Here is a 59,522-nt window from a genome sequence, read left to right as displayed (position 1 = left end):
TTTACATCCCTGTCTTATCTGTCAGTATCTGTCCTACCCCCCTGTCTTTTCTGTCAGTATCTGTTTTACATCCCTGTCTTATCTGCCAGTATCTGTTTTACATCCCTGTCTTATCTGCCAGTATCTGTCCTACATCCCTGTCTTATCTGTCAGTATCTGTTTTACATCCCTGTCTTATCTGTCAGTATCTGTCTTACCCGCATTTATTACAAGCAACCTTTATTCGCTCACAATGCCTTACATCCCTGTCTGATCTGTCAGTATCTGTCTTACATGCATTTATTACAAGTAACCTTTATTCTCTCACAATGTCTTACATCCCTGTCTGATCTATCAGTATCTGTCTTACATGCATTTATTACAAGTAACCTTTATTCTCTCACAATGTCTTACATCCCTGTCTGATCTATCAGTATCTGTCTTACATGCATTTATTACAAGTAACCTTTATTCTTTCACACATGTCTTACATCCCTGTCTTATCTGTCAGTATCTGTCTTACATGCATTTATTACAAGTAACCTTTATTCTTTCACACATGTCAGGGTTAGCAATCAACAACTTTACAGGTGAACAATTCACCCCTTTTAGTCAACCATTTTCTCTCCCCATATGCCACATGTTACAGGTGAACAATCCACCCCTTTTAGTCAACCATTTTCTCCCCATCTGCCACATGTTACAGGTGAACAATCCACCCCTTTAGTCAACCATTTCCTCTCACCATCTGCCACATGTTACAGGTGAACAATCCACCCCTTTAGTCAACCATTTCCTCTCACCATCTGCCACATGTTACAGGTGAACAATCCACCCCTGTTTGCCAACCATTACCTCTCACCATCTGTTACATGTGACAGGTGAAAAATCCACCCAGTACGCCACTACATCGCACATCGTCAACTTTTCCTCCGTCAAATATTCAGTTTACCAAATAACAATCCCCCCACCCTCACCCTCACCTCCCTCACCCCAACACACACCCACACACATTATTTTCCGGCGCAGTGAGTCTCATGCACAGCTCCAGCCTCTACTGATATATGTCATGTTATCTATCCATATATTACAGTCTCTGCTTGACTGTTGAGAGGCTTTGGGCAGCTCCCAGGAAAATTCAATATTTGGCGAAAATATAGATCAAATAAGATGAAAGAGACAATATGTTGACAGGGATATTTTTGAAGTCGTATACAAATATGAGGTGAACTGACCCTCAAGGGGAAGGGAATCTTATGTTGACATTGCCAGGAGGTAAGACAAATTGATATGTGATGCTCTTCAGGAAATACGCAAGGTCCCAGTACTAAACGTACGCGTATCTGAATATTTTATCATTTAACTTCGATAGCAGTAAATAAATCACATGATTATACATCAAAAGTATGTCCTATAAAGCAAGCGGCACCTCACACACTGGCACTTCCAACCAGCACACAGAAATATCGTGATACGTGACTAGTGATCTCCTCGAGTCGCCAGATTCATCACTAGTGATGTCCTCACAACATAGTCAGATACATCACTGGCAATCTCACAACATGCTCAGATACATCACTGGTGATCTCACAACACCATGAGGTACTTTACAAAAACTATCACATCTGTCTTTACATATCACCAAATACCTAATCTTAATACATGCTGGACAAGACATGCTTTTGCTCATGTAAATATACCCACTCTTGCCTGTCCTCAGAAACAGATTATATTTGATACATAGGCCCAAACAGCTGTGAAAGTAAGCCACTAAACTAAGTAATGACAAGCAGCAGTGTCACACAACCTGCCTGAAACAGTAGGCATAGCACAACAGAACTATTATCAATAAATATATCTGTCTAGATACTTAATACAGGTTGTCTCTATGTAACGGCAGCTGTGATTCCAGGTGTAGTCATGTGTATTACGCGTGTTCGTACATGTAGGTAGATCCGGCGTATTACGGGTGTCGGTGTGTCTTATTGCATGTAAAGTCACCCCATAAGTATTACGGGTGTCGGTGTGTCTTATTGCATGTAAAGTCACCCCATAAGTATTACGGGTGTCGGTGTGTCTTATTGCATGTAAAGTCACCCCATAAGTATTACGGGTGTCGGTGTGTCTTATTGCATGTAAAGTCACCCCATAAGTATTACGGGTGTCGGTGTGTCTTATTGCATGTAAAGTCACCCCATAAGTATTACGGGTGTCGGTGTGTCTTATTGCATGTAAAGTCACCCCATAAGTATTACGGGTGTCGGTGTGTTTTTATACATGTAAAGTCATGTCGGGTGTATTACGGGTGTCACTATGTGTTAGTACATGTAAAGTCACGTCATAAGTGACTCGGGTGTCGGAATGTGTTAGTACATGTAAAGTCACGTCATAAGTATTACGGGTGTCACTATGTGTTAGTACATGTAAAGTTACGTCATAAGTATTACGGGTGTCGGTATGTGTTAGTACATGTAAAGTCACGTCATAAGTATTACGGGTGTCGGTATGTGTTAGCACATGTAAAGTCACTCCATAAGAATTACGGGTGTGTGCTATGGTCCGGTCCGGTCGGGTGTGCTATGGTCAGGTCCGGTCGGGTGTGCTATGGTCAGGTTAGGTCGGGTGTGCTATGGTCAGGTCAGGTCGGGTGTGCTATGGTCAGGTCAGGTCGGGTGTGCAATGGTCAGGTCAGGTCGGGTGTCCTATGGTCAGGTCACTTCGGGTGTGCTATGGTCAGGTCAGGTCGGGTGTGCTATGGTCAGGTCAGGTCGGGTGTGCTATGGTCAGGTCAGGTCGGGTGTCCTATGGTCAGGTCACTTCGGGTGTGCTATGGTCAGGTCGGGTGTGCTATGGTCCGGTCAGGTCGGGTGTGCTATGGTCCGGTCAGGTCGGGTGTGCTATGGTCCGGTCAGGTAGGGTGTGCTATGGTCAGGTCGGGTGTGCTATGGTCCAGTCAGGTCAAGGTGTGCTATGGTCAGGTCGGGTGTGCTATGGTCAGGTCAGGTCGGGTGTGCTATGGTCCGGTCCGGTCGGGTGTCTTATGGTCCGGTCAGGTCGGGCGGCTATGGTCAGGTCAGGTCAGGTGTGCTATGGTCCGGTCAAGTCGGGTGTGCTATGGTCAGGTCAGGTCGGGTGTGCTGTGGTCAGGTCGGGTGTGCTATGGTCCGGTCAGGTCGGGTGTGCTATGGTCAGGTCGGTGTGCTATGGTCCGGTCAGGTCGGGTGTGCTATGGTCAGGTCGGGTGTGCTATATGGTCAGGTCAGGTCAGGGTGTGCTATGGTCAAGGTCAGGTCGGGTGTCCTATGGTCAGGTCAGGTCAGGTGTGCTATGGTCAGGTCATGTCGGGTGTGCTATGGTCCGGTCAGGTCGGGTGTCCTATGGTCCGGTCAGGTCGGGTGTGCTGTGGTCAGGTCGGGTGTGCTATGGTCAGGTCAGGTCGGGTGTGCTATGGTCAGGTCAGGTCGGGTGTCCTATGGTCAGGTCACTTCGGGTGTGCTATGGTCAGGTCAGGTGTGCTATGGTCAGGTCAGGTCGGGTGTGCTATGGTCAGGTCAGGTCGGGTGTGCTATGGTCCGGTCAGGTAGGGTGTGCTATGGTCAGGTCAGGTCGGGTGTGCTATGGTCCGGTCAGGTCGGGTGTGCTATGGTCCGGTCAGGTCGGGTGTGCTATGGTCAGGTCAGGTCGGGTGTTCTATGGTCAGGCCAGGTCGTGGTGTGCTATGGTCCGGTCAGGTCAGGTGCGCTATGGTCCGGTCAGGTCTGGGGTGTGCTATGGTCAGGTCAGGTCGGGTGTCCTATGGTCAGGTCAGGTCGGGTGTGCTATGGTCAGGTCAGGTCGGGTGTGCTATGGTCAGGTCAGGTCGGGTGTCCTATGGTCAGGTCACTTCGGGTGTGCTATGGTCAGGTCGGGTGTGCTATGGTCCGGTCAGGTAGGGTGTGCTATGGTCAGGTCAGGTCGGGTGTGCTATGGTCCGGTCAGGTAGGGTGTGCTATGGTCAGGTCAGGTCGGGTGTGCTATGGTCCGGTCAGGTCGGGTGTGCTGTGGTCAGGTCGGGTGTGCTATGGTCCGGTCAGGTCGGGTGTGCTATGGTCAGGTCAGGTCGGGTGTGCTATGGTCAGGTCGGGTGTGCTATGGTCAGGTCATGTCGGGTGTGCTATGGTCAGGTCGGGTGTGCTATGTGTGTCGCTGTGTGCTACCGCATGTAAAGTCAGGTCATGTGTATTACTTTTGCTTTTGAGGCAAGGAATAAGATGCACATTAATTTCATTTTAAGGGACATATATTCTAAAATCTTGGTTTCAGTTCGACATTCTCTTTCGTCAATCGGTGGATCTGTTGAATCATTAAGTGGCGTACGTCACTGTTGCATATTAAGTCCGTTTCTTTTTGCGATGTTAATAACAGAGTTTCAGGCTATGCTGCAGATTTCAGGTCTGAGCGGTATCTTTGTTGGGTCAAATAATGCTGATTTACTTCTGTTGTTGCATGCTGATGATCTTAATTTATTTGATGGTACTGTGACAGACTTACAGAGAAAGATAGATATTTTACATAAGTAGTGTAGCTCTTGGGATCAGGAGGTTAATATGGATAAGACGGAGGTTTGGGTATTTCACAATGCTTGTTTTCTTTGTTCTATGAAAAATGCTTTTACAATGGCATTCCAGTTAAAACATCAACATACTAGATAATTCCCTTGGTATTCTATTTTCTACTCGGTTGTGCTGGACAAAGTATACACATACTCTAGTTGGTAAAGCCAGTAGAGTAAATTAAAATGTTTTTGCGTTTCACTTGTCGTTTAACAAAACCTCAAGTTCGATAATATTTATCATAAACTAAGCCATCCCGAGTTATCTCCCTTTATGACCGTTCAGGAAAAGCCATGGCAAAACGTTTTGTGTCTCATTCTGCCGAAAATTGAATGCTGGTTTGTAAAGATAAGCTAAATAAAGAAATCTTAAGGGTAATAAATTCGTCACACAATGTTTTGAAAGGGTGTACGGGACTGTAAGTCCCTTGTAAATTCCGTATTTCATGAGGCGCAGTCACGTTCACCCTTTCAAAGCACCATGTAACTAATAGTAAATCCGTGTAAAAATTCTGTATATCCGGGTAACGTTTTTGTATAACCGTGTAACGTTTCTGTATATCCATGTAACGTTTCTGTACATCCGTGTAACGTTTCTGTATATCCATGTAACGTTTCTGTATATCCAAGTAACGTTTCTGTATATCCGTGTAACGTTTCTATATATCCAAGTAACGTTTCTGTATATCCATGTAACGTTTCTGTACATCCGTGTAACGTTTCTCTATATCCAAGTAACGTTTCTATATATCCATGTAACGTTTCTGTATATCCGTGTAACGTTTCTCTATATCCGTGTCACGTTTCTGTATATCCGTGTAACGTTTCTGTATATCCATGTAACGTTTATGTATATCGGTGTAACGGTTATGTATATCCGTGTAACGTTTCTGTATATCCAAGTAACGTTTCTATAAATCCATGTAACGTTTCTGTATATCCGTGTAACGTTTCTGTATATCCGTGTAACGTTTCTGTATATCCATGTAACGTTTCTGTATATCCGTGTCACGTTTCTGTATATCCGTGTAACGTTTCAGTATATCAATGTAACGGTTCTGTATATCCGTGTAGCGTTTCTGTATATCCATGTAACGTTTCTGTATATCGGTGTAACGTTTCTGTATATCCGTGTAACGTTTCTGTATATCCTTGTTACTCATAGTAAATACATGTAACGTTTCTGTATATCCGTGTAACGTTTCTGTATATCCAAGTAACGTTTCTATATATCCACGTAACGTTTCTGTATATCTGTGTAACGTTTCTGTATATCCGTGTAACGTTTCTGTATATCGGTGTAACGTTTATGTATATCCGTGTAACGTTTATGTATATCCGTGTAACGTTTCTGTATATCCGTGTCACGTTTCTGTATATCCGTGTCACGTTTCTGTATATCCATGTAACGTTTCTGTATATCCGTGTCACGTTTCTGTATATCCGTGTAACGTGTCAGTATATCAATGTAACGCTTCTGTATATCCGTGTAGCGTTTCTGTATATCCATGTAACGTTTCTGTGTATCCGTGTAACGTTTCTGTTAAGCCATGTAATGTTTCTGTATATCCATTTAACGTTTCTGTATATCCAAGTAACGTTTCTGTATATCCGTGTAACGTTTCTGTATATCAATGTAACGTTTCTGTATATCAATGTAACGTTTCTGTATATCCGTGTCACGTTTCTGTATACCCGTGTAACGTTTTCTGTTTAGCCATGTAATGTTTCTGTATATCCATTTAACGTTTCTGTATATCCAAGTAACGTTTCTGTATATCCGTGTAACGTTTCTGTATATCAATGTAACGTTTCTGTATATCAATGTAACGTTTCTGTAACGTTTCTTTATATCCATGTAATGTTTCTGTATATCCATGTAACGTTTCTATATATCCATGTAATGTATCTGCATATCCATGTAACGTTTCTGTACATCCGTGTAACGTTTCTGTATATCCGTGTAACGTTTCTGTATATACAAATAACGTTTCTGTATATCCATATATCGTGTCTCCTTGTCCATGTATCGTGTCTGCATGTCCACGTATCGTGTCTCCATGTCCATGTATCGTGTCTGCATGTCCACGTATCGTGTCTGCATGTCAATGTATCGTGTCTGCATGTCAATGTATCGTGTCTGCATGTCCACGTATCGTGTCTGCATGTCCACGTATCGTGTCTGCATGTCCATGTATGGTGTCTGCATGTCCATGTATCGTGTCTGCATGTCCACGTATCGTGTCTGCATGTCTATGTATCGTGTCTGCATGTCTATGTATCGTGTCTGCATGTCCACGTATCGTGTCTGCATGTCCATGTATCGTGTCTGCATGTCCATGTATCGTGTTTGCACATCCTAGTAACCCCTTGTTTATAATTTACTTCCACTAAATGCATGTTTTTATTTCTGCACACCCAGACCTGACCAAGCAGCCTCTAACTTGTTACACTTACATTGGGCTACCTCGTATCTGTCCATATTAAGGGAACTAGAGCCGCGGCTAATAATAGGCTTATGATGTTTGTAATGTTAATACTATTTTTGTTGTATATTTGATCCCCTGATCCCAGAGTAAACACTCTTCACTTCCCTCTTCCATGCTTCCCGCCCTGCGACTTCCTCACGTACAGTGAGTCGTGTCAGCCACCTGGCGACACGCCTGGCCCCGCTACCACTGCTCAATCCAGCCACCAGGCTCTTACGTCCATCCCCCCCTGACGTGGCCGTAGACCGCCCGGATCTGTGCACCAACTGCCGACCAGTCAGTCGGCTGTTCTCGTCCTGCAACACACTACCTCTGTTGACTGCTGCACCGCTGATCTAAACTTATGGAACTTCATTCGTTCGAAACGTCAGGCTTTCTAAACTGAAGCTGTTCAACAATGTAGCTGTGAAGAAGATCCACCTACATTAATGTGAGACATTTGTGGCAAGTACTTGATACATACACTCGCAATCTAAAGCAATCCATTTAGAATGCTGTCAATAGATCTGGTGGCTATGTTTCTGGCGTCTCTATCCATTGCCTTCCAACTATCTGGCCTGCTCACGCCTGGCTGGTGGATCGTCGAGCCCCGTCCCCCTTCCAACCTCACAGTCAAATATGGAATATGGAGGACAATATCATGTGTGGCTGATGACTGCAACGAGAAGGTCACAGATGCCACCGGCACCTTCGGTAAGTTTACACCGCAGGACTTGCAACATAACTAAGTTAACTTTACCATAGCCCTTCCCAGCAGCCAGGGTAGTCTGTCGTACAGACCCTGAAGCAAATATATCCAAGAAAGGCCACGCAAGTCTAGAAAATGTGGCAAGTCTAGATTTCCTCAGCTTCTGAAAATGAAGAAAGTCTCAGGGCTCCTTTTCATCATATTTTTTATTTACTATGAACCTTTTTCAGTAAAATATGTTCATTTCAGAGACTAGTTGTTAGTCTACAGCCAGGGTTGTACTGCTCGATATCGACAATGTCCATGAGCCTGGTAGACGAATCACTATCAAGTAGTGATGGGTACAGGTGTTCGTGAAGCGTATCCTGCACCCTAGATGGCATCCTCCACATACACACGCGACGGCTAGTCAATTATTCACCTCCAACACACGGGAACGTTTGTCACGACGTGGAATTACATCAGACATCACCATTGCCATCCATGCCTCAGATGGGGAAATGATCCCCTCATGTCTACCATAAAGCGTTTTGAAAGATTTACTGAGGCCTTAGAAGGTGAAACCATGACCGAGCAACGTCTCAGCAAGAGTCGTATGACGCTCTTTGAAATCTTGGTGATTAAAACATGCATGAACACTGATGCAAAACACTTGATCGTAAATTCAGCACAGAACGCACTGTGCCGACTGTAGACACAGACTCCTCTACGTCCACTCACATAACGTCCGCATAGTTTTTAATACATCTCATTGAACACATCAACACTATTTGTTAATCAGCATCCCGCTAAAAGCAGTATATCAATAGTGTCCCAGTAACAGTATCATGTCAATAGTGTCCCAGTAATATTATCATATCAATAGTGTCCCAGTAACATCATCATATCAATAGTGTCCCAGTAACAGTATCATATCAATAGTGTCCCAGTAACATTATCACATCAATAGTGTCCGAGTAACATCATCATATCAATAGTATCATAGTAACAGTACCATATCAATAGTGTCCCAGTAACAGTATCATATGAATAGTGTCCCAGTAAACTTATCATATAAATAGTGTCCCAGTAACAATATCATACTGTCAGTGTTCTATCAATAGTATCAGATGGCAATGGCCCCAGTAACAACATCATACTGTCAGTGTTCTATCAATAGTATCAGATGGTAGGTGCCCCAGTAACAATATCATACTGTCAGTGTTCTATCAATAGTATCAGATGGTAGGTGTCCCAGTAACAATATCATACTGTCAGTATTCTATCAAGAATATAAGATGGTAGGTGTCCCAGTAACAATATCATACTATCAGTGTTCTATCAAGAATATAAGATGGTAGGTGTCCCAGTAACAATATCATACTGTCAGTGTTCTATCAAGAGTATCAGATGGTAGGTGTCCCAGTAACAATATCATACTGTCAGTGTTCTATCAATAGTATCAGATGGTAGGTGTCCCAGTAACAAAATCATACTGTCAGTGTTCTATCAATAGTATTAGATGGTAAGTGACCAAATAACAATATCATACTGTCAGTGTTCTATCAATAGTATAAGATGGTAAGTGACCCAATAACAATATCATACTGTCAGTGTTCTATCAATAGTATCAAATGGCAATGCGCCATTGATGAGTTTAGCTTGAAGAACACGTCAACAGTAGAAATTTAATACTGCCCCGTTAATGGGATTAGCTTTGTTAGGATTAGGGTTAGGTATATGGTATGTATTAGGTATCCCTCTAGTACTGCCCCATAAATGGGATTAGCTTTGTTAGGATTAGAGTTAGGTATATGGTATGTATTAGGTATCCCTCTAGTACTGCCCCATAAATGGGATTAGCTTTGTTAGGATTAGGGTTAGGTATATGGTATGTATTAGGTATCCCTCTAGTACTGCCCCATAAATGGGATTAGCTTTGTTAGGATTAGGGTTAGGTATATGGTATGTATTAGGTATCCCTCTAGTACTGCCCCATAAATGGGATTAGCTTTGTTAGGATTAGAGTTAGGTATATGGTATGTATTAGGTGCCCCTCTAGTACTGCCCCGTTAATGGGATTAGCTTTGTTAGGATTAGAGTTAGGTATATGGTATGTATTAGGTATCCCTCTAGTACTGCCCCATAAATGGGATTAGCTTTGTTAGGATTAGGGTTAGGTATATGGTATGTATTAGATATCCCTCTAGTACTGCCCCGTTAATGGGATTAGCTTTGTTAGGATTAGGGTTAGGTATATGGTATGTCTTAGGTATCCCTCTAGTAGTGCCCTGTTAATGGGATTAGCTTGAAGAACACGTCAAATGGTTTCAACTTGTTCTCGAAGTAAAGTAACGCGGTTGAGCGAGACAACATGTGGCCATGTAGAGTACATGGAATTAGGAGTGTTTAACTAGGACCTAATCACTCCTGTATCCGTGCGCAACGCCCTACGACGTAGTGCGTCACGTCGATGGAGCGCTTTAACCTCGCCATAAAACGTCTTTAGTTCCAGTTTTTGTTGGTGGCTTGACTGAATCTCCACTGGACATTTACGCTTATCTGTTAACTCTGAAACACGACATTCACTCCACATTCACTCACTAACTCATTCACTCATTCAAATATGTAGGGAATACTTACGTTCACTTCAGTCTGTCAGAGGCACTTACATTCACTTCAGTATATTGGAAACACTTACATTCACTTCAGTATGTCGGAAACACTTACATTCACTTCAGTATGTCCGAAACACTTACATTCACTTCAGTATGTCGGAAACACTTACATTCACATCAGTATGACGAAGAAACCATTGTTCTCGGTGCCCTTGGTTTGGTACCTCCTGGTCTTTTGGCGCAGATCAGAAGAGTGCCCGGGTTCTCCACCGGCAGCACAGCCCTTCTGTCACTCTGGGTAATGCAGAAGGCTGCAGTGTTGGGGAGTCTACATATTCTCCGGAAAGTTCCTGGTGGGTTCGACTAGGCAGCGTTTCCTGGGAGAAGTCCCATTCGCTGACTTGGTTGCATGTAGAGGGGGCAAGGGCCCTGAGCTGATGATGAGCGTTACCAGCCTGACTGTGCCAGGATCACCCGAACCCTTCTCTGCAGCATATTATCATTAATCTGTAAAACATAACAAGGTCAAAGCCACCAATACCTTTCCTGTGCCAGTCTTTTCCTATTATTTTGGAGTAGTTGATTGGACATCCAGAGTCTTGACCGCCTGACCAGAAGAATCATATCTGATAACAGAGCCCACCACCCCTCGTTCTTCTCTTAACCGTTTTATATGCCAATCAGTTCTAGAGGTCAGGTCTGATTAATGTCGAGGCTCTTCATGGTAGAATTTTATTGGGTACTTTTGCACATATTTATTTATCGGATGATCCTCTGGTTATGCACGTCAAAACTCATGATGAAAGCAAAGGAATTCCACAGCTATTTTAAGCGTGCCAAGGTTGTTGGACAGAATCTGAAGTTTGAGGTTGATTTTGTTGATGGCGATGTACTGCTGGACGGTACAGCGATGGGAGTAAACCAGGTGAAGTCCTTCACCAAGTCTGCCAAGAGTCGGTCATTTGTGGAGAAGCTTTGAGAAACCATTGCATCGTGTGTACATGCAGTGTGTGGAACAGAATAGCAATCCAACCGACACCTTCGCTTTCGATGAAGTCGGCTGGTCTTAAATGTGAGGCCTGAGGGCTTTCTTTTTGCTGCTCAAGACCAGTCACTTCTCACTTGCAATCTCCAAAGTGTGATTCTTAAAGAAAATATCAATATAAAATGTCGACTTTGTAATAAATTCACAGAGACTGTCCAACACCTTGTCAGTGGATGTCCTTCCTTGGCACAAACAGCATATCTTAAAGACATGATGTCATGGCTCGCTGTTTTACTACCGTCTCCACACCATGCCTGTGGATTTGACTCCGAGGTCCATCCATGGTACGACCCTGAACATGTGGAATAGGCATATACAGCCTCAGAAGAATCCAGCCAACAAAACTGATCTTGTACTTTTGATAAAGCCAATGAATATATTTATTTCATTGACGTTTCTGTCCCTTTTGACAGCAACGTGATTGGCAGCAAGATTCAGGAAAAGCATTCTAAATATGCGGACCTCGCCTTTGAAATGTCTCGCTTGCATCCCGGTACACTGTCGTCAGGATCCCCATTGTTCTTGGTGCCCTTGGTTTGGTACCTCCCTGGTCTCTTGTGCGCAGATCAGGAGAGTGCCCGGGTTCTCCACCGGCAGCACAGCCCTTCTGTCACTCTGGGTAATGCAGAAGGCTGCAGTGTTGGGGAGTCTACATATTCGTCCTTGGTGGGTTCGACTAGGCAGCGTTTCCCGGAGAAGTCCCATTCGCTGTCTGGGTTGCGTGTAGAGTTGATGATGAGCCTTACCAGCCTGACTGTGCCAGGATCTCCCAAACCCTCTCTGCTGCATATTTTAATCTTTAAAAAAAATAATTCATTTATAAAGCACCTAGTATCCATCCGGAGTAGCTGCTCACTGGACGCCTAAGCAGAATCTGGTTATTTTTTACCCCGGATAACCCAAGTTGTCTGTTTGGCGCTAGAAGGTTATAGTCACATGACTTTATCCAACCGGGTACCCATTTTTTCTGCTGGGTGAACAGAGGAATTTTTAACAAACTCCACTTGCCTAAGGTGAGGCCACATGTATCACATGTAGCTTCGTTGTGAGAGGCAGGACTGAAGTCCTAGAAACTCTCAGGAGTCAAGTAGTCGGTAACACTTACATTCACTCCAGTATGTCTGGAACACTGAAGTTATTGATCCAGCATGTATTTACTGTTTAAACATGTGTGCATATTTACAGAGCAACTAACATGTAAGCTATTCTCATGTTCTGTTTAAAATCACAACTGATGTTTACTTGATGTACACATCAGAGTGCTATATTGCTACTACAGTAAACAAGATCCACACGTGTTCTGTTTTCAGCGTGGTTGCAAGTAACAAAAGGTGTTTGAGGTGGGGGCCGCTGTGTCTTCGCGGCTGCAGCAGTGGCTTGCTATGTTCTGTCGGTTTTCAAGAACAAGTGGTCTGTGGTGCTGTGTCGGCTGTTTGTTTGTTTAATGGCGGGGCTGCAAGTAAGTTCTACATCCAAAGTTCACTTTCTGTTGGTTGCTGAATGTTTTCGTTTTGTGGAGCTTTCTGCGCTATTACCTCTTGTCTGTATGGATTGTTGTCAAGGCTTGTTGTTGTGAGTTGATTGATTGTCTCAGGTTTTTGTTGTGTGAGTTGATTGTTGTCTGGGTTTTGTGTGTGAGTTGATTGTTGTCTAGGTTTGTTGTGAGTTGATTGTTGTCTGGGTTTTGTATTGTGTGAGTTGATTGCTGTGTCTGGGTTTTTGTTGTGTGATTTGATTGTTGTCTGGGTTTTGTTGTGTGAGTTGATTTGTTGTCTGGGTTTGTTGTGTGAGTTGATTGTTGTCTGGGTTTTATTGTGAGTTGATTGTTGTCTATCCGGGTTTTGTTGTGTGAGTCTGGGTTTTGTCAATAAATGTGAGACTTGAAGAATATATCCCATTTTAAGAATATAGAAGCTCATATCTTGACTGTTGTGTTCAAGGATCGGCCATTTTGGTGGGCATTGCGGTATTCGCCAAGAAGTGTGAAGTGCTGGACTCACGCGCTACCCTAAGCGAGATACTGCCGGAATGGATAGACTGGCCTATGGGGCTGTCAGCTGTGGCGGCCATTTTGTGTTTTGTGGACGCAGTCGTTGTGGGGCTTTTTCTTCGGACGAAAAAAACACTTTCAGAAATGAATCTGATGGACTGAAGAGCTGCAGGGCATCACTAAAACCAAAGTGGTGTTGATACTTATTTATGATTGAGAAACAGTTGATTGATTATAGTATATCAGTGACTCCTTGTGCTAAAGCAGCATCGACATTCCCTTCATAGGCGTACTATGCAATCAATGCAATGTATACAAACAATGCACTTTGTATTTTCATAATAAACGAGCTATGAAACTTATATGCTTAACGAGTTTAATTAACAAAATAATACAAAAGTCAGAATGTGACATAATTCACACGAAAGACATGACGATACACAACGCTCTTGGTCTCATCAGCTGGTCATCAGCACTTTGGTTGGTGAAGTCTTAGATCCTTCCAGGTTTAGGAATTATTCCAGGTGTAAGGCGTTCAAGGATTAAATCCTTCCAGTTGTAAGGCGTTCAAGGGATTAAATCCTTCCAGGTGTAAAGGCGTTCAAGGATTAAATCCTTCCAGGTGCACGGCGTTCCAACTTTAAGGTGTTCCAGGGTTACAGAAGTAAACTGCCAACTGGAAATACAAGTCAGTTTGAACTCAAGGGTTTACATCCGAGTGTACGAATTATAACTTCATATACCTTGACAGTACGACTTCCGGTCACTCACATATAGTGGCCATGCCGTGAGGACCTATCTCGGCACGTCATGTATTAACAACCATCTCTCTGGCCTCACGGCTGTCCGCACAGTGTGGCCTAGCTAACAAACAAGCAACAACATGTCTGTGATTGCCTGTCTACATTGATCTGTTGAGATGAATTGCCTTGTCCCAAAAGGAAGCTGGTCACTGATCATGAGATCCACCTGGTCTGACATTACAATATGAAATTCAGTCAGGAGTCTATCTCGTCTATCATGACATTATGTAAATTTAGTTGATTATTCCAGTGTTATTGTAAGATGACTAACATTTATTGTACTGACCTCATCAATAGAGCCCTGGAATCTGTCAGCCCTCCGCAGCCACCGACTATCAGCGCCCTCTGTCGAGTCTCAAGTGCACCTAAAGCGCATGACCCACTTATATTACATATTACACCGTGCCTCCTAACATATGGAGGGGCGGTAGGGAGAACCTAGTGGTTAAAGCGTTCGCTCGTCACGCTGAAGACCCGGGTTCGATTCCCCACAAAGGGGTACAATGTTTAAAGCTCATTTCTGGTGTCCCCGCCGTGATATTGCTAGAATAATGCTAAAAGCGTAGATCTACTAAAATTAGATTCCAAAGTACACCATATGTTATGAGGTGAGGTGAGGTGAAATTGGGTTTAACGTCGTGCTTGAGAATATTTCGCTCATATGACGACGTGCATGCGTGTGTATGTGTATGTGCGGCTGCTTGTACTAGCCCAGACTTAAGCTGGTTTTATAGTGCTAGCCCACTGAGATACCATGCCGCAGTGAAGCATGAATATCCCACCCAGACACATTATACTGACTCCAAGCCGACCAGTCCTTGTTGTACCCATTAATGCCGAGCGCCAGGCAGGGACCAACAAGTACCATATTTTAACGTCTTTTGGTATGACGCGGCCGGGGATCGAACCCACGACCTTCCGCTCTCCGGGCGGACGCTCTAACCACTACACCACGGAGGCGGTCCCCATATGTTATGAGTGAGTGAGCGAGCGAGTTGGGTTTTACTTCGCTTTTAGCATTATTCTAGCAATATCACTGCTGGGGACAACAGAAAAGGGCTTCATACATTGTACCCACGCGGGGAAGCTTTTTCTGTTCTGTGACGTTACCTGTTTCTTACCTGTTTTAGTTTTGTTTTGTTTTGTTTTGTTTCGTTGTTAGTTTGTTTGTTTGTTTTGGTTTTTTGGTTTTATGTTTTTGTTTTTGTTTACTCTCTCTGTGTGTCTGTGTGTCTGTGTGTGTGTGTGTGTGTGTGTGTGTGTGTGTGTTTTGTTTGTGTGTCTGTGTGTTTTGGTTCAGACCCTTTTTTTTGTGTGTGTGTGTGTGTGTGTTTGTGTGTGGGTGGGTGTGTATGTGTGTGTGTGTGTGTGGGTGGGTGGGTGTTGTCTGTATGTTTGGACAACAGCTAACTATAGTCCGTCAACTTAACTGTTGGCACCCTGTTTTTCACAATTTACATAAAATTCCTGAATATTTTAAAACACTGCTCTGTTCATATGGTAATTGTATACCGTGACCTAACAAGATATCGATTTTAGTAATTTTAAAACGATTATTAAAGATTTTGCCTTTAAACCTGTCATATAATAATTGTAAAATTGTGGAGAGTTTTACGAGGGGTTAACGCTCCTGACGGAAAAGCCAACAACACTGTAAAATGTGTGTCAGCGTGATATGTACATGCACGGGTATTTACATTAGCACGCTTAAGTGATGTCAAAGATCCATTCGTAACTACTCGTGTCATTCCGGCAAGCCGGATGGCGTCTCGTACCCCTCTCGTGGCCATGTTTACGACTGGGCTATGTCTAGGCGCAAACGGGCATGGAGATGAAAATAGTCTAGTACCATTACCAACTCTGAATTTCCCAACATAACTCCTAGAATATCTCTTTCTTGTGGGCTAAACAGCAATACAGTCATTCCCTTTGTAAATATGTTTCAGTGTATAAAGTTTCTGATCATTTAGCTAAAAGTAATGTTTAAATTGTGCTTTGCATACTTTAGCGAAGTTTCAAACTTCAAAGGTGCCGCCATTTTCATGCTTCGAAATGCATTTTACTACACGCGATTTGATTGGTTTGCCACGATTCTTGGCAATAATGGCGTACGATAGGGGTACGAGTCTTCTTGTAGGTCACGGAAAGAGGCGAGTAGTTACGAATGGTCAAAGATCGTCAACACGCACAGGTTGTAGGGAAAACGATGTTGTACGAAGATGACCGGCAAATCATCAAAAGAGTTTTCAACTTTTTCAAGCGCGAGGCAAAGCGCAAAAAAACCTCTTTTTTTAATTAAATGTTTCTCCAAAAGACATTTAATGCCACGAAGATCTGCAAAAGAATATTGCAAAGAGTTATCTCCCATGACTGACTGACTGACTGACTGAGTTTGGTTTTACGCCGCTTTTAGCAATATTCCAGCAATATCACGGCGGGGGACACCAGAAATGGGCTTAACACATTGTGCCCATGTGGGGAATCGAACCGGGCCTTCGGCGTGACGAGGCCAACGCTTTAACCACTAGGCTACCCCACCGCCCCTTATCTCCCATGACACTATTTCAGACGATGACATGGCAGTTAAATCGGGGACCGTCTCAAAACATGCAAAGAAAACAAAGCTTGATGAATTCGATAGAAGGGTTGTGAGGGACGTCATGCGTCGGTTACATCGATCCATATTGTCAAGCAAACTGACGAAAATATTGTTCAAAAGAAGACCATGACATCATTGTATCAAAGCATACCATATGCAAGCTGTTGCTCAAATTTGGATATATATACAAGAGATCAAGCAACCAGTCTTTAAAGACTTCAATGAATCTACTTGTTTAAAATGGATTTATGATGATTAAACAGTCCCTGTAGATTTGCTTGCAGGCGTAACAATGTAAACAAGATGCACGTGTGTCACACCATGTTGGTGGCTGTTCCATCGTATCATTTTACTCCCTTGTGTAACTACTTCCATTTTTCATATTTTTATAAGATGGATTCTTAAGAAAAAGCTTTAATAATTGACATAAAATTATGAAATTTAAACCTTCGATAGGTCATATGATATAAAGAGCGTATGCACAAAACATTTTGAGGGCATTTTTGGTTAAAAGGTAAATTGTGAAAAACAGGGTGCCAAAAGTTCAGTTGACGGACTATAGTTGTCTGCATGTATGCATGTATGCATGTATGGACACCAATTATCAACTGATACCCGACAGATGTGACGAGCTTAAAGTGTATATGTAATGGCGGTCGTTGTAATGTAATGTAGACATTATACCTGTTGTGTTCTGCGAAGTCCAAACCCCAGCAGCTCGCCCTTGCAACGCCCCGTCCTGCAGTATATACTCCACGTCCTGCCATCCGCTGGCCTGAAACACAATCACAAGTAAACACAAATAACACATCCTCCCATCTTCCATTATCTAAAACACATTCAGCACTAGACACATATATCACATCCTCCATTATCTGAAACACATTCAGCACTAGACACATATATCACATCTTCCATTATCAGCACACACATCTTCAGCACTCAGACACATATATCACATCTTCCATTATCTGAAACACATTTCAGCACTAGACACATATATCACATCTTCCATTATCTGAAACACATTCAGCACTAGACACATATATCACATCTTCCATTATCTAAAACACGTTCAGCACTAGACACATATATCACATCTTCCATTATCTGAAACACATTCAGCACTAGACACATATATCACATCTTCCATTATCACGAAACACATTCAGCACTAGACATAACACATTCAGCACTAGCACTAGACACATATATCACATCTTCCATTATCTAAAACACATTCAGCACTAGACACATATATCACATCTTCCATTATCTGAAACACATTCAGCACTAGACACATATATCACATCTTCCATTATCTGAAACACATTCAGCACTAGAACATATATCACATCTTCCATTATCACATTAGACACACATATATCACATCTTCCATTATCTATATCAAACACATTCAGCACTAGACACATATATCACATCTTCCATTATCTGAAACACATTCAGCACTAGACACATATATCCACATCTTCCATTATCTGAAACACATTCAGCACTAGACACATATATCACATCTTCCATTATCTCAGCGCTAGACGCATAACACATCCTTTCAGCACTAGCACTAGACATATATCACATCTTCCATTATCTAAAACACATTCAGCACTAGACACATCCATATCACATCTTCATTATCTGAGACACATTCAGCACTAGACACTATCACATCTTCCATTATCTGAAACCCACATTCAGCACTAGACACATATATCCATCTTCCATTATCTAAAACACACAGCACTAGACACATATAGCACTCTGAGACACATATATAGACACATATATCCATCTTCCATTATCTGAAACACATTCAGCACTGAGACATATATCACATCTTCCATTATCACGAAACACATTCCACTAGACACATATATCCATCTTCCATTATCTGATTCCATTCAGCACTAGACACATATATCACATCTTCCATTATCTGATCCACATTCATTACTAGACACATATATCACATCTTTCCATCTTCACATTCCATTATCTAAAACACATATATCCATCTTCCATTATCCAAACCATTCAGCACTATCCATATATTCCATCTTCCATTATCTTCCTTCATTCAGCACTAGACCATTATCCATTCCATTATCTGAAATATTCAGCACTAGACACATATATCCATTCCATTATCTAGATTCCATCCAGCACTAGACACATATATCCATTATCCATTCATATCTTCCATTCAGCACTATCATTCCATCTTCCATTATCCATTCCATTTATCCACATATATCACATCTTCCATTCCATATATCACATCTTCCATTTCATCATATATCCATCTTCCTTTATGAAACACCTCCATTCCATTTCCATATATCACATCTTCCATTATCTCACATTCAGCATTCCATCTTCCATATCCTCCATTATCACTCCAACACATCCATTCCTAGACACATATCCACATCTTCCATCTGAAACACATTTTCCATTCCTTCCATCCATTCCATTCCATTCGGCATTCCATATATCCATCCTTCCATTATTATCCATTCCATTCTATATCCATCTTCCATTATTCCATCACTTCCTAGACGTATCCATTCTTCCATAGCGCAGACATATCCATTTCAACACCATGTCATCTCCATTATCCATTCCCTTTCAGATTCCATCCATCTTCCATTATCCATTCCATTATCCATTCCATTCCACTTCCATTCCTTTCATTCCGTTCCCTTCCATTATCATTTCCATTATCCATTCTTCCATTCCATTTCCATTCTTCCATTATCCTCCATTCATCATCCATTCCATTTCCATCCATTCTTATTATCCACATTCCATATCCATAGATCCATCTTCCATTCTTCCATTCCATCATCCATCCTCCACATTCCATTATCATTCTTCCATTTCCATTCCATTCCATCTCCATTATCACATCTTCCATTATTCCATTCCTTATCTTCCATTCCTGTCATTCCATATCCATCCATTCCATTATTCCATCCTTATCATTCCATCTTCCATTATCCATTCCATTCCTCCATTCCATTTCTTCCATTATCCATTCCCATTCCATCCATTCCATTATCCATCCTTCCATTATCCATTCCATTCATATATCCATCCATTATCTCTTACTTTCCATTCATTTTTGTCTCCATTCCATTCCTTCCATTATCACATTCCATTTCCTCCATCTTCCATTATCCATTCCTTCCATTATCCATTCCTTCCTGTCCATTCTTCCATGTCCATCTTCCATTGTCCATTCCTTTCATTTCCACATCTTCCATTATCTATTTCCTTCTCATCCTCACCCTATCCATTCTGATTTCCTCCATCTTCCATTATCTTCTCCATCTTCGTTTGTCCCTCCATTCCCCTGTTCCTCCATCTTCCATTATCCTTCTTCCATCCTTTCTGTGTCTCCATCCCTTGTCCTGTGTCCATTCATCCTTCTTTGTGTCCTGTCCACTTCCTGTCTTCAGTGTCACACTCTGTCTGGTTCCTGATCTCAGGCTGTCCACGTCCATCCATGTCCGGTCCTGTCTCTGGGTTCTTTGATCACATGTCTCTCACATCCTGTCCTCATGCTCCATCCCTGTTTTCATACTCTTTCCATTCTGTTCCCATCCACATTCCCCCTGTCCATTCCATTCCTCACACTTGTCCTGTCTGTGATTCTGTGTGATTCTGTTGTCTGTGTGCGTTCCTGTCTGTCTCCCATGCTCCTGTCTCACCTGTCTCCTGTCTCCTGTTCCTGTCTCACCCTCCTGTGTTCCATGTCCTCTCCTGTGTGTCTCCTGTCTCCCCTGTCTTGTGTCCTCCTGTCCTGTCTTGTCCTGTCCCCCTGTCTCATACTCACATCCCTGTCTCATGTCTCACATCCTGTCTCATACTCACACTCCTGTCTCACACCCTGTCATACTCACACCCTGTTTCATACTCACACCCTGTCTCATACTCACACCCTGTCCGATACTCACACCAAGTCCCATACTCACGACCTGTGATTAAGAGGCCGCTAATGGGATCGGATGGTCAGTCTCGCTGACTGGGTTGACACATGTCATCGTATCCCATCTGCGTGGATTGATGTTCAGGCTGTATATCCACAGGGCCCTTATTCTCGAAACGTTCGTAGCCCTAAGAATTCTTAACTTTGATCGTAGCCAATGTGTTAAGAATGGGCTTAAGAAGTTCGTAGGACTTAAGAAGTTTCGAGAATAGCTAGCCTGGACTGTCTGGTCCAGATCCGATTTTTACAGACCGCCGCCATATAGCTGGAATATTGCGGAGTGCGGCGTAACACTAAACTCACTCACTCACTCACATCCTAACTGTGTCATACTCACATACTGTGTCATACTCACATCTTAACTGCGTCATACTAACATGCTGAGTCATACTCACATCCTGTGTCATACTCACAACCTGTCATACTCACATACTGCGCCATACTCACATACTGTGCCATACTCACATACTGTGCCATACTCACATCCTGTGCCATACTCACAACCTGTGTCATACTAACATCCTGTGTCATACTCACATACTGTGTCATACTCACATACTGTGCCATACTCACATACTGTGCCATACTCACAACCTGTGTCATACAAACATCCTGTGTCATACTCACAACCTGTGTCATACTAACATCCTGTGTCATACTCACAACCTGTGTCATACTAACATCCTGTGTCATACTCACAACCTGTGTCATACTAACATCCTGTGTTATACTCACATACTGTGTCATACTCACATACTGTGTCATACTCACATACTGTGAAATACTCACATACTGTGTCATACTAACTCCACACTCACAAACTGTGTCATACTAACATCCTGTGCCATACATCCTGTGTGCCATACTCACAATCCTGTGTCATACTGACATCCTGTGTCATATTCACAACCTGTGTCATACTAACTCACACATCCTGTGTCATACTCATACTCACATACTGCAACCGCCATATTCACTCACACTCTCACACCTGTGTCATACTAACATCCTGTGCCATACTCACAACCTGTGTCATACTAACATCCTGTGCCATACTCACAACCTGTGTCATACTAACATCCTGTGTCATACTCACATACTGTGTCACACTCACATACTGTGCCATACTCACAACCTGTGTCATACTAACATCCTGTGTCATACTCACAACCTGTGTCATACTAACATCCTGTGTCATACTCACAACCTGTGTCATACTAACATCCTGTGTCATACTCACACACTGTGTCATACTCACATCCTGTGTCATACTAACATTCTGTGCCATACTCACGGACTGTGGGAGAGTAAAGTTGACTGCAGGGCTGTTGTAGGTTTTTGCAAAGAATTCAGTTGTGCTGTCGCTGTTGCTGCCGATGTAGATGGATGGGCCTACGCGACAGTCTCCGTTACACACAAGGGCGTGCCGAGACGTGGATGCCGCGACCTTGAACCTGAGTGTCACGACCAGAGTTGACCCAAACCATGCGTTAGAGAACCGATTGATGACAAGACGTCCCTGGCCATCAAACACAGCACTCCCGTGACTCACGGTAACTCCTTCGTTGGCGACGTGCACAGAATTCCCGGACATGTCGTCGGTGTTGTCGTCAAAAGGCAGATACATCTCAGGTCTGCAGGCTGCTCTCAGTGTATAACAAGCAAAATTATCAGTGAAAAAAATCATTTGGGTCTCTAACGTTGTTATTTGGTACAATCGACATTTCTTTAAGAATGGACTGCAATGAGACCAGTAGCCGTAGTTCAGATATTTCTCAAAATTCTCTTTTTTATTCATAGAACAAATGCGAAAATACAAACCTTTGTTATAGTTTTGTGGCGCAAGAAAGGCACAGCCGCAGTTGCCCTTGCTGTACTCCGTGAAGAGCGGGCATCTGTGACGTACCCATGTTCCGTCTGGCGTCCACTGCTCGAACACGTGCTTGTCTCCAGCCACTGGACGCAGGTCGCACGGGACGTCTGTAGTTTAAGTAGGAACAACAAACTGTGCCTTATATAAAGTGACGTAATAACATTGAAAATGACAACAGAGGACGCTCATTCGCCCGACCAGTCTTGTGGTTATATTTACTATAACATGTGTAATGACAAAACCCACTCTGGGAAGGGGGCACGACCTATACGAAGGTTAGAGTAACAGCTCAATTCCCGTTGTCAGTATCAGATGTGACCATCATTTGCGTTCATACAATCGAGGCAGCGACAATGCAGTGAAGACACCGGAAAACAACCTGGGATATTCAAAACGTCAACAGATTGGCCCAAATGAACAAACGTTACTGGTTGGTCTGGGTCCTGTTGTCCCTGTTCGCTCACAAATGATATGACGTCTTCACGTACTTCCTGGCAGTCTGGAGACCTGTGTACGACCGTCTGTGATGTCAACACCACGGTAGGCTTGCCTGACTCTGACGTGGAAGTATCGTGGTCTCCATACTTACAGGACGACGTTCACTCGAACTTTGACTTGTAGTTGTAAATGAGTTACAATCAACAATAACTATCTTAACATACCACGAATATCTCCTTCCATTAGACAACCGACAGTGCAGGTCACATTCGTCTTGCATGACCCGGAAGTGATATCGTATGACTGGTACAGTGGGCAGCACTTGGCAGTGGCACTTCCGGTACTACAGTCCCAGTAGTTGCGGCAGTCGACAGACAGCGACCCGCCAGGAGAGCATACATCTAAAAACCAAGAAAATAACATGATCAGCTTGAAAGAGGAAGGGCTTAAATACAGACATACTCCTGGCCGAAATATAAAGATGAAAACTACCACAGCTGATTACGGCATTGAACTCTGGCCATTGGACGAAATTGTAAAACTGTCTGATCCGCAGTAAAGCCCCGATGTTCCCATACTGAACCACCTCATCATTCCTGGTTACTGAACCACCTCATGATTCCTAGTTACTGAACCACCTCATCATTCCTGGTTACTGAACCACCTCATCATTTCTAGTCACTGAAACACCTCACGATTCCTAGTTACCGGACCACCTCATAATTCCTAGTTACTGAACCACCTCATCATTCCTAGTTGCTGAACCACCTCATGATTCCTAGTTACTGAACCACCTCATGATTCCTAGTTACTGAACCACCTCATGATTCTAAGTTACTGAACCACCTCATGATTCCTAGTTGCTGAACCACCTCATGATTCCTAGTTACTGAACCACCTCATGATTCCTAGTTACTGGACCACCTCATGATTCCTAGTTACTGAACCACCTCATGATTCCTAGTTACTGAACCACCTCATCATTCCTAGTTACTGAACCACCTCATGATTCCTAGTTACTGGACCACCTCATGATTCCTAGTTACTGGACCGCCTCATGATTCTTAGTTACTGAACCACCTCATGATTCCTAGTTACTGAACCACCTCATCATTCCTAGTTACTGAACCACCTCATGATTCTTAGTTACTGAACCACCTCATGATTCTTAGTTACTGAACCACCTCATGATTCCTAGTTACTGAACCACCTCATGATTCTTAGTTACTGAACCACCTCATGATTCCTAGTTACTGAACTACCTCATGATTCTTAGTTACTGAACCACCTCATGATTCCTAGTTACTGAGCCACCTCATGATTCCTAGTTACTGGACCACCTCATGATTCTTAGATACTGAACCACCTCATGATTCTTAGTAACTGAACCACCTCATGATTCCTAGTTACTGAATCACCTCATGATTCCTGGTTACTGAACTACCTCATGATTCCTGGTTACTGAACCACCTCATCATTTCTAGTTACTGAACCACCTCACGATTCCTAGTTACTGAACCACCTTATGATTCCTAGTTACTGAACCACCTCATGAATCCTGGTTACTGAACTACCTCATGATTCCTAGTTACTGAACCACCTCATGATTCCTAGTTACTGAACCACCTCACGATTCCTAGTTACTGAACCACCTCATGATTCCTAGTTACTGAACCACCTCATGATTCCTAGTTACTGAACCACCTCATGATTCCTGGTTACTGAACCACCTCATGATTCCTAGTTACTGAACCACCTCATGATTCCTGGTTACTGAACCACCTCATGATTCCTGGTTACTGAACCACCTCATGATTCCTGGTTACTGAACCACCTCATGATTCCTGGTTACTGAACCTCCTCATGATTCCTGGTTACTGAACCACCTCATGATTCCTAGTTACTGAACCACCTCATGATTCCTAGTCACTGAACCACCTTATGATTCCTAGTTACTGAACCACCTCATGATTCCTAGTTACTGAACCACCTCATGATTCCTAGTTACTGAACCACCTCATGATTCCTGGTTACTGAACCACCTCATGATTCCTAGTTACTGAACCACCTCATGATTCCTAGTTACTGAACCACCTCATGATTCCTGGTTACTGAACCACCTCATGATTCCTGGTTACTGAACCACCTCATGATTCCTAGTTACTGAACCAACCTCATGATTCTAGGATTCCTTCGTTTGCTGGAACCACCTGTTACTGAACCACCTCATGATTCCTGGTTACTGAACCACCTCATGATTCCTGGTCACTGAACCACCTCATGATTCCTGGTTACTGAACCACCTCATGATTCCTGGTTACTGAACCACCTCATGATTCCTGGTTACTGAACCACCTCATGATTCCTAGTTACTGAACCACCTCATGATTCCTAGTTACTGAACCACCTTCATGATTCCTAGTTACTGAACCACCTCATGATTCCTGGTTACTGAACCACCTCATGATTCTTAGTTACTGAACCACCTCATGATTCCTAGTTACTGAACCACCTCATGATTCCTAGTTACTGAACCACCTCATGATTCCTGGTTACTGAACCACCTCATGATTCCTAGTTACTGAACCACCTCATGATTCCTGGTTACTGAACCACCTCATGATTCCTAGTTACTGAACCACCTCATGATTCCTAGTTACTGAACCACCTCATGATTCCCTAGTTACTGAACCACCTCATGATTCCTAGTTACTGAACCACCTCATGATTCCTAGTTACTGAACCACCTCATGATTCCTAGTTACTGAACCACCTCATGATTCCTAGTTACTGAACCACCTCATGATTCCTAGTTACTGAACCACCTCATGATTCCTGGTTACTGAACCACCTCATGATTCCTAGTTACTGAACCACCTCATGATTCCTGGTTACTGAACCACCTCATGATTCCTAGTTACTGAACCACCTCATGATTCCTAGTTACTGAACCCACCTCATGATTCCTAGTTACTGAACCAACTCATCATGATTCCTAGTTACTGAACCACTCATGATTCCTAGTTACTGAACCACCTCATGATTCCTAGTTACTGAACCACCTCATGATTCCTAGTTACTGAACCACCTCATGATTCCTAGTTACTGAACCACCTCATGATTCCTGGTTACTGAACCACCTCATGATTCCTCAAGTTACTGAACCACCTCATGATTCCTAGTTACTGAACCACCTCATGATTCTTAGTTACTGAACCACCTCATGATTCCTAGTTACTGAACCACCTCATGATTCCTAGTTACTGAACCACCTCATGATTCCTAGTTACTGAACCACCTCATGATTCCTGGTTACTGAACCACCTCATGATTCCTAGTTACTGAACCACCTCATGATTCCTGGTTACTGAACCACCTCATGATTCCTGGTTACTGAAACCACCTCATGATTCCTGGTTACTGAACCACCTCATGATTCCTAGTTACTGAACCATTCCTCATGATTCCTGGTTACTGAACCAACCACCTCATGATTCCTGGTTACTGAACCACCTCATGATTCCTGGTTACTGAACCACCTCATGATTCCTAGTTACTGAACCACCTCATGATTCCTGGTTACTGAACCACCTCATGATTCCTAGTTACTGAACCACCTCATGATTCCTAGTTACTGAACCACCTCATGATTCCTAGTTACTGAACCACCTCATGATTCCTAGTTACTGAACCACCTCATGATTCCTGGTTACTGAACCACCTCATGATTCCTGGTTACTGAACCACCTCATGATTCCTAGTTACTGAACCACCTCATGATTCCTAGTTACTGAACCACCTCATGATTCCTAGTTACTGAACCACCTCATGATTCCTAGTTACTGAACCACCTCATGATTCCTGGTTACTGAACCACCTCATGATTCCTGGTTACTGAACCACCTCATGATTCCTGGTTACTGAACCACCTCATGATTCCTGGTTACTGAACCACCTCATGATTCCTATTTACTGCGATTGTACCCACCCTGTAGACATTGCACGTTTGCAGGGAAGTCACACGTTAGTGCTGCCTGGTTCCAGTATAGCCCCGGGGGGCACGACCTCTCCGAGGACATGCTGGAGACGTTCCTGTAGTAGCACTGATAGAATCGGGAACAATCTGTGGGGTGGGCGACGTAGCCGACGCCGTTAGTCATGACACATCCGCTACACATGTCCTCAGCTGGAAGAAGATAGAGTGATGTGTTGAATTGGAATATGGATGGCCACTCACGTAGAAACACGAGGAGATTATTGAATGGAACAATATATGATCAAATTTGGGCAGAATATCTAGCCTAGAAAAAGGCGCGTTATAAATATTCTCATTATTATTATTAACATGGATGACCAATCACATAGGGATACTTTGCATCAACAATGTTTACAGATTACCTGTAACATCAACATTGCATAAACGATGTTGACAGTTTACCTTAACGTCTACATTGCATCAACGATGTTGACAGTTTACCTGTAACGTCTACATTGCATCAACGATGTTGACAGATTACCTTAACGTCTACATTGCATCAACGATGTTGACAGTTTACCTATAACGTCTTCATTGCATCAACGATGTTGACAGATTACCTTAACGTCTACATTGCATCAACGATGTTGACAGTTTACCTGTAACGTCTACATTGCATCAACGATGTTGACAGTTTACCTATAACGTCTTCATTGCATCAACGATGTTGACAGATTACCTTAACGTTTACATTGCATCAACGATGTTGACAGTTTACCTGTAACGCCTACATTGCATCAACGATGTTGACAGTTTACAAATAATGTCTACATTGCATCAACGATGTTGACAGTTTACCTGTAACGTCTACATTGCATCAACGATGTTGACAGTTTACCTGTAACTTCTACATTGCATCAACGATGTTAACAGTTTACAAGTAACGTATATATATATATATATATATATAAATTTATAAATGCACCAGCAACTGCAGCTGCGAGGAACACACTTGTGCTGTGACCGTGCCAACCAATAACGATGTTTTTGTATAAACACCTACTTGTTTTAACTCTGGGTGTTGTCTTCGAGGCAGAGGTCGGCAACGGTGTTGTAGCTGTTGTTGTAGTTTCGGATATGTTTTGCATTGCCGAGTCTACTGTTGGCGTTGCCGTTGCTGCTGGTGTTGTTGCTGCTGGTGTTGTTGTTGCTGCTGGTGTCGTTGTAGTTGGTGTTGTTGGTGTTGGTGTTGTTGCTGCTGCTGTTGTTGCTGTTGGTGTTGTTGCTGCTGTTGTTGTTGCTGCTGCTGTTGTTGCTGTTGGTGTTGTTGCTGCTGTTGTTGCTGCTGGTGTTGTTGCGGTTGGTGTTGTTGCTGCTGCTGCTGTTGTTGCTGCTGCTGTTGTTGGTGTTGGTGAGTGTGCTGCTGTTGGTGTTGATGTGGAAGTCGAAGGCACATATGTAGTCATTCTAACTGTGCTGGTGAATGATGAGGTCATTCTCGCAGAAGTCGGTGCTGCAGTCGATGGGTGGTGATGTAGCGAACGATTCTGTAGTGGATGATGTTGTCGACGCCGCGGTTATAGGCGGATCGGTTAGAATCACAACATGTGAGTCGTTACCTATAAAACAGGGTCACATCTGTATCATGGTCATTCGTGGTACATGGTCGATAGAAAACAACCGTAACAAATACATATCTGTAATTTCAGATTTGAACATTAAGCAGGCATTTGCATATACAAGGAGCAAAAGAATGTTTTGAATATAAATGAAACTTAAAAGAACTACCAAAACGTGGTTATATCTATTTATTCATTCCTGCAACATTTTGAAATCTGTAGTTACTGTAGTGTTGTGTAAAAGCTGGTTTTAACAAAAACGGTTGTAAGTTGTGTGTGTAACAAATGAACTGTAAATGTGTGTCAAAAACAAACACATTTGTTGTTTTTCAAATATACGATATATTTATATTTGAAAGTTATAAATCGTTTTCAGTTAGAAGTATTCTTGGGGGCGCCAGTGCTGTTCGCCTTCTGGATGTCGCAGACCTTACCTGTTTCTAAGACATAATAATAATATCAGCACCCTTTTCTTTACATTTCTTAGTGCACATTTAGTTCGGTTTCACAATTTAACAATCATACTTAGAGATGAAGAAAAAGACTCAAACTCGGAGATGTATCACAGAACAATTATTAGATGTCGCGGTCACAGTGACTTTATGAGGGGCCAGACACCATCCTGTGTCAGTACATGTCGCAAGTCACATGTTGCTGGTAGGAGTGGGAAGGGATTCCTAGTCAGACCCATAAGGGTAGTCGGGACCCACTAACTAACGCCCTGTTGTACGTACTACTGCTTAGATCTGCTACGACTATCGTCCGCGACGACCGTGTCGTGGTAGTTGGCTCTACACTGATAGGTGGGACGACAGGGACATCGACGGCTGAATCGACACAGCTGTCATCATCATCATCATCATCGTCATCGTCGTCGTCGCAATCAGCTGTAACAAAGGGAAGAAACAGAAAGTAATAAATAAAAAATAAATGTGCTTTTATAATGCGTGCAATCCAGACAGATATGCCTGTTCAAGACGCTACAAGTGGGTATATGTACAGATAAAAGTCAGAGGAAGTGTTCACTAGATTTAAATGTCACTGTGATACTTGGAGAACATATGGGTCTTTAGTCTTGATTTGAATTGCTCAAAGGTTGGACACAGTTTCAACTCTGATGGAAGTGAGTTCCAGGGGATAGGGGCAGTGCTGGAGAAGGATCTGGAGCCAAGAGTTTTTAGATGATATTTTGGAACTTGCAGGAGATTGTCGTCACCTGATCGGAGTTTACGTGCTGGAGTGTATGGAGTCAAGAGTTCAGATAGATAGCCAGGGCTGGTGATATGGGAGCATCGGTAGGTGGTGGTACAGAGAAGCTTGAACTCTATTCTAGCTTTTACTGGCAACCAGTGGAGGTCTCTGAGCACTGGTGTCATGTGCACATGTCTTGGTGTACTTGTGATGACCCGTGCTGCAGAATTGTGCAGCACCTGCAGCTTAGATAGCAGTTTTCCACTGATGCCCTGAAGCAAACTGTTGCACTAATCTAGTCTTGATGTTATTAGACCATGGGCAAGTACGTTTACAGCGTCTGCGGTTATTAAGATGTTACTGATGGATCGGAGATGATAGTAGCACAGGTTCGACTGATGTGGGTAACCTGTTTCTCAATGGAGAGATGTGAGTCGAGGTATACTCCCAGATCTTTAAGGTGGTCACTGAGATTTGGTTCAGTATCTGCCATCAGAATGGATTGTTCCTCTACTCTGGCAAGCCGTTGCTTAGTGCCGCTCAGCATCACCTCTGTCTCCATTCAGTTCAGCTTATCTGCTGTCATCCATGACATAGTTGTTGCTGTACAATCAGATTACTACCACTACTTCTCCTACTACTACGACTACAACCACTACTACTACTACCACCACCACTGCTACTACAACTACCCTGATGACAACAAGATTTGCTGCCTGCACCTAGTGTCTGGCTACCAGCAGAGAGTACCTACTGACAACAATGTTTGCTGCCTGCACCTAGTGTCTGGCTACCAGCAGAGTGTACCTACTGACAACAATGTTTGCTGCCTGCAGCTAGTGTCTGGCTACCAGCAGAGTGTACCTACTGACAACAATGTTTGCTGCCTGCACCTAGTGTCTGGCTACCAGCAGAGCGTACCTACTGACAACAATGTTTGCTGCCTGCAGCTAGTGTCTGGCTACCAGCAGAGTGTACCTACTGACAACAATGTTTGCTGCCTGCACCTAGTGTCTGGCTACCAGCAGAGTGTACCTACTGACAACAATGTTTGCTGCCTGCACCTAGTGTCTGGCTACCAGCAGAGTGTACCTACTGACAACAATGTTTGCTGCCTGCACCTAGTGTCTGGCTACCAGCAGAGTGTACCTACTGACAACAATGTTTGCTGCCTGCAGCTAGTGTCTGGCTACCAGCAGAGTGTACCTACTGACAACAATGTTTGCTGCCTGCACCTAGTGTCTGGCTACCATCAGAGTGTACCTACTGACAACAATGTTTGCTGCCTGCACCTAGTGTCTGGCTACCAGCAGAGTGTACCTACTGACAACAACGTTTGCTGCCTGCAGCTAGTGTCTGGCTACCAGCAGAGTGTACCTACTGACAACAATGTTTGCTGCCTGCACCTAGTGTCTGGCTACCAGCAGAGTGTACCTACTGACAACAATGTTTGCTGCCTGCACCTAGTGTCTGGCTACCAGCAGAGTGTACCTACTGACAACAATGTTTGCTGCCTGCACCTAGTGTCTGGCTACCAGCAGAGTGTACCTACTAACAAAAATGTTTGCTGCCTGCAGCTAGTGTCTGGCTACCAGCAGAGTGTACCTACTGACAACAATGTTTGCTGCCTGCACCTAGTGTCTGGCTACCAGCAGAGTGTACCTACTGACAACAATGTTTGCTGCCTGCACCTAGTGTCTGGCTACCATCAGAGTGTACCTACTGACAACAATGTTTGCTGTCTGCAGCTAGTGTCTGGTTACCAGCAGAGTGTACCTACTGACAACAATGTTTGCTGCCTGCACCTAGTGTCTGGCTACCAGCAGAGTGTACCTACTGACAACAATGTTTGCTGCCTGCAGCTAGTGTCTGGCTACCAGCAGAGTGTACCTACTGACAACAACGTTTGCTGCCTGCACCTAGTGTCTGGCTACCAGCAGAGTGTACCTACTGACAACAATGTTTGCTGCCTGCACCTAGTGTCTGGCTACCAGCAGAGTGTACCTACTGACAACAATGTTTGCTGCCTGCACCTAGTGTCTGGCTACCAGCAGAGTGTACCTACTGACAACAATGTTTGCTGCCTGCACCTAGTGTCTGGCTACCAGCAGAGAGTAACTACTGACAACAATGTTTGCTGCCTGCAGCTAGTGTCTGGCTACCAGCAGAGTGTACCTACTGACAACAACGTTTGCTGCCTGCAGCTAGTGTCTGGCTACCATCAGAGTGTACCTACTGACAACAACGTTTGCTGCCTGCACCTAGTGTCTGGCTACCAGCAGAGTGTACCTACTGACAACATTGTTTGCTGCCTGCACCTAGTGTCTGGCTACCAGCAGAGTGTACCTACTGACAACAATGTTTGCTGCCTGCACCTAGTGTCTGGCTACCAGCAGAGTGTACCTACTGACAACAATGTTTGCTGCCTGCACCTAGTGTCTGGCTACCAGCAGAGTGTACCTACTGACAACAATGTTTGCTGCCTGCACCTAGTGTCTGGCTACCATCAGAGTGTACCTACTGACAACAATGTTTGCTGCCTGCACCTAGTGTCTGGCTACCATCAGAGTGTACCTACTGACAACAACGTTGGTCTCTACCACCAACACATTTCTCGGTTCACTTAGTTGACCGCCCACGCCGTAGATCGCACTGGCCGTGGCGACGTTCTGGGTCGCCAGTAACAGGCCGACATACCACAATGTCCACTCAAGGGTCACCATCATCTGAAACAGTAGGATGAACATTGTCATTGTCTCTCAGGCCCAACACATGGTCACCTGGCACATGTACCTCAGCACATCACCCGACCTTAGTGGCCACCTGGCACATGTACCTCAGCACAACACCCGACCTTAGTGGTCACCTGGCACATGTACTTCAGCACAACACACGACCTTAGTGACCACCTAGTACATATACTTCAGCACAACACACAACCTTAGTGACCACCTAGTACATATACTTCAGCACAACACACGACCTTAGTGACCACCTAGTACATATACTTCATCACAACACACAACTTTGTGGACACCTGGTACATATGCTTCAGCACAACACACAACCTAGTGGCCACCTGGTACATGTACTTCAGCACAAAACGCGAACCTAGTGGCCACCTGGCACATATACTTCAGCACAACACACAACCTAGTGGACACCTGGTACATATGCTTCAGCACAACACACAACCTAGTGGACACCTGGTACATATGCTTCAGCACAACACACAACCTAGTGGCCACCTGGCACATGTACTTCAGCACAACCCGCGAACCTTAGTGACCACCTGGCACATGTACTTCAGCACAACACACAACTTCAGCATGCCTACAGCAGGACAAGATATGACGTCAGTGATCACAAGATGTTGGGTCTTGAGCATAACCTGTGATCTCAGTGATCACAATATGTAGGGACTTGAGCATGACCTGCGATCTCAGTGATCACAATATGTAGGGACTTGAGCATGACCTGCGATCTCAGTGATCACAATATGTAGGGACTTGAGCATGACCTGCGATCTCAGTGATCACAATATGTAGGGACTTGAGCATGACCTGCGATCTCAGTGATCACAACATATAGGGACTTGAGCATGACCTGTGATCTCAGTGATCACAATATGTAGGGACTTGAGCATGACCTGTGATCTCAGTGATCACAACATATAGGGACTTGAGCATGACCTGTGATCTCAGTGATCACAATATGTAACGACTTGAGCATTACCTGCGGTCTTACTAATCACCTGTCATTGCGCACATGTTGTCAGTGAGCACAACACATGATGTCAGTGATCACTGAGTACTAAATTTGGTTTTATTGTTGACCGGGTCCCAGACAGGCTATCACTCACTGTCACACCGACACACCTGCATGGAGGCAGTCAGTTACCAACACTCAGTACGTTTACTGTCAATCATTTATCATCATTTCGTTGACATATCTTTTATATATACATAGGTATCCTGAACGAGTATTATGTAAAGCATAGTGGCTGAAGACGAAGTCGATGGCAAATAGCCTGATTTGAATGTATCGACACTACAGCAGAATGTTATTGAAATAGGGTTACTACCATCGCAATACTGTTTCAATGCGGGTGCTGTCGTACAGTTGCACTATTGATAATATGGCTTTTGTTGCAGTAGTGGAGCTTGTGTTGCAACTGATGCAGACTGCACATACACACACACTGACTCAGTGTCCCTGGAATGTGGTGGCGGCGACCTGTGATTACACTGTCTTGCACACATAAGGAAGTTTCGCCTGGACAATAAACAGACAACACCTTGTCGTAAATAAGGGAGATTGATTGGTAGTAATATTGTAACAGCAACAGTCTCATTCATCAACATCCATTAGCAGCTGTGGAAACAATGCTGGAAACACATAACAAACGTTCTACATTCCAGCTGACGCCCAGTTTCATCAGGCCTCACAGCGCAAGTAGTTTGTTGTGTGGGAAAAATCAGTAACAATATCGGAAATAGAAAATCAGTAACAATACCGGGAATAGAAACTCAGTAACAATGTCGGGAAATTCAGTAACAATATCGGGAATAGAAAATCAGTAACAATACCGGGAATAGAAACTCAGTAATAATACCGGGAATAGAAAGTCAGCAACAATATTGGGAAGATCAGTAGCAATATCGGGAATAGAAAATCAGTAACAATATGAGAAGTGTCGACACTTGTGCGCGAGACAGAGAGAGAGAGAGAGAGAGAGAGAGAGAGAGAGAGAGAGAGAGAGAGAGAGAGAGAGAGAGAGGGAGTGAGAGAAAGAGGGACACTGTTATAGTTATTGCCGTATAAGTGACATATATATCGAGCGATTGGTGTCCACATATAACAAGTATAATAAACCATATAGCTCTGCAAATATAATATATTGAAAGAACATGTTTCCGTATGTCATATAATACCAAGCACTGTTACATAGCAGATATACCACTCTGCCATAGACTGACAGGCACACTATGTACATACATGCAATCTCTATATTTCCTATAGTCATATGATACCAAGCTCTGATACATAGCAGATATACCACTCTGCTACAGACTGACAGGCACACTATGTACATACATGCAATCTCTATATTTCCTATAGTCATATGATACCAAGCACTGATACATAGCAGATATACCACTCTGCTACAGACTGACAGGCACACTATGTACATACATGCAATCTCTATATTTCCTATAGTCATATGATACCAAGCACTGATACATAGCAGATATACCACTCTGCTACAGACTGACAGGCACACTATGTACATACATGCAATCTCTATATTTCCTATAGTCATATGATACCAAGCACTGATACATAGCAGATATACCACTCTGCTACAGACTGACAGGCACACTATGTACATACATGCAATCTCTATATTTCCTATAGTCATATGATACCAAGCACTGATACATAGCATATATACCACTCTGCTACAGACTGACAGGGCACACTATGTACATACATACGCAATCTCTATATTTCCTATAGTCATATGATACCAAGCACTGTTACATAGCATATATACCCTCTGCTACAGACTGACAGGCACACTATGTACATACATGCAATCTCTATATTCTATAGTCATATGATACCAAGCACTGATACATAGCATATATACCACTCTGCTACAGACTGACAGGCACACTATGTACATATTACGCAACTCTCTATAGTCATATGATACCAAGCTGATACATAGTAGCATATATACCCACTCTGCTGTTATGACTGACAGGCAGGCTATGCAATACCGCGGCGTACATACATGCAATCCTCTATATTTCCTATAAGTCATATGATGTACCAAGCACTGATATGATAGCATATATACCCGCTCTGCTACAGGACTGATGGTGGCGCACTATGTACATACAATGTAACTTCTATATTTCCTATAGTCATATGATGCAAGCACTGATATGATAGCATATATACATCCACTTCTCTGCTGGGCAGACTGACAGACACACACTATGCAAATATTACATGCACTTCTATATTCTATAGTCATATGATACCAAGCACTGATTACAGAGCAGCATATACTTAACTCTGCTACAGACTGACAGATACACTATGTACATGGGCATACATAAATCTCTATATTTCTATAGTCTATATGATACCAAGCACTGATATTATAGCATATATACCACTCTGCTACAGGACTGACTGACACACACTATGTACAGCCACATGCAATCTCTATATATTTCTATAGTCATATGATACCAAGCACTGATACATAGCATATATACCCACTTCTGCTACAGACTGACAGACACACTATGTACATATACGCAATTCTCATATTTCTATAGTCATATGATACCAAAGCTAACTGATACATAGCATATATAAATTAATTTTGCCATAGACTGACGACACACCATGTACATACATGCAATCTCTATATTCTATAGTCATAAGGATACCAAGCACTGATACATAGCATATATACCACTCTGCCATAGACTGACAGACACACTATGTACATGCAATCTCTATATTTCCTATAGTCATATGATACCAAGCACCTGATACATAGCATATATACCACTCTCGCTACTGGACTGACAGGACACACTATGTACATACATGCAATCTCTATATTCCTATAGTCATATGATACCCAAGCACTGATACATAGCATATATACCACTCTGCCATAGAGTACATACATGCAATCTCTATATTTCCTATAGTCATATGATACCAAGCACTGATACATAGCAGATATACCACTCTGCTACAGACTGACAGGCACACTATGTACATACATGCAATCTCTATATTTCCTATAGTCATATGATACCAAGCACTGATACATAGCAGATATACCACTCTGCTACAGACTGACAGGCACACTATGTACATACATGCAATCTCTATATTTCCTATAGTCATATGATACCAAGCACTGATACATAGCAGATATACCACTCTGCTACAGACTGACAGGCACACTATGTACATACATGCAATCTCTATATTTCCTATAGTCATATGATACCGCTAACTGATACATAGCAGATATACCACTCTGCTACAGACTGACTTTCCTATAGTCATATGATACCAAGCACTGTTACATAGCAGATATACCACTCTGCTACAGACTGACAGGCACACTATGTACATACATGCAATCTCTATATTTCCTATAGTCATATGATACCAAGCACTGTTACATAGCAGATATACCACTCTGCTACAGACTGACAGGCACACTATGTACATACATGCAATCTCTATATTTCCTATAGTCATATGATACCAAGCACTGTTACATAGCAGATATACCACTCTGCTACAGACTGACAGGCACACTATGTACATACATGCAATCTCTATATTTCCTATAGTCATATAATACCAAGCACTGATACATAGCAGATATACCACTCTGCTACAGACTGACAGGCACACTATGTACATACATGCAATCTCTTCATTTCCTATAGTCATATAATACCAAGCACTGATACATAGCATATATACCACTCTGCTACAGACTGACAGGCACACTATGTACATACATGCAATCTCTTCATTTCCTATAGTCATATGGAATCCCTGCCAAAAGTCAAGATCTCGAGTCTCAGTATAACATCAGGATGATTTTATGGATCAATACTAAACAAGCACTGATACGATGCGTAAACCACCAGGTGCAAGACACCCAGATTCTGGTTCAGAAGACCTGTCTGACAGTGAAGTTACTATGAACAAAGAGTATAATTAACGCCCTGTATTTGCAATTCTATGATACAGCACACATCCTGGTCCGAGATGTATTGTGTTAATGGAGAACACCGACACCAGCGATAAAACGTGTTGTGTTTTCAGAAACACTCACCTTTGTGCATATAACAAACAGATCCTTCACATGAGCGCTGTGGGTACCGACACCCACTGACTATATACGACCCCCATGCCTACGTAACGACAACACTTCCGACACACATGGGCGGAGTTCGTCACGACATCGACCACGGTTCAGTGATCGCGAGATGGAGAGTCAAATTGTTATGTACATGCAGAAGAATAATCCAAATACCCCACGGATGACCCAGGAGATGACCCTGACCTGCCCCCATCCCCCACCCGTCAGGAAATGATACATCGAAACACGCCAGATTACATTCAGCGTGATGTATGTTCCGCCAAATGATTAAATTCAGCAACAGTTGTACAAACGGTTCGTTATTCCACAAAGTATTTACATGTGGGTGAGGTAAATGTCAAGTACGGAACTTTGATATGTAAGTCGGATGTAGGCGAGGCAAAACCTGACCAACTGGCCACGCCAAGTGCTACGTAAACATTAACCGGAAATCTTGAAATATATATGTGCGAAACCAACAGACAACAAAGAAATGTGATGTAATTGATAATTGTATTGTAAAATAAATTACGGTCAAATATCAAATGCAGATCAAAACAAAGCTATCACTATGGCAATGTAAAATAGTATGCATTCATTTTACTAAGGAATTGGAAAAGCAAGTTATGGATGATTGGGGTCGTAAAAACTGCTTTTTCAGCTCATTCAAGAGCGATTCTAGAGGCGTAGCAATCTTGTTCTCCAAGTAATTAGTCTATTCACTTGATGATGTGCAAAGAGATAATGAAGGTAATGTTTTGACCGTAGAACTGACTATTGATAATTATAAATTAGCCATCATCAATCTGTATGGTCCAAACACTGACAACCCTAGCTTCTATGACATTCTTGATTCAATAATACTGTCCCTTCAAAGTGACCATTGAATTGTCTGTGGGGATTGGAACGTAGTGCAAAATTACTCTATAGATACGTATAATTACAAACATAAAAATAATGTAAAGGCTAGAGATAGAATCGTACAACTGAAAGATGAACTTGACCTTCTAGACCCCTGGCGAGAAAGATATCCTAATTAAAAAAGATATACTTGGAGACAACCACAGGACCAAACGCCGGATAGCAAACTATTGAAATACTCGTAAATACAGTAGGTAATACATGTCATGACCGGATTTACGTATGTTTTCAGATATTTCCTAACTTCGGGCATATTTTTCATATAAATCTATATCTTTGAAACATATGCTCATCGTACATTTAAATGATGACCTAGTACCTCGTTCATGTATGCCATGACCGGATTGTCAAGTATTTCCAAACATGAATTGCAAAACAGATACCCCAGTAAATGCATGATCATACAGTATTTCCGATGCATTACCTTTGAATTTCAATGGGTGCTGAAATTTCCGATTTCGTTCTAAGTTTACTCAGGTTGGAAACGCGTAAATTTACGTAGGTAGGGAAACACATGTAAATTTGCAAATTTGCAAATGTTTACACACCTTAGATATTTATGTATCATACCGGATTTCATGGGTATGTATATGAACGGTTCATACACCTTCATGTTAACTGTGCTCAAGCAAGATGATCATTTGTTTCCATCATGTTAATTACTTGGTTCATGTAATTTCATTTTCACACATTTTAGTACGTTTGAAATTAACGTTCACGTGACCTCATTATTCTTATAATCAAAAGAGCCTGACTAAGAAAGCAATATTACGCAAGCTAACATGGCTTATTAAGCTGCACTCGCTCTTGCTACCAGTATCAGTTACGCTTTGTCTGCGGTATTGGCAAATCTTGTGAGTGGTGAACGAAAGGGCGATGAGCTGCCCCTTTGTCCTTGCAAGTGTCCCTAGCTGTCTCAACAGAATAGCACTTTATCTCTCTTGGAGCGCGGCCAAATACGCTACACGAACCAACTCGTAATTTCTTAAGTCTCTTCAGCTCGCACATCAGTACTGTAAAATAGTTTTTGGCAGTACATAATTGGAATATTATTGCACTGCATGTAACCTTTCTTAATCTCACAGTGCCTGAACTATGTTATTTCTCCTTCCGCTCAGCCTTTGCTGTAATAACGCCATACATGAACTTAAAGTTGTCCACATTTGTTTCATTAACACACACGTATACGATAACAAACATTGCCATATTAAATTATATATTCTGTGAGACATGAAATGAAAAAAAGTTTTCATTGTGTAGCGATTATGACCGGATAGCACAGGCGGGTGCGTTCTCTGAGTATACCATAGGCATGTTGGACCTCCGTGCCTGTTGTGTAAATTCGTCTTGATTGTCCTGTTTAAATTGACGATGCATAAACCCAGAGTCCGAAAGCAAATGTCACACAAGTAAATGTGATGTTGCAGTGCTGTAATTTTCAATGTCGGAGAAGTCCTTCTCACAAAATATATATTCTGTTGTTTGGAACAGGTCTATGATTATTACGCCCCAGACCTTTAGCCTGACATAGACGCAGACCTCGCATGTTCAAGTTCAGATCTGACAGGTGCCGAAAATATTGATTCCAACAAGAATGCAATATCTCAGTTGGTTATTGTTTTCCTAAGAGTGCTTTCTACAACATTGGAGATAATGGTATCGCTGTCCTTCTGATATTCCCCCGAACGGAAGCTCTACCCATTTAGGGTACAATGTGTAAGTTACAGATTTGTAGGGAATAGTCTTAAGTCATTTCTACTTTGACCAGGATTCTTCGAACTTGCAACAGTCGTTTGAGAAGATCAAGAGAGAAAGGGGTAGTGCGCGATGTATCTGGCGGACGTATATGGAGAAAGTTCGAAGAATGTTGCTGTATAAATACAATAATAGAAATACTGGTTATGTTTGAAAAGTACCCTCAATCTGATAGCCAGTGAGATTATTGTGAAAGATCGCAATATGTATCATCATAAACGGGCCCAGATGAAAGTACATGTCATTTATTTTCACATTATATCCCCTTTATAGACACGATACATGGTTGTTACAGGTAGGGCAAACACTTTCTTCTATAGGTATCTGCCGGTTTCACGCTACATGCATGTATTTAGATTATTGAGACAAGTAGTGACGCAGGTTCTCCTCCATCTCACATATAATTGTATAGATACCCAGTGATAAGGGATAGCACTGCAGCATTTACGACATACACTATCATCTGCAGTAGTACTGCCATACCTAGCATCGTATTTATTACTCTCTTACATAAGGTGAAATATCACAGGGTTGCCATGGTAACGATAACTTGGCATACTATTTAATGTCTTATTCTGTTATCTGCGATCAGAATTTAAATCAGTTTTGACGTGAGTATGTTAAGAGAAAAGAAGCTGTAAAACGAATATTAATTTGATCGAACCTATAGGCCTTTGTAAAAGCGAGTTTCAAGCCACCTACATAAAAAACCTTCATGATAAATATCCGTGGCACGATTCCAATCATATCATGAGCATGTGTTTGTGAATCATAATCAAATAGTGATGTTACAAGGCGTCCATGCCGCGTCAACAACACATGGAAACGCACGAGAATTGCAATACGGGCCCCTAAACCACTGATGCTCCGTGACCTGGAGACACATGTGATTGAGCGTATGTAGGGACGGGTAGAAGACAAAAGACAAAATGGATACTCGTGCTGTTATACTTTTTAATTATAAGTAAACATTCGTTCTTATAAATGTGTACTTTCCAGTTTCAACCAAATGTACATTCGAAGGATATCTAAATCTAGGTTAAGCTATTTGAATCATATTTACAATTAAAAGACCCAAACAATGGTCTGTTGTCAAAATATTTTGTTTTCCGTATCTTGTCCCAATCGGTATCCAGAGACCATATAATATGGTCTCTGCTGTATCATAGTCACAGAACGATATTATTTCCCCTTCCGCCCAGGCCTTACTGTAATGCTTACGCCCTAAAGAAGCATATCTAGATATTCCCAAGTTCAGCGTTTGTTATAATCTGCAGGAAAACTCACTGCAGGGTTCGGCTTACAGAGTAAACATACCAAACACCCATGGCTGGCGGGGACCAACATTTTCAGTAACTTTTACATCTGCCAACGCTTCATTCGCAAGTGGTGAGGCAATACGCTAATGACTCTAAGGGTCCTGCACCATGTTTGTGAAATATCTATGATGCCTTATAGGAAGTCTATTATCTAAGCAAGTCTAGCTATGTATGGCTTTAAGTCACCGTTGAGGAAAGGATCCTTTAGAATTATGTTTGGTAAATATTAGCATTTCACTGACTTAATCATATTGGAAAACACATGGCAATCTATTCTTCATTGTGACTATGGTTAAGATCATTGTAAAACACAACTTTATTTCCTTAGAGTTAACTGACAGGCTTTCGGTATCAAATATTTGGAACTCCGGCCAAAGGTGATGTTATGCTGTCTGGAAATATAGCGTTTTTGTAATGCTTTGGTTGCACTTAATGATAAGTGATTGTTAAATGTACATATGATGTTTTTGAAGGATAATCTCAGTTGACTCAGAGACTTTGCACGTGTTTTCCCCCACTCTTTCCACACCCATCCTTCAGTTTTTCTGTTTGTGACATGATCTGCACACTGATAATTTAAAACAGGTATATAAATAATAACTGTTTGCAATCTTTAACCAGTTTAGTTTTCCATTTATTTAGCAATTTTCAGTTTCTATTATTTCCTGGAAATTTTGTACGGCGGTACATTTAATAGTTTCACCCAATAACAGTAAAGTATACAGATAATACGTTTCGGTACTTTGATAGGTTAATAAGTTTACATTATATTCCATGATATTGGGATGCCAAAATGATTAACATTATTATATAATGTATAACAAATCAGACAGCAAAAAGCAAAAATTAAAAACGCATGAGCAACATAAATGATGTCAGGTAGTAAGCTTTCAATAATTACAGAAACTGCTTAGTTATCTAACTTTATGAACTAATTGCAGTCACTAGAGTTGTCTATATATAATCTACCCCAGGAAGGAATCAAATTGGTGTACAGTATATTCCGACGGGTAACTGAAACTTGAGAAATCGTCCGTATGGGACAATATCTGTATTCCGAATGAAAAAGAGGTCATCGATAGTATCGATTCATCGATAGTATCGATGTTTGCATAGTCAGCTATGCGATACGAATGCATCAATACAAAACACATTTAGGCAATACATCTGGATATTTATATCGCGAGGGTCCATGATACATCGATGTATCGCCACAAGAGATGATATATCCCGATACTACTTAAGTACTACTTAAAGTTGTGAGGAGTATTGCATTAGGATATAGGAAGTGAGTTTCTTTGAAATCCTTCTGAAATTTAAATTTAAATATGTTTTAGTTGTTTGACAAATAACACCATTTATTCACAACTATGAATGATGTCTAAGCTTTGTTAAGAAAGAGAACAAAGACAAGATACAATTTAGACAGCAGACTTGAGAGTTTTTCAGTGATTCTGAATTCTGATATAAATTACATTGAATTGTTTGTGAAAGAATTGCTGACATTTTATTAGATCAACAGCTCTTTAAGTGTGTGTGTGTGTGTGTGTGTGAATGTAACACAGGTTTAAATGAATTCATAACTATTTTAAGTCACGATATGGCTGAAATATTGCCACTATGACTATTAACTTTAACTCACTCACTCACTCATGATATATCGTCTCGACTCATTAAACTGGTATCAGGATATATATCGTCTCCCTACATAGGCTACGAAACGCAGCTCTTATACCAAGTATGTGCACATCAACACATTTACAACTGTTACAGTAATTTACATCGGGAATCAGTAATACATTGTAATCATCCTTTTTATAATGTATAGATAGCTGTGATCATGAGTATGAGAACTCATACAAGTGTGCACTAAAATTAGGGACCGGTTCATGTCTGTGTGAACACACCTGTCTGTGCAATAAGCAGTCTCTCCTTGTATGTGATATATAAGAAGTGTACCTTAGGTCACTTATTTAAGCTATAATGTAATTTCGATTGCAAAAAGTATAAACGGTATTACCTACTGATCAGAAAGGCTTATCAGTACCCCACCGCCACCACCCCACCCTAGGCCTACCCTATCCGACACCCCCTCCCTCTCACACACATGCACACACGTGCACACACTCCCTAACATACATACCGCTCTGGCCCATAGACCCAATACTAGTATTTGAACCTTTAAAACAGACATCATGTGTGTGTCAAGAAAGGCAGGCACGTTAATAGTGATGCTCAGTCATGGGTATCACTTCGCCATGTGTTTCTATTGATCTCCGTGCATTATGGCGTGGTCCGACGCGCTAACGAACCCGATGTGAAAGTTACATTACAGAACCACTGAAATACATGTTAAAGTAGTGTTAATCTTGTAACACTATATTTACACATTACCAACCATTTACGCGTGTAATAAATATATGACAAACCTAACCCTGGTCATACGAGATTTCAAAGGTATTAAAATGCATGTCCTACAATCACAGCATTTACATATGTTACACATGCTAGAAAAGACATGAAAACAATGGCCAGATTTACACACCTGTGAAATACATGTAAATACAGAGTTGAGTGTTCGTTTATTTTAACACCCATTTAAACGTGTATAAATCTGACATCCAGATGATACGTAGATTTCCAACGTTTGTTCATATGGCCGCCGGATGAAACGTATATTCCTTAATGCTAGTAAATTTGGGTAATACAGTCATTTTGTGTGGTGAACCATCCCCCTTTGAAACAAGCAAGACTTGATTACTTAACCGATACAAAAATAGTAGCTCTTTTATATCGATTTCCTTACTTACATACGATCTAGAGAGAGGTAGAGGATTTCGGAAATTTAATAATTCACTTTTAAAAGATATAAAATATGTTGAACTAGTTAAGAAAATTGTATCAGAAACCTGCCTCAGATACTAAAACACAGCTGAAAATGACAGTGAATTTGTTATAGACGATCAACTCCTTTTTAAACGTTGCTGTTAATTATTCAGGGAGAAACTATTAAATATTCTTCAAATAAGAAACGCCAGACAGGAAAGGAAGAAAGATATTTAATACATCATATTGAGGAAACGACAGAAGCTATGGACAGAACAAATAACACTCACACAAAATCTACCTTATTAAAACAAATCAATGATTATAATGAACAATAAGAAAATCTAAATAAAACAAAAAAGCAGGGTCTTATAGTTTGATCAAAGGCAGTTTGGACTGAAAAGGGCGAAAAACCCACTCAATATATTTTAGGGCCTTGAAACAAGGAATTTCTCAAACAAGTCCTTCACTCGTCTAGAAAGTAATGATGACAAAACTCTTATAAAGCAACAAGAGATACAAAACGAAATCAAATCTTTCTATTCTAAGTTATATAGCAAAAACCACGATGTAACAGACATAGACCTTCATGGCTTACTAGGAAACTTCAATGTTCCAAAGCTAGACGAAGCTACTTCAGCAGCATTGGACGGAAAACTACAATCTGAAGAACTACTTACTGCACTTACATGTTTAAAAAATGATGAAAGTCCTGGACCAGACTGTTTTACCGCTGAATTCCTTAAATTCTTTTGGACTGATATAAATAAATACTTCATCAGATCTTTAAATATGTCTTACCTGAAAGGAGAATGATCTATTTCGTTAAAACTTGGACTTATAACGTGTATACCTAAAGGTAACAAATCAAAATTACATTTAAAAAACTTGAGACCTATCTCCCTTTTGTCTGTTTTCTACAAACTGGCCTCAATGGCAATATCTAAAAGGATAAAATCAGTTCTTGTTCAATTGATAAATGATGATCAAAAAGGCTTCATGTCAGGCAGATATATCGGGGAAATTACAAGACTAATTACGACCTAATGGAATATACAGAAACCCATCAATCCCTGGTCTTCTATTACTTATTGATTTTGAAAAAGCTTTCGATACGGTAGACTGGTCATTTATTGACGAAACATATTATCCAATTTCAATTTTGGGGATTCAATTCGAAGATGGTTCAGAATTCTATATCAAGGTATTGAATCGAATGTTTTTGTTAATGGCTATGGAACGGATATGTTTGATATTCAAAGGGGATCCACTCTCCCCCTATATCTTTATCTTATGTGCGGAAATATTAGCAATACTGACACGAAACAATAAAAATATCATGGGTATTTCAATTGGAAGCATTGAATATTTACTGAATCAATTCTCTGACGACACCACATGTATCTGGATGGTTCCGAACGTTGTCTCTATGCAGTATTTCATGTGCTTAGTTTCTTCGCCAGATTTTCAGGTTTAAAGGTTAACATCGACAAAACACGTCTCATTTGGATAGGATCAAAGAAAAGATCGAAAATGAAACTATGTTCGGAGCTAAATCTTAACTGGGACCAGGGTGACTTTAGTGTTCTTGGAATCACATTTACTCAAGACTTAGACGATATGAGAGAGAGAAATTACAAAGAGAAAATAAGAAGTTGTGAAACGTTATTGTCCATATGGTCTGCACGTAATCTCGCTCTCTCTGGAAGAAATATTGTTTGTATAATCTTTGATCATCCCAAAGTTAAATCATTTATTTACTGTTCTTCCTGAAGACATTAATGCATGCTCAGAAACTACCAATGGTCAGAAGGATTTTCAGACGTAAGTCCAGTTGGTGCTATCCATTTATTTCAAATCTCCCAAAGTTTGGCGCTGGTTATGTATTCGATTATAACTGCCAATATCTGGCAAAAGAATGTCTCCCACTGATCCACAATAAATATTATAGGGATGTTTTATGTGCCTGGTGGCAATTTATATCTCGGAATGAAACTGACTATGACGTAAATGATATACGTGCCGAACATCTCTGGTACAACAAAAATATATGTGTAGGCTGTAAACCAATTTTTTACAAACAATGGTATGATAAAGGAGTTCGGTGTATCAACGGTTTACTTGACTTAAATGATAACATATACTGCTTTGAAAGCTTTGTAAAACATTATAATTTAAAACCTGAATTTCTAAGCTTTACAGGCCTCATCAGATCACTAAAGTCATATTTGAAAACACTTAACATAAATTTTAAAACTTTGTCAAAAATACCATACCCAACCTTACCAGCAAATATCAAACAGCTCCTGAAGGATGCAAAGGGGACACAACGGTTTTACAGAACATTATTGTCAGATGTCACTACAAAACATTTACATTGCCAAAAATGGGAGCAAAGTATTTTAAACAACGAAGTCTTATCTGACGATTGGTAAAATTATAACAAAATACCATTTAGATGCACCAATGACAGTAAACTGCAATGGTTCCAATATAGAATATTACATCACATCTTACCGACAAATATAAAGTTTTTTAAGATTGGGTATATGAAAAATTCAAAATGCAGCTTCTGCCAAGACGAAATTGAGACACTCCATCACGTTGTCTGGTCTTGCATTAAAGTCAACCATATCTGGCAAAAACTTGAAATCTGGCTAAATCATAAAGCTCTTGTCAATATCAAAATATCAAGAAAACAGATATTGCTCGGTTTCCCAGACAAAAACAATGACCCTCTCAATATTAATATTATTATTATATTTAAAAACCTAATTTTTAGAAGCAGATTAATAAACATTGTGCCACCTTTCCATGTTTTCCAGAATGAACTTAGACATTATTATATGACAACAAAGTGCTCTTCTTTAATGAAATTAATATCAGCGCCTTTTATAAGTTTCGGTCTTGATGTCATGAACTGTTCACATGATTTGTACATCATATGCTTGTATTGTATTGTAACCTGAATGTCCTTTGTTGAGTTTTTTCAGAATAGACTGTAAAACATCTCTAAAAACAATAAAATTATATATAAAAAAAAGAAATGGATGTAATTGATAATTGTTTTCTAAAATAAATTAAGGTCAAATATCAAATACAGATCAAAACAAAGCTATCACTATGGCAATGTAAAATAGTATGGCAGAGCCAATTTGAGAGGTATTATAATGCAAGAGCAGTGACTATAACAATAGACAATGATGGTATAATCAGTGTCTCCAACGGTAATCCGAGTTGCAGCTACTGCAAAGAGGGATATGATTATGCCCTATGTTGGTCTGACTGCTGGACATGTGAGATGAGAGAAAATAGATAGCTCCCCTTATATGCACAAAAGTATGGCAGATATTTCTGGTATATTCTGTGCATCAGAGGCATGCTCTACTACATTCCAGCCCTCTATCTGTCTGACTGCTGAACATGTAATGTGAGATGAGGCAATAGTTAGCTGGACATGTATCTGGTACATTCCAGTCCTCTATGTGATGTGAGATGAGAGGCAATAGTTAGCTCCCCTTATATACACAATATGGCAGATATTTCTAGTATATTCTGTGCATCAGATGCATGTTTTAGTTCGTTCCAGCGCTCTATCTAAACATGGTACAGACCTAAATACAACACACCACTGCCCCTCACTGACTCTACAGGTACACCGTATAACAGGTAAACCATCGCTACACAACATATAACACTGTCCCTCACTGACTCTACAGGTACACCGTATAACAGGTGAGCCATCGCTACACAACATATAACACTGTTCCTCACTGACTCTACAGGTACACCGTATAACAGGTGAACCATCGCTACACAACATATAACACTGTCCCTCACTGACTCTACAGGTACACCGTGTAACAGGTGAACCATTGCTACACAACATATAACACTGTCCCTCACTGACTCTACAGGTACACCGTATAACAGGTGAGCCATCGCTACACAACATATAACACTGTCCCTCACTGACTCTACAGGTACAGCTACACAACATATAACCATGAACAGGTGTATAACAGGTGAGCCATCGCTACACAACATATAACACTGTCCCTCACTGACTCTACAGGTACACCGTATAACAGGTGAACCATCGCTACACAACATATAACACTGTCCCTCACTGACTCTACAGGTACACCGTATAACAGGTGAGCCATCGCTACACAACATATAGCACTGCCTCATAGCACTATTTAGTGCAATCTCTGAAACTGCTGAATAATATCTCCATATGGGTCATCCAAGCAACTCATGGTAGCGATTGATCTTGAGGGCACATCAGTAAGGTCAGAACAGAGGGATACACGTTATTGTTTCGTCCAGACGTCCATGTGATAGACATTAGTAGTATGTGATGTTATTGTCAGTCTAGGTGGTGAGGTGAGGTGAATAGGGTGTTACGTCGTACTTGAGAATATTTCGCTCATATGACGACGTGCATGCGTGTGTATGTGTGGCTGCTTGTACTAACCCAGACTGAAGCTGGTTTGATAGTGCTCGCTATAGCTTACTGAGGTACCATGCCACAGTTAAGCATAAATATATCCCACTCAGACACATTATACTGACCAGTTCTTGTTGCACCCATTAATGCCGAGGCCCAAGCAGGGACCAACAAGTACCATGTTTTAACGTATTTTTGGTATAACACGGCCGTGGATCGAACCCGCGACCTTCCGCTCCCCTGGCGGACGCACTAGTCACTACATCACGGAGGCGGTTGCCAGTCAAGACGTCACTGTGATAGATATTACAGTCCGTTCGGCTCAAAAGCGTATCCAACCTGCAGACAGTCGTGCACTTGTTGGTCTGCCTTTCTGGTGCCTTCACCACAGTACATACAGATGTAGGAGGTGGCTGCTGGTACACAGTGGAACCGATAGGAGGGAGATCCTTCACCACAGTACATACAGATGTAGGAGGTGGCTGCTGGTACACAGTGGAACCGATAGGAGGGAGATCCTTCACCACAGTACATACAGATGTAGGAGGTGGCTGCTGGTACACAGTGGAACCGATAGGAAGAGATCCTTCACCACAGTACATACAGATGTAGGAGGTGGCTGCTGGTACACAGTGGAACCGATAGGAGAGATCCTTCACCACAGTACATACAGATGTAGGAGGTGGCTGCTGGTACACAGTGGAACCGATAGGAAGAGATCCTTCACCACAGTACATACAGATGTAGGAGGTGGCTGCTGGTACACAGTGGAACCGATAGGAGGGAGATCCTTCACCACAGTACATACAGATGTAGGAGGTGGCTGCTGGTACAAAGTGGAACCGATAGGAAGGGAGATCCTTCACCACAGTACATACAGATGTAGGAGGTGGCTGCTGGTACAAAGTGGAACCGATAGGAAGGAGATCCTTCACCACAGTACATACAGATGTAGGAGGTGGCTGCTGGTACACAGTGGAACCGATAGGAGGAGATCCTTCACCACAGTACATACAGATGTAGGAGGTGGCTGCTGGTACACAGTGGAACCGATAGGAAGAGATCCTTCACCACAGTACATACAGATGTAGGAGGTGGCTGCTGGTACACAGTGGAACCGATAGGAGGAGATCCTTCACCACAGTACATACAGATGTAGGAGGTGGCTGCTGGTACACAGTGGAACCGATAGGAGGAGATCCTTCACCACAGTACATACAGATGTAGGAGGTGGCTGCTGGTACAAAGTGGAACCGATAGGAGGGAGATCCTTCACCACAGTACATACAGATGTAGGAGGTGGCTGCTGGTACAAAGTGGAACCGATAGGAGGGAGATCCTTCACCACAGTACATACAGATGTAGGAGGTGGCTGCTGGTACAAAGTGGAACCGATAGGAAGGAGATCCTTCACCACAGTACATACAGATGTAGGAGGTGGCTGCTGGTACACAGTGGAACCGATAGGAAGGGAGATCCTTCACCACAGTACATACAGATGTAGGAGGTGGCTGCTGGTACAAAGTGGAACCGATAGGAGGGAGATCCTTCACCACAGTACATACAGATGTAGGAGGTGGCTGCTGGTACAAAGTGGAACCGATAGGAGGGAGATCCTTCACCACAGTACATACAGATGTAGGAGGTGGCTGCTGGTACAAAGTGGAACCGATAGGAGGAGATCCTTCACCACAGTACATACAGATGTAGGAGGTGGCTGCTGGTACAAAGTGGAACCGATAGGAAGAGATCCTTCACCACAGTACATACAGATGTAGGAGGTGGCTGCTGGTACAAAGTGGAACCGATAGGAAGAGATCCTTCACCACAGTACATACAGATGTAGGAGGTGGCTGCTGGTACAAAGTGGAACCGATAGGAGGGGAGATCCTTCACCACAGCACATACAGATGTAGGAGGTGGCTGCTGGTACACAGTGGAACCGATAGGAAGAGATCCTTCACCACAGTACATACAGATGTAGGAGGTGGCTGCTGGTACACAGTGGAACCGATAGGAGGGAGATCCTTCACCACAGTACATACAGATGTAGGAGGTGGCTGCTGGTACAAAGTGGAACCGATAGGAGGGAGATCCTTCACCACAGTACATACAGATGTAGGAGGTGGCTGCTGGTACACAGTGGAACCGATAGGAGGGAGATCCTTCACCACAGTACATACAGATGTAGGAGGTGGCTGCTGGTACAAAGTGGAACCGATAGGAGGAAGAGATCCTTCACCACAGTACATACAGATGTAGGAGGTGGCTGCTGGTACACAGTGGAACCGATAGGAGGGAGATCCTTCACCACAGTACATACAGATGTAGGAGGTGGCTGCTGGTACACAGTGGAACCGATAGGAGGGAGATCCTTCACCACAGTACATACAGATGTAGGAGGTGGCTGCTGGTACACAGTGGAACCGATAGGAGGGAGATCCTTCACCACAGTACATACAGATGTAGGAGGTGGCTGCTGGTACACAGTGGAACCGATAGGAAGAGATCCTTCACCACAGTACATACAGATGTAGGAGGTGGCTGCTGGTACACAGTGGAACCGATAGGAGGGAGATCCTTCACCACAGTACATACAGATGTAGGAGGTGGCTGCTGGTACACAGTGGAACCGATAGGAGGGAGATCCTTCACCACAGTACATACAGATGTAGGAGGTGGCTGCTGGTACAAAGTGGAACCGATAGGAAGAGATCCTTCACCACAGTACATACAGATGTAGGAGGTGGCTGCTGGTACAAAGTGGAACCGATAGGAAGGAGATCCTTCACCACAGTACATACAGATGTAGGAGGTGGCTGCTGGTACACAGTGGAACCGATAGGAAGAGATCCTTCACCACAGTACATACAGATGTAGGAGGTGGCTGCTGGTACAAAGTGGAACCGATAGGAAGGAGATCCTTCACCACAGTACATACAGATGTAGGAGGTGGCTGCTGGTACACAGTGGAACCGATAGGAGAGGAGATCCTTCACCACAGTACATACAGATGTAGGAGGTGGCTGCTGGTACAACAGTGGAACCGATAGGAAGAGATCCTTCACCACAGTACATACAGATGTAGGAGGTGGCTGCTGGTACAAAGTGGAACCGATAGGGAGGGAGATCCTTCACCACAGTACATACAGATGTAGGAGGTGGCTGCTGGTACACAGTGGAACCGATAGGGAGATCCTTCACCACAGTACATACAGATGTAGGAGGTGGCTGCTGGTACACAGTGGAACCGATAGGAGGGAGATCCTTCACCACAGTACATACAGATGTAGGAGGTGGCTGCTGGTACACAGTGGAACCGATAGGAGGGAGATCCTTCACCACAGTACATACAGATGTAGGAGGTGGCTGCTGGTACAAAGTGGAACCGATAGGAGGGAGATCCTTCACCACAGTACATACAGATGTAGGAGGTGGCTGCTGGTACACAGTGGAACCGATAGGAAGAGATCCTTCACCACAGTACATACAGATGTAGGAGGTGGCTGCTGGTACACAGTGGAACCGATAGGAAGAGATCCTTCACCACAGTACATACAGATGTAGGAGGTGGCTGCTGGTACAAAGTGGAACCGATAGGAGGGAGATCCTTCACCACAGTACATACAGATGTAGGAGGTGGCTGCTGGTACAAAGTGGAACCGATAGGAGGGAGATCCTTCACCACAGTACATACAGATGTAGGAGGTGGCTGCTGGTACAAAGTGGAACCGATAGGAAGGAGATGCTTTGAAGCGCCGTGTACACATGATGAACAACCATTTCGATAGGGTTTCAGAGTGTCAGATGGACATGGGGTGTATACCCGTGTATGCCAACCATGCGGTATCACACATCGGTGTCATTGATGCCTTGGGTGTATACCGTGTATGCCCGGTACGGTATCACACGACGGTGTCATTGATGCCTTGGGTGTATACCCGTGTATGCCAACGGTACGGTATCACACGACGGTGTCATTGATGCCTTGGGTGTATACCCGTGTATGCCAACGGTACGGTATCACACGACGGTGTCATTGATGCCTTGGGTGTATACCCGTGTATGCCAACGGTACGGTATCACACGACGGTGTCATTGATGCCTTGGGTGTATACCCGTGTATGCCAACGGTACGGTATCACACGACGGTGTCATTGATGCCTTGGGTGTATACCCGTGTATGCCAACGGTGCGGTATCACACGACGGTGTCATTGATGCCTTGGGTGTATACCCGTGTATGCCTTGGGTGTATACGGTATGCCCGGTACGGTATCACACGACGGTGTCATTGATGCCTTGGGTGTATACCCGTGTGCCAACGGTGCGGTATATCACACGACGGTGTCATTGATGCCTTGGGTGTATACCCGTGTATGCCCGGTACGGTATCACACGACGGTGTCATTGATGCCTTGGGTGTATACCCGTGTATGCCAACGGTACGGTATCACACGACGGTGTCATTGATGCCTTGGGTGTATACCCGTGTATGCCCGGTACGGTATCACACGACGGTGTCATTGATGCCTTGGGTGTATACCCGTGTATGCCAACGGTACGGTATCACACGACGGTGTCATTGATGCCTTGGGTGTATACCCGTGTATGCCCGGTACGGTATCACACGACGGTGTCATTGATGCCTTGGGTGTATACCCGTGTATGCCCGGTACGGTATCACCACACGACGGTGTCATTGATGCCTTGGGTGTATACCCGTGTATGCCCGGTACGGTATCTGCACGACGGTGTCATTGATGCCTTGGGTGTATACCCGTGTATGCCAACGGTACGGTATCACACGACGGTGTCATTGATGCCTTGGGTGTATACCCGTGTATGCCCGGTACGGTATCACACGACGGTGTCATTGATGCCTTGGGTGTATACCCGTGTATGCCAACGGTACGGTATCACACGACGGTGTCATTGATGCCTTGGGTGTATACCGTGTATGCCAACGGATGCGGTATCACACGACGGTGTCATTGATGCCTTGGGTGTATACCCGTGTATGCCCGGTGCGGTATCACTGCGACGGTGTCATTGATGCCTTGGGTGTATACCCGTGTATGCCAACGGTACGGTATCACACGACGGTGTCATTGATGCCTTGGGTGTATACGACCGTGTCATTGATGCCTTGGGTGTATACCCCGTATGCCAACGTACGGTATCACACGACGGTGTCATTGATGCCTTGGGTGTATACCCGTGTATGCCCGGTACGGTATCACACGACGGTGTCATTGATGCCTTGGGTGTATACCCGTGTATGCCAACGGTACGGTATCACACGACACGTGTCATTGATGCCTTGGGTGTATACCCGTGTATGCCAACGGTGCGGTATCACACGACGGTGTCATTGATGCCTTGGGTGTATACCCGTGTATGCCAACGGTACGGTATCACACGACGGTGTCATTGATGCCTTTGGGTGTATACCGTGTATGCCCGGTGCGGTATCACCACGACGGTGTCATTGATGCCTTGGGTGTATACCGTGTATGCCAACGGTATGCGGTATCACACGACGGTGTCATTGATGCCTTGGGTGTATACCCGTGTATGCCAACGGTGCGGTATCACACGACGGTGTCATTGATGCCTTGGGTGTATACCCGTGTATGCCAACGATGCGGTATCACCACGACGGTGTCATTGATGCCTTGGGTGTATACCCGTGTATGCCAACGATGCGGTATCACACGACGGTGTCATTGATGCCTTGGGTGTATACCCGTGTATGCCAACGGTACGGTATCACACACGACGGTGTCATTGATGCCTTGGGTGTATACCCGTGTATGCCAACGGTACGGTATCACACGACGGTGTCATTGATGCCTTGGGTGTATACCCGTGTATGCCCGGTACGGTATCACACGACGGTGTCATTGATGCCTTGGGTGTATACCCGTGTATGCAACGGTACGGTATCACACGACGGTGTCATTGATGCCTTGGGTGTATACCCGTGTATGCCCGGTACGGTATCACACGACGGTGTCATTGATGCCTTGGGTGTATACCCGTGTATGCCAACGGTACGGTATCACACGACGGTGTCATTGATGCCTTGGGTGTATACCCGTGTATGCCCGGTACGGTATCACACGACGGTGTCATTGATGCCTTGGGTGTATACCCGTGTATGCCCGGTACGGTATCACACGACGGTGTCATTGATGCCTTGGGTGTATACCGTGTATGCCCCAACGGTATCACCCAGCGGTGCGGTATCACACGACGGCGGTGTCATTGATGCCTTGGGTGTATACCCGTGTATGCCCGATGCGGTATCACACACGACGGTGTCATTGATGCCTTGGGTGTATACCCGTGTATGCCAACGGTACGGTATCACACGACGGTGTCATTGATGCCTTGGGTGTATACCCGTGTATGCCCGGTACGGTATCACACGACGGTGTCATTGATGCCTTGGGTGTATACCCCGTATGCCCGTGTATGCGGTATCACACGACGGTGTCATTGATGCCTTGGGTGTATACCCGTGTATGCCCGGTACGGTATCACACGACGGTGTCATTGATGCCTTGGGTGTATACCCGTGTATGCCAACGGTACGGTATCACACGACGGTGTCATTGATGCCTTGGGTGTATACCCGTGTATGCCAACGGTACGGTATCACACGACGGTGTCATTGATGCCTTGGGTGTATACCCGTGTATGCCCGGTACGGTATCACACGACGGTGTCATTGATGCCTTGGGTGTATACCCGTGTATGCCCGGCATTGACGGTATCACACGACGGTGTCATTGATGCCTTGGGTGTATACCCGTGTATGCCCGGTACGGTATCACACGACGGTGTCATTGATGCCTTGGGTGTATACCCGTGTATGCCCGGTACGGTATCACACGACGGTGCGGTATCACACGACGGTGTCATTGATGCCTTGGGTGTATATGCCCGTGTATGCGGTGTCATTGATGCCTTGGGTGTATACCCGGTATGCATCACACGACGGTGTCATTGATGCCTTGGGTGTATACCCGTGTATGCCCGGTACGGTATCACACGACGGTGTCATTGATGCCTTGGGTGTATACCCGTGTATGCCCGGTACGGTATCACACGACGGTGTCATTGATGCCTTGGGTGTATACCGTGTATGCCCGGCACGGTATCACACGACGGTGTCATTGATGCCTTGGGTGTATACCGTGTATGCCCGATGCGGTATCACACGACGGTGTCATTGATGCCTTGGGTGTATACCCGTGTATGCCGATGCGGTATCACACGACGGTGTCATTGATGCCTTGGGTGTATACCCGTGTATGCCCGTATGCGGTATCACACGACGGTGTCATTGATGCCTTGGGTGTATACCCGTGTATGCCCGATGCGGTATCACACGACGGTGTCATTGATGCCTTGGGTGTATACCCGTGTATGCCCGATGCGGTATCACACGGCGGTGACGGTGTCATTGATGCCTTGGGTGTATACCCGTGTATGCCTTGGGTGTACCCGTGTATGCCCGATCGGTATCACGACGGTGTCATTGATGCCTTGGGTGTATACCCGTGTATGCCCGGCACGGTATCACACACGACGGTGTCATTGATGCCTTGGGTGTATACCCGTGTATGCCCGATGCGGTATCACACGACGGTGTCATTGATGCCTTGGGTGTATACCCGTGTATGCCAGTACGGTACGGTATCACACGACGGTGTCATTGATGCCTTGGGTGTATACCCGTGTATGCCCGGTACGGTATCACACGACGGTGCGGTATCACACGACGGTGTCATTGATGCCTTGGGTGTATACCCGTGTATGCCGGTACGGTACGGTATCACACGACGGTGTCTATTGATGCCTTGCTGTGTGAAGGACACGTACACTCGAGGTGTGACCAATGGCACCAAGTGCAGGGTTAGGGGCATCCCTAATCTTTTGTTTACAAACGCTGAGAAATAGGAGATCATGACATCATGACATCAGAAAGATAAGGTTGTGTACTTTGGCAGGGTTGTAAACCATGGGTGTCATTGTCTGTCAGGGTGTGAAGGTTGAAACCAGTGTCTTACACGTTCTACATTGCTGAGGGTATCGTGGGGATCAAACTGTTCCATGACATCTGCGAATGACCTCATCGAGAGACTGTATACACGATGGGCCAGTACATACAAACAGTACATGCCACAACGGGCACTGAACCCGGGTTGAAGAGATTGGCGATTCCACTATTGTGTGTGCCACCCAGCGAAGGTCATGACATTCAGAAAGTCTGGATGCTGTTGGTAGGGATCGAGTCCATAACTGTCAAAGTAGTGAATGTTACCTGGTGCTGGACGATACACACACAGAGTGTTCCCTGGACGATGGCTGGGGTCCGTGTTGACAATGTAGGCTTTAGGATAACGTCCCTGCTGTTCACGCATCACGGTTGGCTGCAAAGTGATCTCTGACAAAGATACCTTGGTAGTGGGGTCGAAGCAGGGTATCGTGTTGCACACAGTCATACAAGTGTTTGGCCGTCAAGCCAGTGTCCATCCTTAGACTATCAGAGCATTGTGGAACCGGTCGTTTCCAAGGCACTTTCGTATTTCTCGTATCAGACGAGGGTAACAGCAGGCTGTAGGGTTTCTGCAAACTGGTTCTACGGGTCCCAGCTTGCCTGTCTGCCCTGGGTAGTTATATCCTTCGTCTGCCCCCAGATCCGCCGTCAGATCCACCACCCACACAGTGAACCCGTTCCTGCTGAACTCGTCCAGGGTGAGGATGCAGGGATGTTCTTGCCACAGGTGTCCCGTGGAACAGATTCATGTACAGCTGTTTGAGCGAAGCACTGTTGTTCTCGAAATCACTTTTGTTTTCAGTTCCATGCACTTCCTGCCCATTGTGTTTCAGCTTGAGGCTGGTCACGTTGTTGTGCTTGAAATGGTAGGGGTTCTTTTCCTTGCTGCCAGCAAAAGCATCATTGTCCACCAGTCCCAAGACTACCCGTTTGGGCAGCTAACGTCCAATCAGTTGATCTTACTGGAAATTTCGACCTCCTCCTGGAATGTCGTGGGCTGTGACTTGGACTCGGGTCAAAGGATATTTGGCCGTGTCTCCTGGTGGCATGTGTTGTTCCTCATGGTAGGATCGATGTTGCCTCGCGCACGTAACGCTCAGCTTTGGTCAGTTCAAATCACGTCTACACTGTACGACGACTAGCAGACAAATGGCGGTTTCTCTTAAAACAAAGTCGTTTGTTTGCATTTCTTGGTAAATACAGCAGCCCGTTTCCCTTTTCTTTCGGTGATCGTGGTGGGTGCTGTCGCAAGGTTGTGAGTAAAGAGAACACTGTCGTCACGGATGAGGGCATCCATATCGTGAAGCGGTGCAACCGTTTCTGTTCCAACAGTATGGACTTGAGCAAATGACGTTGTCGTTTTTCTTCTTGCCGACTTTTCCATACCACTTCTGAGATCATCACCATGTTCCGTGCATGCTTCATCATGGGAGGGCGGTGGGGATGCAACTAACCCCAACCCTGGATGCTCCACCAATTTCTGACCTTCCACCCAGCAGTCCAGACACCAATGGACCCACCACCGATGCCAGGGCAGACAAGTAACCCAATCCACTTCCTTTCTGCTACAATAGTTTTCGTTTCTTGGACACAGACACGTTCTATTTCATCAGTGTATGCATGAGTTGCCCATGCTTCTACAAACGTTGGCGATGCTGTGCTGTCATAGGGATGTTGTCTGCATACAGATTCACCACACAGTCATTGACGGCTGGAATCAGTTCAGAATTCTATTTCAAAACAGCCTGACGCAACAAAACGTCTGCACACATGACAGAGAGTTAGTTTGTTTGTGACGCTCCAAACGTTCAGGCATGATGATGTTTTTGATGTCCCTGCTGCTGCCATTGAACTGACCAGGACGTGGTTGGGTGTCTCTAGTGATGGTAATGTCGGTGGAGGAGTGGTGGTAATGTCGGTGGAGGGAGTGGTGGTAATGTCGGTGGAGGGAATGGTGGTAATGTCGGTGGAGGGAATGGTGGTAGTGTCGGGGAGGGACCGGTGGTGGTAATGTCGGTGGAGGGAGTGATGTTACTGTCGGTGGAGGGAGTGGTGGTAATGTCGGTGGAGGGTGTGGTGGTAATGTCGGTGGAGGGTGTGGTGGTAATGTCGGTGGAGGGAGTGGTGGAGGGAGTGGTGGTAATGTCGGTGGAGGGAGTGGTAGTAATGTCGGTGGAGGGTGTGGTGGTAATGTCGGTGGAGGGAGTGGTGGTAATGTCGGTGGAGGGAGCGGTGGTAGTGTCGGTGGAGGGAGCGGTGGTAATGTCGGTAGAGGGAATGGTGGAAATGTCGGTGGAGGAGTGGTGGAGGGAGTGGTGGTAGCGTCGGTGGAGGGAGTGGTGGAGGGAGCGGTGGTAATGTCGGTGG

General features: G+C 43.5%; 3 protein-coding genes across 3 annotated transcripts; all 3 read right to left on the bottom strand.

The window, feature by feature from the left end:
* Nucleotides 1–1,754: 1,754 nt before the first annotated feature.
* Nucleotides 1,755–7,414, bottom strand: LOC124288163. Its single transcript, XM_046724742.1, is given in 3 exon segments — nucleotides 1,755–1,790; nucleotides 6,402–6,929; nucleotides 7,370–7,414. Coding segments are annotated over 3 exon segments (609 nt in total).
* Nucleotides 7,415–13,741: 6,327 nt separating this feature from the next.
* Nucleotides 13,742–28,360, bottom strand: LOC124288179 (protein PIF-like). The gene is made up of 8 exons (XM_046724765.1): nucleotides 28,144–28,360; nucleotides 27,093–27,290; nucleotides 23,329–23,505; nucleotides 22,615–22,773; nucleotides 22,088–22,434; nucleotides 17,466–17,556; nucleotides 14,469–14,547; nucleotides 13,742–14,055 (listed from the first exon to the last, which is right to left on the bottom strand). Exons 1-8 carry the CDS (start codon nucleotides 28,226–28,228, stop codon nucleotides 13,947–13,949), a joined length of 1,245 nt encoding a protein of 414 aa, XP_046580721.1. The 5' UTR covers nucleotides 28,229–28,360; the 3' UTR covers nucleotides 13,742–13,946.
* A 37-nt stretch (nucleotides 28,361–28,397) lies between these two features.
* Nucleotides 28,398–37,864, bottom strand: LOC124288177. The gene is made up of 4 exons (XM_046724764.1): nucleotides 37,785–37,864; nucleotides 32,469–32,616; nucleotides 29,434–29,586; nucleotides 28,398–28,699 (listed from the first exon to the last, which is right to left on the bottom strand). The coding sequence occupies exons 2-4, from the start codon at nucleotides 32,614–32,616 to the stop codon at nucleotides 28,548–28,550; spliced, it is 453 nt and encodes a 150-aa protein (XP_046580720.1). The 5' UTR covers nucleotides 37,785–37,864; the 3' UTR covers nucleotides 28,398–28,547.
* Between the last annotated feature and the right edge of the window lie 21,658 nt (nucleotides 37,865–59,522).

The sequence above is a fragment of the Haliotis rubra genome, unplaced genomic scaffold, assembly GCF_003918875.1.
Source record: "Haliotis rubra isolate DU_JTF1 unplaced genomic scaffold, ASM391887v1 Scf413, whole genome shotgun sequence".
NCBI classification, from domain to species: domain Eukaryota; kingdom Metazoa; phylum Mollusca; class Gastropoda; order Lepetellida; family Haliotidae; genus Haliotis; species Haliotis rubra.
The sequence above is the reverse complement of the archived record's forward strand: the minus strand, read 5'-3'. Positions and strand labels throughout refer to the sequence as shown.

What these genes read in the sequence shown, in the direction of transcription:
- LOC124288177 (XM_046724764.1), bottom strand. Translation starts at nt 32,616, where the DNA reads ATGATGGTGACCCTTGAGTGGACATTGTGGTATGTCGGCCTGTTACTG. An exon ending in AGAGACCAACGTTGTTGTCA is followed by an intron (nt 29,587 to 32,468) that starts GTAGGTACACTC and finishes CCTTTGTTACAG; the next exon opens with CTGATTGCGACGACGACGAT. An exon ending in CGTAGCAGATCTAAGCAGTA is followed by an intron (nt 28,700 to 29,433) that starts GTACGTACAACA and finishes CCTGTTTTATAG; the next exon opens with GTAACGACTCACATGTTGTG.
- LOC124288179 (XM_046724765.1), bottom strand. Translation starts at nt 28,228, where the DNA reads ATGCAAAACATATCCGAAACTACAACAACAGCTACAACACCGTTGCCG. An exon ending in AAACGTGCAATGTCTACAGG is followed by an intron (nt 23,506 to 27,092) that starts GTGGGTACAATC and finishes CTTGGTTTTTAG; the next exon opens with ATGTATGCTCTCCTGGCGGG. An exon ending in TCCAGGGCTCTATTGATGAG is followed by an intron (nt 14,056 to 14,468) that starts GTCAGTACAATA and finishes TTGTATTTCCAG; the next exon opens with TTGGCAGTTTACTTCTGTAA.